This window comes from Macaca mulatta, chromosome 6, assembly GCF_049350105.2.
Source record: "Macaca mulatta isolate MMU2019108-1 chromosome 6, T2T-MMU8v2.0, whole genome shotgun sequence".
Lineage (NCBI taxonomy): Eukaryota > Metazoa > Chordata > Mammalia > Primates > Cercopithecidae > Macaca > Macaca mulatta.
The window spans coordinates 154251189-154323277 of record NC_133411.1 but is presented as its reverse complement, the minus strand read 5'-3'; positions in this window follow the sequence as shown (position 1 = coordinate 154323277).

Here is a 72089-nt window from a genome sequence, read left to right as displayed (position 1 = left end):
AGCACTTTAATTAGAATTATTGAGAAAAAGATGTTCTCCTTCCCCTGGGGCTTTCAGAACCAATAGTCATTTTGGAGGGGCTGCTGGCCATTTTGTTACTCAATACAAGGGGATAAGCCTAAGAAGGGAGCAATACACGAGGCAGCAGATGGTGCTCTTTGAGCTTCTGGGCAATCTGATCTATATGCCCCTAGCTTTTTCAGTTGCATGATCCAGTATATTTCCTTAAGTGAAGTTTAAGTGAGTTTGAGTTTGTTTTCTGTCACTTGCAACTGAGAGCCCTTTCAAACACAGTACTCTATGATTTGAGATCAGTAGCCAGAGTTAGTGACTGACAATGATGATGAATATTTATTTAGCTCTTACTATGTGTAAGGTACCATGACCTTTGACACACTTTATCTAAATTTAACTTTCCCAACAACCATATGACATAGGTATTTTTTTCCCCAATTACAGATGGGATGACAGATTTAGAGTGGTCACCTCAGGTCACACAGTTAAGATTCAAATCTAGGCAGCCTAACTCCAGAGCCCATACTCCACTACCTCTTAACAATAAGAAAATATTTCATTAAAACAGATATTAAAGAAGCTCAAGTGAGAATTATAATCAGTTTCTCTCTTTGTTCAATATCTTTCACGTAGTGGAGAAGAAAAAGCAGCCACAGAAGCCCTCATTCATATATCCTAGGTTAAGCCAGGTGAATTATCACCACTTAAGGCCCTAACTAACATTGATGGATTTTGACTGTTATAAAAAGATCATTCAACCTCATGCAGTACTGAAAACTCAATGAAGACAGAGATCTCTCTTTTTGGCTCCAGGCCTATGTAACCAACAACCATCTAAAATTAACAGTCTCGGGACTATATCAAAAAATGTGGTCTCTGATTTTCTTTTTATTTATTTTTAAATATTTATTTATTTATTTAGAGACAGAGTTTTGCTCTTGTTGCCCAGGCTGGAGTGCAATGGTGGGATCTCAGCTCATGGCAACCTCCACCTCCCAATTTCAAGCGATTCTCTTGCCTCAGCCTCCCGAGTAGCTGGGATTATTACAGGCATGCACCACCATGCCTAGCTAATTTTGTATTTTTAGTAAAGATGCGGTTTCACTATGTTGACCAGGCTGATCTCGAACTCCTGACCTCAGGTGATCCACCTGCCTCAGCCTCCCAAAGTGCTGATATTACTACAGGCATAAGCCACCATGCCTGGGCTCTGATTTTCAAGTGGCACAGCAATCTGTTCCTCTTGCTGTATTTCCATTTTAATCGATGGAAGCTCCAGGTATGTGGCTCATCAAGATGATATTTCTCATCAAGATGATAATTCGTTAATCTCTTCCTTTCCCTGTTGGTCTAGGTCTGATCGATTGGCAAATTTCCAATTCTATATCCAAACTATATCTGAAAACCATCCACCAGCCACATTAAACTTACATAGGTTCTTGGGATATAGCAGGATCTTTTGCAAATGAGGACATTCATTCATAAGGTTTCTACTACCCCCAATACTGTTTTCCTGGCTCCTCCTATGGCTAGCTGTTTCTGATATTTCAGTTCTCAGCTTTAACATCAGTCTTCCTAGAGTACTTTCTTGACTACCTTGTCTGAATTATCACTTCTCTCCATCCCCAGTTACTTTTTTTCACATAATTGTCTTTATAGCTCTTATTTCAAACTGAGACATATTTTGTTATTTTATTTTTTTAATGAACATATATATTTTTTATTTTTTAATGAACATATAACAATTGTGCATATTTATGGGGTACATAGTGATGTTTCCATACATATTATATATAGTGATCAGAGCAGGTTAATTAGCATATCCATTATCTCAAACTTTTATCATTTCTTTGTGTTGGGAGCATTCAATATCCTCCTTTTAGCTATTTGAAACTCTATGATATATTATTGTTAACTATAGTCATCCCACATTGACAGAATGCTAGGATTTACTTTTCCTTTCTAGCTATAATTTTGTATCATTTAACAACTCTCTCCCTATGTCCCCTTCCCTCACCCTTCTCAGCTTCTAGTATCCTCTGTTCTACTGTTTGCCAGCGTAAAATCACAGTTTTTAGCTTCCATATATGAGTGTAGAAGAGTTCCCCTTCTCTATATTCCCACCAGCATTTGCTAATATTGCTATTTTTGATAATAGCCATTCTATCTGGAGTGAGATGATACTCCAGTGGTTTTGATTTACATTTCCCTGATGATTAGTCATGTTGATGTGTGTGTGTTTGTGTGTGTCTGTGTGTGTGTGTGTGTTGAGAAACACCTGTTCAGATCATTTGCCCATCTTTTAATTGGATTTTTTTTTTTTTTTTTTTTTTTTGCTGTTGAATTGCTTGAGCACCTTATATAACCTGGATATTAATCCCCTGTTGGATAGTTTACAAATATTTTCTTCCATTTTTGATATTGTCTTTTCACTCTGTTGATTGTTTTCTTTGCTGCACAGAGCTTTTTAATTGATAAAATTCCATTTGTTTATTCTTGTTTTTGTTCTCTGTGCTTTTGAGGTCTTATTCATAAAATCTGTCCAGATCCATATCCTGAAGCATTTTTCTTGTTTTCTTCCAGTAGTTTCATAGTTTCAGTTCTTATATATAGGTCTTTGATTCATTCTGAGTTGATTTTTGAATAGGGTGAGAGATGGGGGTATAGTTTTATTCTTCTGCATATCAATATCCAGTTTTCTCAGCACCATTTATTGAAGACTGTCCTTTACCCAGTGAGTGTTCTTGGCACCTTCACCAAAAATCAGTTGGCTGTGGATATTTGGATTCATTTCTGGGCTCTCTATTTTGTTCCATTAGTTTATGTGTCTGTTTTTATACCAGTGTCATGCTGTTTTGCTTACCACAAATTTGCAGTACACTTTGAAGGCTGGTAGTGTGATGCCTCCAGCTTTCTTCTTTTTGCTCAGGATTGCTTTGGCCTTTCACTGTCTTTTGTGGTTCCATACAAGTTTTAAGATCTTAAAAATCTATTTCTGTGAAGAACGTCATTGGTATTTTAGTAGGGATTGTACTGAATCTATAGATTGCTTGGGTAATATGGTCATTTTCATAATATTAATCTTTTATAATATTAATTTGCTTACTTACTTTCTGTGTTTCCCACCAGAATATAAGCTTCCTGAAAGTAGATTCTTTATCTCTTTAGTTAAACTTTGTATTTACATACATAATCTAATGCTTGGCATATTATAGGCACTTAATATGAAATGAGTGGATGAATGGGCACTCAGTGATAGGAATGATATAGTTAGACACTCAGGGAACATTCTCTCTCATTGTGTAGCTATATGTCATTAGCTAAATATCTGTGTATTTTTGAGTTTTATTCTCTTAGCTAGTCAAAAAAAGGGAGGGGGCTAATGGTAACCACTTTGCCCTCCTAAACCAGCAGGCTCACGAGTCTTCTAACTGGAAAGAGTGGTTGCAGTGCAAATATCCAGAGAAAATCATTAATTCATGACTCATGACTCAGGAGGCAGGCAATCAGAGCTATAGAAAAATGGCAAAAATGACAGTGTGGGGACCAAAAAAAGAGCCCACTTATAACTGTTAGAGGGTAATTAGTATCACACAGAGCAAAACATCTAAATTTGTTGCAGAAATACACTTGGCCATGGGGAATTCTCTTCAAGCATGGGAATGAATGTTCAGAATCCAGTGCTCATGCTAATGTCTACCTTTCGAGTCCAGGGTTCACTGTTCAGGGGCTTTTTACTCAGCATAACTTTTGTGCCTGAAAAAATTAAATTCTTGGGCAGAATAATTACATGTAAATGCTGCTGGGCTATTAGTCTCAAGGGGCCAATTTTCTAGCCATTTGTTGCCATCTGAAATGTCAAATTTATTACACAGAGGGCATGGTAATACACACGACATCCTCTCCTAAATAGGGTATGAAAGGCACTAATCAGCACTGTGGCTGTGAATGTTGAAGTCAGTAAGATGTTGCTTTAGTTAATAAGGTGATCTAAATTAATTACATGGATTATTTTAAGGAAAATAAAACATCTCATAATAGATGTGCTACCTGAATACAGGTTCCTCAGTTCAAAGACTATTTGCTCTTAAGAGGGCTAATAATTTCCCACTCTGTCATATTTTCATAGATTCCCAGGGTCCAGGAAGAAAGACACTGGGCAAAAATAGGGGCTCCAACTTTAATTTCTGGCTCTGCTATTGTCTTACTATGTGAGCCTGCAAAAGTCACTTACCCTCTCTGATCTTCAGTTTTCTTACCTGTAAAGATAACGCTGTGGTTCCATATGAACTTTAAAGCAGTTTTTTCCAATTCTGTGAAAGAAAAAGAGCCCACATTGCCAAGACAATCCTAAGACAAAAGAGCAAAGCTGGAGGCATCACGCTACCTGACTTCAAACTATACTACAAGGCTACAGTAACCAAAACAGCATGGTACTGGTACCAAAACAGAGATATAGACCAATGGAACAGAACAGAGTCCTCAGAAATAATACCACACATCTTTGACAAACCTCAGAAAAACAAGAAATGGGGAAAGGATTCCCTATTTAATCAATGGTGCTGGGAAAATTGACTAGCCATAAGTAGAAAGCTGAAACTGGATCCTTTCCTTACTCCTTACATGAAAATTAATTCAAGATGGATTAGAGACTTAAATGTTAGACCTATTACCATAAAAACCCTAGAAGAAAACCTAGGTAATACCATTCAGGACATAGGCATGGGCAAGGACTTCATGTCTAAAACACCAAAAGCAACGGCAACAAAAGCCAAAATTGACAAATGGGATCTAATTAAACTAAAGAGCTTCTGCACAGCAAAAGAAACTACCATCAGAGTGAACAGGCAACCTACAGAATGGGAGAAAATTTTTGCAATCTACTCATCTGACAAAGGGCTAATATCCAGAACCTACAAAGAACTCAAACAAATTTATGAGAGAAAAACAAACAACTCCATCAAAAAGTAGGCAAAGGGTATGAACAGACATTGCTCAAAAGAAGACATGCATACAGCCAACAGACACATGAAAAAATGCTCATCATCACTGGCCATCAGAGAAATGCAAATCAAAACCACAATGAGATACCATCTCACACCAGTTAGAATGGCAATCATTAAAAAGTCAGGAAACAACAGGTGCTAGAGAGGATGTGGAAAAATAGGAACACTTTTACACTGTTGGTGGGATTGTAAACTAGTTCAACCATTGTGGAAGACACTGTGACGATTCCTCAAGGATCTGGAACTAGAAATACCATTTGACCCAGCCATCCCATTACTGGGTATATACCCAAAGGATTATAAATCATGCTGCTATAAAGACACATGCACACGTATGTTTATTGCGGCACTATTCACAATAGCAAAGACTTGGAATCAACCCAAATGTCCATCAGTGACAGACTGGATTAAGAAAATGTGGCACATATACACCATGGAATACTATGCAGCCATAAAAAAGGATGAGTTTGTGTCCTTTGTAGGGACATGGATGCAGCTGGAAACCATCATTCTCAGCAAACTATCGCAAGAACACAAAACCAAACACCGCATGTTCTCACTCATGGGTGGGAACTGAACAATGAGATCACTTGGACTTGGGAAGGGGAACATCACACACCGGGGCCTATCATGGGGAGGGGGGAGGGGGGAGGGATTGCATTGGGAGTTATACCTGATGTAAATGACGAGTTGATGGGTGCTGACGAGTTGATGGGTGCAGCACACCAACATGGCACAGGTATGCATATGTAACAAATTTGCCCGTTATGCACATGTACCCTAGAACCTAAAGTATAATAATAATAATAAAAAATAAATAAAAATTAAAAAAATAAGTAAAATAAAATCAAAATGAATCATAGGGCCGGTGTGGTGGCTCATGCCTGTAATCCCAACACTTTCAGAGGCTGAGGCAGGTGCATCACCTGAGGTCAGGAGTTTAAGACCAGCCTGGCCAACATGGCAAAATCCTGTCTCTACTAAAAATACAAAAAATTAGCCGTGCATGGTGGCATGTGCCTGTAATCCCAGTTACTTGGGAGGCTGAAGCAGAAGAATCACTTAAACCCAGGAGGCGGAGGTTGCAGTGAGCCAAGATAGTGCCATTGCACTCCAGCCTGGGCAACAGAGCAAGACTCCATCTCAAGAAAAAAAAAAAAAAAGAATCATAGAACTAAATGTGAAAGGCAAAACAATAAAGATAAAATAAACAACAACAACAAAAAAGATAAGGCCGTGTTGTGCTGATGGCATTTTAGAGAGTTCAAAGGAGGGAATTTGTTTTCAAGCACTTTGGAATCCTGAAAATGCTATACACAGGTGGAACTGTGCTCTACATTGTAGGCATTTTTTAACTTTGCATGCCCAATGTCATTTCTACTGCTTTTATTCTTAGCAGAGGACCCTAGGCTTCACTTTTAGAATGCTTCCTCCTTTATTTAAGTCAATACAGCTCAGTTGTCTTTTTCTAAAATTCCAGAAGTAGTCATATGACCCAGAGTTGGCCAATTGAGCCTTGTATCACGTTGGCCTCATTGATTGTTTCAGAGATAGGTATATGACTTGGGCCAAGACAATGAGACATATTTCTCGTATATATGGAGGAAGGTGATGGAAAAGGGAAGTATTTTGCCTTTGGGAATGTAACCTGTCAGGGAATAAAACATGATGCAGAGCAAAGAGATAGGGTGATGCTGAATTGTAATGACATCTTTTGAGCCCCTGGATCAAGCTTGCTAGCTGGATGCTTTATTAAATGCCTGATCTGTACCAGGCACAACTAAAGGCGTTCAGAATTTATCTTTGTGTGAGAGAAATAAGTCTTGCTCTCATACAACTCACATTTCAGTTGCATGAACCAACACATTTCCAGTTTCAGTCTTCATCGTTTGTTTGTGTTCTCTCTTGATCCTGAAAGTTCAGGATTGTATAAAATGGCCAAAAAATATCTATTTTGCTGAAATATTGTAAAAAGAATGTATATGAAGTCTTTGGGATATAGTAGGTGCTAAATAAATGCTATTAAAATAGACATCAATTATTATTCCTGGCCACCTTTTCTTTGTTGGAGAATCTCCTATCTTTTGAGTCAGAGTTCATTTTAAAGCCTGGCAATGCCATCTCCTGTGAAGCAAAGTTATAGACATTTAGCTAATAATTCACTAATTGGATGCAGCAGACTTTTGTCTGAATCATATTATACAATGAAGAACCAACCATGCAAACTTCTTTCTGGGGAGGTTGGTTCTAGTGGTGGCAGCTGCATGTGATTCTTCGAGTCAGCAGAGGCAGCGGTTCCAGCAGTAACATCTGAAGCACTGCTTCAGAATGCTAACAGGACAAACTGCAGAGGCAGTGTGTGGCGGTGGAGGCTGTGTGCCTTCACCATACATCCCTGAGAAGAAGGGATTCCTGGATGTGTAGCTTCTGAAATAGTTCTCTGGACTTCCTAGGGATTATGGAAATCAGCCCATATCCATTAAGTTCATTATTTCTGCTTTAATTAGCCAGAGTTTATATTTTTGCTTACAATTAAGACCTGACTTATGATAATTGTGATAATATAATTTCAATAATGACAATGGTGATGATAAGAACTGTATTGTAGGAAGGAAAACAATCACTCAGTTTGTAATGTGGAAAATAGATAAGAGATCAGTGAGATGGGAAACAGATAAGTGTGAGACTAATCATATTACAAATGATGTATGGTGACAAGAGATGGCATGGCTGGTAGTTAGTCTCTAACTGTGTAGATGAACAGAAAGGAATAGATTCAAGAGAGACATTGTAGGTAAGGTAACCTTGAGTTTCTTCAGCTTTTGGACCATTCATAGTACAGAAACTTTGAGAGATGTTGGCCTTAGGTGCTAATGTTCTTTGTTCAACCAGAAATATTGGGGCTGCAGAGAGTACAGCTCAGCTTCACATCATTTAAACTGAGTCGAAGAACAACTAGGGGTCACGTTCAGATTGGGTTCCCTCATCTGGGTAGAAAGACTCACGCTTTTCCATTTTTGTCTTTGCAAGGAGGTGAGATTTCTCCTGGACTCCCATATGCTGATGACATCCGATATTTTGCAAATGGTAAATATGCAAGAAAGGTGCTCATTAATAGATAATGAACGCTGCTCATCACGATTTTCTGTGGAGCTTTCTCACTGTCCCAAGTGCTGTAAGGCCAGCCTAATGAGCCTCTTGTGACCACAGGAGGAACACAGTTCAGAGAGGGTAAGCACTTTCTATTGAGATGTATAATTTTCCCCTTAAATTCATTAAAAGTTTCTGAAACAAATAAATAAAACATAATTGATACAGATTCAGCCTCCTTTTCTTCCATAGATCATTAAGAAGTTGTAATTGCTTCCCAGCACCCAGGAAGCTCTCATCTCTAAGAATAGAGCATTACTTGTGACTCCCTGGCAATTGTTATTATTCTGAGGAATTAATTTACTCTAATTAGTTTTAAGCCCATTAACAGAAATAGAAAGCTGAGCAAGGGAAGGGAGGTCTGAAAACAACATATTTCTCAGCCCATTGTAAGAACTTTCCATGTGTTTAATAATTTGGCCAGTGGAATTCAAACCTTGTTAAAAACCAAAAAAAAAACCACATATAAATTAAGATATAACTAGTATGACTTCTAAAAGGCACATTGGCTCTTATTCTGTTTTCTGAAAGTAAGAAATAAACTATAATTTTTCTGTCCCGCTGGAAATCTTCAAATTGAGTCCCAAGGATGCCAAATCAGAGAAATGATTGATAGTGAGGTTCACAAGGGGTTGGTTTCGCTCAGGCAAAATCGATTTCTGTTTGGGATGATTCAGGATGTTTGGGGAAGGCTGTATTCTCTCAGGAAGTAGCCTCCCCATCCTGAGTCACTGTGGCTGGAATCTGGTCATGACAGAAAAAAAAAGTGACTTATTTGAGTTATTTTCTCCAGTTCTTCTTTAAACAGTTCATCCACGCAGGAGGGGGAATGCGTTTTCCTAAGTCTCATGGAAGGGCTTGCATAGCTTAGAGCTCAGCCTCGGAGTGGACTAGCACACAGCTGTTTTGGAGACTGGAGGATAGCCTGCTGGGATAGAGATATCCCTGGAAGATACAGAGCTGGTAAGGCTATCAAGGTAAATTGGGCACAAGTGGTGGAGTCCATGGCGTTCAGAAAGGTTTTCAGGCAACAGGGAGACCTTGGAGTTTTTTGTTTTGTTTGTTTTGTTTTGGAACAGAGAAGTAACAGAATCAGATCTGTGCTCCTTGATAAAATGTAAAGAATGAATTTGAAGAGCAGAGACTAAAGGATAGAAGGCAGCTTAGGAGATCCAGGTAAGGAATACAGAAGGCCAGAAAGCAGGGCAGTAGAAGTGGAAAGGAGGAGACAGGGTTTGAAAATGTGTTGGAGTGGAATGTGTAAGATTTAGTGAGGGGTAGGATGGAGCTAGAGAGACCCAGAGGCTTTAGGTCTGGGTACTTAGAACAGTGAGGCCAGCAGTAAAGATAGGGAGGGAACAAAAACATAGAACATTCCCAGAGTCTGAGACAATGGATTTGGTTTTAGACAAAATAGATTTTAAAGACGATAGGCTTTGGGGGAGAATAATCTGAATTTCCTGTAAAGCAGACACTGACTGGTCAGACTCATGAACTTTTGAACCAGGCAGAAGTATATGAAATTTATAATAAATAAATGAAGCGGACTGGAATTGAGGGCCACTAGATTTAGAGAACATGACCCATGTAAAGGCAACTTAGCTCCACTGAGTTGCTGATGGGCAAGAATGGGGGCCAGTACTGTCAAATCATCCAATTCCTAAAGAGAGGCCAGAAATCAGAAATGTGACCTAAAGTCTCCTGATTCTTAAATGTTGGCAACCAATTCTTTCTTTGTTGAACCTTGAAGTAAGCCAATCCCAGGCAATTGTGCAGAGCATCCCACCTGATCCCATACATTTGAGATTGGATGAACTAACCTGAAATATTACAGAGCAGCGGTGCAGAAGTGGGGATACAACTAAAGGAGGATCACCAAGGAAGTGTTTTTGAGCAACTGCAACATTGCTGACCCCATGCTAGGTGCTGTGGGAGATATAAACTATGGGTGCTGCTCCCAAGAAGCTGACAGCAACGCTGCATCAGAGAAAAAAGAAGCACATTATGTGATTATGGGTGGGAAGACTCAAGAAAGGGAGAAACCAGCATCAAACAGACAAGTGAAGAGAGGCGATATAAAAGCTCTGGATCTCAAATAGCTTTAAACAGGAGGCAGAAGGTGCACAAAGAGCTAGAGATTTTCCTCCAAATTCAATTTCCAAGTCAATAGCTGCAATTCAACAGGTTTTGTGATTTCTGCAGAAAGATAGGCATGAGGCTTCTGAGAGCAGGTGGAAATGAGTGAATTATAGGTGGAACCTGCTTTCATACTAATGATCACTAACAGAAAAGTTTGTGCTATTTATTTTATTATATTTTTTAAACAGTTTTCTCTGTTCCGATTGCTAGGCCCTTGGCATCTAACTTAAGAATTATCAATAAATAATAAAAGTCTTGATAGTTTATGTTAGGAGATGACACACCTCTGTAAAATAGTGAGATAATCCCCGAAGCTGGAGCACTTTATTCAAGGTTGGTTTATTTAGGATTGCCCATGGAGTATGAAAAGAGGTTAAGAGAACACGGAAATTCTCAGGATAGAGGAGAGTACTACAAAAGAGAAGATTTGTCGTGTTCTTTATAACCAGGCTTTGGGGATGCAGCAGAAAGTCAAATAGAGTTTGCGTAATAATATACTCTGTATTTGCTTCTTGAATTCTTGTCTTCCTTCTTTCTTTTCTATTTTTTCCCCAAACCTCTGATGTTAACAATGAGGACTGATTTATTTGTTGGGAGATAAAGAAAATAGTGTCTTTGTCCTGAGTTGGTATCAATCATTGCATTTAAATGAGCTTTTTTCTGATAGGCAGAATCAATTTGTGAACCACATTTGATCCCCTCAGTTCAATTACTGCAGAAGCTGCTTCCTGGCTCAGGTGAGGAAAAAATAAGAATATATTTTTGCATTTTCTCTTCTGCAAGGGAGGACATGAGAGTATAACAACCACTCAGAAAACAGCATGACATTTGTCTGACTGTTTTGCTTTGGGGATGGATGGCTCTTGGGGAAAGAAGCATTTTCAGAGCAAGAGGCACTGTTTTTCATAAATAAGGTAAAGATCTACATCTCCTGCCTTTTTGACCAGTTTCAATTACGTTTGGGTGAAAATGCCAGACCGTATTTCTCTAATAGTAGCATGAGTTCTCACACCTGATGCAGTTTTGAGATTACTGGGTTCTTATCTCTAAAATCAGTGGGAGGGGGAAGGAATGAACCAAGGAGAGAAGGGCCTCCGTGCAAAACTCCAGAGGGCATCAGGCCTCCCAGATTTTTCTGGGACTGTCAGCTACACGGGGAGTCATGTGGTAAGTTGAACCCAAGGTTCTCATATGCGTCCTTTGAGCTAAAGTAAGATCCCTCCCACGAAATAGTGTCTTCTATTATAGTGGGGACTATTTTAGTTGTGCACAGACAGAGGCTACTACAGAAAGGAGTTAGAGATCTCATTTTAGAGAAGGTTAATATAGTAAAGACATTTAATTGCTTTCTGGCTGACTTTGAAAACTCAGATTTCCAGTATTCTTTGGGAATTAGGTAAATTCTTTCTTTTCAGTATCCTGTTTTGAAGGATTCTGTTTTCTCCTTCAGTGATTGGAGCATTTGGAGCAATAACAGGATTATTCCTTTGGGTTAGCATTAACAGCTAATGTCACGCAAATCAAAACTGTGCTTATATGCATGCCTTGAGTTACAAACAACAGGTGACAATCATCGCTCACCAGAGATGGTAAAGTTTTCTTTCTTTTTCTTTTCCCTACACCTCCTCAGCAAGGCTGCTCTCTCTACACAGCCACTGAGATGTCCAAGTCAGAGACAGTTTATCAGTGACTGGTGTCTGGTCTAAAATGATTCACAGTTGAATTTATCAATCACATTGGGAATTTATTATGTGTAAGATATTGGTTTCTGTGGTTGGTGTGCAAAGATGAGTGAAGCACATTACTTGCTGTCAAGAAGCTAATAGTAAAAGAGAAGAATAGGCATGGAAACAAATTCCAGATGATGTGTTAGGTGGTAAGGCTTAAGATAACGGGAGACCTTGATTCAGCCTGAATATCTAAGGAAGGCATGCTGCAGAAGATGACATCAGACCTGAGTCTTGAAGTAACAGCAGGAAGTTAGTAGAGAAAAGTTAGGATGAAGGAGGGAATGCCTATGCGGACAGGAACACCTACAGTTAGTCTCACCGAGTGCTTTCTGTGAGCCAGCCTCTATGCCTTGCACACATTCAGGATTCTCACAGAAGACATAAACACAGCCAGCAAACATATGAAAAAATGCTCAGCATCACTAATTATTGGATAAATGCAAATCAAAACCACAATGAGATACAATCTCACACCAGCCAGAATGACTATTATTAAAAGATCAAAAAACCAACCAACAAACAAAAATACTGGCGAGGTAGAGGGGGAAAGGGAATTCTTACACACTGCTGGTGGGAATGTAAATTAATTCAGTCATCATGGAAAGCTGCTTAGCAATTTCTAAAGAACTTAGAACTACTGTTCTACCCTGCAATCCCATTTGGGGGACATATATCCAAAGGAATGTAAATTGTTCTACCATAAAGACATATGCATGCGTATGTTCATCACAGCACCATTCACAATAGTAAAGACATGGAATCAACCTAAAAGCCCATCAACAGTAGACTGCATAAAGAAAATGTGATACATATATACCATTGAATATTACACAGCCATAAATAACAATGAGATCATGTCTTCTGCAGCAACCTGAATGGAGCTGTAGGACATTATCCTAAACACAAGAACTGAAAACAAAATGCCAGATGTCACTTATAACTGGGAGCTAAAAATTGAGTGCACATGGACACAAAGAAGGAAAAAACAGACAATAGGGCTTACTTGAAGGTGGAGGTTGGGAGGAGGGTGAGGGTTGAAAAACTACCTATTAGGTTCTATACTTATTACATGAGTGACAAAATAATCTGTACACTAAACCCCTATGACACAGAATTTACCCATATAACAAACCTGCACATGTACTCTTGAATCTAAAATAAAAACAAAAAATTTTTAAATTCTGTTAGGTATCTTTCTGTCTATTCTATAGGTGAAAAAAAATGAAGGCTTAGAGAAGCTAATTAACTTGTGCAGATTAATATTGCTACTGTGTGGTAGACATAAGATTTAAACCAAGACCTGATTTCAAAACTCAGCTGCTTACCTATCATAGTACATGGCCACAAGACATAAATTTGTGTGATTATTTCCACCAAATGGGAAAAATATTATAAAGTCCCTTTATATGAAACTTGTATGCCCCTATTTGGCAAAGAATGGGGAAGAGCACACAGAAAACAAAGTAGAAGTCCTAGAAAGTCATTGGCCACTGAAAATGAACAAGAAGTTATGCAACAAAAGGCTGAAATGATAAAGTAGGCTAATGAGAATAGGACAATTGATTTCATACAATGCTTAAAGCATGTACAAATACCAGCTGTGGAAAGTGTTGTTTCTTCAGAGTCAACTGGACCTCACTCTCCCCATCACTCCCTTGGGCCCAGCTACACTTGTTCCTTCTTTCTGTTCCTCAAAACACCAACTTGCTCTGGCTTGCGGGCCTTTGCACTCACTCCTCCCACTGTTTGGAATGTTCTCCACCTAGATCATCTCTTTTTCATTCCCTCATGAGTCAGCTCAAGTGTCACCTCCTCAAAGAGGCCCTCCCTGACCTCCTGACCAAATGAGTTCGACCACTCTTCGTCAAGTTACTCTATTTTTTCTATCACATTTATCACTCTCTGAAATGTCATCTTTATTTATAAGTTTATTTGTGTACTGCCTGCCTTCCTCTATGAGGGCATACACTCTTGCACGGTGAAAGTTTTATCTTGCCCACTGCTGTGTTCCCAGCTGCTCCAGTAGTGCTTAGCCCACATATTGGAAGAACAAGGATATTTGATTAAAATAACTTTGAAAGGAGAATGGACATTTGTTTTAATCTTCATTGAACAGAAAATAGAATGGGACTCTTTGTAGTAAAGTAATATGTCAAAAAGGAATAAGTGGAAGAGTCAGAGACTGAACCTGAGTTTTCTTTCCCCGCTGCATGCCCCTCTCATCTAGCCCAGAAGAATGTTTGCTGGTTTCTTGCTTTTCTTTCCTTCTGACTTTCACATATAAAGATGGATTTCCCTAAGGTTAGAAACTTTCTGTAGTGACGAGGGTTGTATATTCTTCTATTCACTACCCAGTGCCCCTCACTTCTGTGTCTTCCTGGGATTCCCTAAGATAGAGATGCCAGGTTGACCAGGTGGCAGTGGGATGAGGCGAACTGTGCACAAGAAGCCAGTGTCATGGCCGTGACTCTTTCATTGCTTGCTATATGGCCTTGGGCCTATCTCCTGTTTTCTCTAGACCTGGTTAGTGAAGAGAATGAACTCAGTAATCTGTGAACTAGTGATTCCTCGATGGCTGTTTCAATATGAGCCTGGCAATGCTGAGACTGAGCATGGTATGTCTGTGTCTCTGTATATGGGTATATGTCAGGGGTTGTTATTAGGAGGACATCAGAAACTAATGATACAGTTATCTAGTTTATTAAAGCTTAAACATAAAGTACTCAGGTCACCTACAGTTTACTTCATTTGTCCCAAGTACTCTGCTCAAAGAACACATACAGAATGAAAGATGGAATGAACGAGGATGTTTGCTCAAACCTTCCTGCTTAATGACTTAGTAGCAGTGTGTGCTCTTAGTCACAATTCACTGAAACTAATTTTAACTAAACTAAGCAAGAGGAATGTTTGGATGGTTTTCATGGGCCTACAGAATTCAAAGGAGGGTAGAGAATTGCATGAGGATGAGGGAAACTAAAAGAGGAGAGGAGGACTTGGAAAGAGGCAGCATGGCAATGGTTCTGTCATGGGAAAAACCTCAAGACCTTCTCTACACCATGTCCATTTTGTAACAAAAACATGCAACCTATGCCTCCCCTCCGTATTAATGCATGTAGGGCTCAACACGCTGAGAGTGTCTGCAGTGGTCAGAGGCTAGTGAGGAAAACAAAACCGTGGCAGTTATTTTAATGGAGAGACTTCAACATAGGGAAATGGTTGCACAGAAGTTGGAAATTGTAATCGTAAAAACGAACCTCAAGGCAACATAGACTTAGTACCGGCAGGAAGAAGCTACCATGCCTAGGGCTGGGAAACAGAGAAGTTGCTGATATCAGAATCCAAAAGCTTGGCAGAGATGCATGAAGGAGCTGAATCCTAAACCTTTGAGGGGAGGATGCTGGCCAACCTTTGCTGGTGTCTCGGGAGTTGGAAGAGGATTCTGCCAAGGCTGGGGCTCAGACCCCTGAGGGACTGAGGCAGGGATGATTCTAGGACTATGGAAAGAAGCTAGTAAAGGACCAGTTGTTGTTGGAAAGAACTGCCGCTGCTCTGGTAAAGAGCAGCAGCTGCTGATGCTGAAGGGAGAGGAGCAAGTCGCTTCTCTCCTCCTGCCTTCCAGTTTCCCTATTGACAGAATGAATCGGGAAGCCACCTGGCTCTGAGAAATACAATCTCCAAGGTCCCAGGTCCAGCAAGACAAAGGTGGGTAGTGAAGGTGAATTTTGAGCTGAGAGACAGTAGCTTAATCACCTGTAGCGCACCTCACCCTCACATACTCCCAGGCAGAGGTTGGGTCATGTGCTCACCCTCTGGCTGTACTGGGCAGGGATAGGGAGGATCTGATCTTTTCCTTTTGTCATTAAAAATGATCAGCTGGAATTGGTTTTCCAATACTATGCATCCTGGAGGAGAAATGAATTCTCAGTGTGGAAATACAGGTGACATTAGACAGAGGGAATGGATGTTGGGGAGGCAAAATGCCAAATATCTGCTGTGGCATCTTAGTAAGTAATGTTTTGGTGGAGTGCTGAATGTTGGTATCATTTTCCCTTCTGTATAAAGATATGGAGTTGACCCTTCTTGTCCATTTATTATAGCATTAAAGCTAGATATTTATGTCAGGCTACCAATTGCAGATACCCTGTTTAGATGGGGATTATATATCCCCTACTTTGAACTTTAATTGGGGACAAATAAAGAGAAAAAGTTTGAGGTTATTTTCCTCCATGGTTTGGAGATTTATGTAGGGCACTTAGAACCTGTTTATCTCAGTAGGCAGAAAGAGGTTTCTTAAATGGATTTTCATGCTTATGGCTTCAAAACACAAAGCCCTATGCAGCTTGGTGTTTGTTTTGCAAATCCTTTTCACACCAAAATTATTGTTTTGTGGAAGGAGGGAGGAAAACAGCTTACAGTAGTGCCCCCCTCCCCCTGCCATCTTCCCCAATTTCTCTATGTTATGCCTAAAGAGAGATACACACAAACGTGTAATAGATCAGCTTTTGGAGGAATTCAGTGCATGGTAATTAGTTCATGGCAGCTTTGAATTTCTTGAAATTAGGAACATTGATTCTTTACTGAAATGTAAGTTACTTGGAGATACTTTATTCCTTTTATTCTAGGTTTTTTGTTTGTTTGTTTGTTTTAAAAAACAACTTGAGCTTATTTGCTAAGTAAAGTTTTTCATTTATGCTTTATGCTGCTTAACTCAGAAGACTTAATCGGGAAGTTCCTTAAAATTAAAAGCTCTCATAAATTTCTTCAAGGGTGGTTACAAAAAATTATTGACTGGCTAAACTACAACAGCCAAAAGGAAGGTCAATTGTCAATCTTGCATCAAAGTTTATTGCTTGAAAAATACTGAAAAATAAAAAGTTAAGATTCGTAATAGCCTACTTTAAAAGTTATATGTATGTCATATAAGAAGTGAAATTCTTTTATCCTCAGAAGTAATCTTTTTACTACTACAAGCTTTTTATATATATATATATATATATATATGTATGCATTTATTAAAAATAGAACCATGATGTATGTATTAGTTTAAAATGTGTATTTTTCAGATAATAATATGTCAAATATTTTCTAGGTAATTGCATGTGATTACTCTCTATTTTACACTGCATGACTTCTCATAATTTATCTCTTCCCCGTTGATGGATATTTAGATTGTATTCTTACTTTTCTTGCTACCAAAAACAATGCCATTGTGAACATCCTTGTGTATCTATCTTTGCATATATGTGCTATTGTTTCTCTAAGATAGATATGACATCATCGTCCTTTTGCAAAAAGATCCCGTTCAGAATCATGTGTTACATTTAGTTGTCTTGTCTCCCTAGTCCCTTTCAGTCTGAAACAGTTCTTCAGACTTTAATTTCATGACCTGGATACATTGGAAACTACAGTTATTTTGTAGAATGTTTCTTAATTTGTCTTTGTCTGAATTTTCCTCATGATTAGATTGAAGTTGTACATTTTTGGGAGAAATATTACAGAGCTGATGCTGTGTCTTTCTTGCTGCATCCTATCAGGTGGTGCATGATTTGTCTCTTTATTGATGATGATGTTCACTTTGATCACATGATTAAGGTGTTGTCAGCCAGACTTCTTCATTGTGCAGTTACGCTCTTTCCCTTTGAAATTCGTAAGTATTTGATGGGGAAAATCTTTGAAACTATGTTAGTATACAGTTTATAATCAAACTTTCAGTTTATCCATTTATTTATTTAAATCAATATGGACTCAGAGTTTCCTAATTTATTCAAAATGTTATAATCCATTACTATATCTTTTAATTTTGATATTCAAATTGTCTATGCTGAAACACGTTTCTGGAATATTACTACTTAAATATTGCTCACAATTATTTCATTTGGAAAGAAAGACTAGTGATTGGGAGTGGATAAAAAAGAAATTTTACCATTTAAATACCTTTCTATTATCTTTGATTTTTAAAAAATTCTATTTCCCACCATATTTTGTTTTAAGAAAATGTCTGAAGAGGTTGCCTGGGCCATAACATTAGGGCTGTGATGCTCAACTCTGACAAAATGTTATAATTTGTAAAAAAAAAACCAAACCAAAACAAACAAACAAACAAAAAAACCAACCACAACATTGCCAGGGCCTCATTCCCAGAGTTTGATGTAATTTGTTCTCAGGTGGTGCTTGGGTATCTATTTTTTTTTTTTTTTTTTTTTTTTTTGAGACGGAGTCTCGCTCTGTCGCCCAAGCTGGAGTGCAGTGGCCGGATCTCAGCTCACTGCAAGTTCTGCCTCCTGGGTTTACGCCATTCTCCTGCCTCAGCCTCCCGAGTAGCTGGGACTACAGGCGCCCGCCACCTCGCCCGGCTAGTTTTTTGTATTTTTTAGTAGAGACGGGGTTTCACCGTGTTAGCCAGGATGGTCTCGATCTCCTGACCTTGTGATTCGCCCATCTCGGCCTCCCAAAGTGCTGGGATTACAGGCTTGAGCCACCGCGCCCGGCCAGGGTATCTATATTTTTAAAAATTCCTCCAGTGAGCACTCTGGGTTGAGAATTACTAGATTAGGTATGAACAAGATCAGCTATATAATTCGCACGGTTCAGGACAAAGTGAAAATGAGAGGCTTCTTGTTGAAACTCATTAAGAATTTCAAAATGGTGATATCAAATTATTAAACTAAGTGAGGAATTTTAAGCATGGGGGTCCTGTGAGACTGCACAGGATGCATGTTCATGAAACGAGTCCTGGGCGAGGATATACCACATTCGGTACAAGAAAGAAAACTATGCAAATCAAAGGCATACAGGCATAAAGAAATAGTACCATGAGAAATGATGGCATAGACGCAGACAAGTATCCATGTGCTCCCCCTGATTTTCCAGTTCTCTTGCAGTTAGATGAGGACACATGACCAGGCCTAGACAATGGGCAGTGAGCAGAAGAGACGAAGAGCAGGTATGAGTTCTTCATGAGTTGTCTGAGGTCTAGATCTGAGACAGTGTTTCCAAGAAGGTGCTGCTTGCATCAGGGTGGTAGCCTGAGAGAATATGTGAAGCAGAACTCCCTGGCAATTCTCATCAGTCCTGTACCATGAGCAAGAAATAAATCTTTTTTTATACAAAGTCACAAAAATTTGTTATAGCAGCATAGTTTTAACCTATTCTGACAAATACCAAAAGATACAGATTAAATGCTATAGGGTGTCAGAGGAAAAACAACTGACTTATTGCTGTAAGTATCAGACGATACTTCATGGAGGATGGTATATTTGAAATGGAATGGGTAGAATTTGCACATGTAGGATTGGGAAGACAAAAGTCAGATTAATTAGCTGTTACTACATCGAAAACCACTCCGCATGTTAGTGACTGCAAACAACCACCATCTACTGTTTCTCATGAGACTAAGGACCCACTAGGTGGTGCTGCTCTTCTGGGCTGCGTTCAGGTAATACAGACTGGCCTTTCTCATGCATCTGTGTTCTGCATCTGCTGGGCTGGCTGAGGGCTGGCTGGTTTAGGTTGGCCTCACTCACATGTCTGGAGGTTGGCTGGCTGTCATCCTCCAGCAGGGTAACATATGTGGTGGTGGCAGGACCCTAAGAGACAGAATGGAAGCCTGCCAGGCCTTTTTAGGCTTAGGCCCAAAACGAGCACATTGTCACTTGTACTACATTCTATTGGTCAAAGCAAGTCATAACACCAGTCTAGAATCAAAGGGTGGGGAAAGAGTCTCCACTTCTTGATATCATATTTTTGGTATTTGGGAGGTATTCGGCATTTGTGAAATAAATACATAAGGAACTAGGTTGCCTGAATAATAGCTTTATGGATCTCAGTCCTTGGACTTCCACATTTCCCTGTGTACGTGGCCTACCTATGTAATCTCATCCTGTATTCCCAATTGTATGTATCTCTTCCCTGAAATCTCAATCTCCTTCCATAAAACCAACTGCCTACTCCATATCTCACTAACTCTGTAATAGTCAGCTTTTGCTTAACATGTGCAAATCTATACTCTTCATATTCCTCTCCCCCAGATGATTTCCTCCCATAATTTCAATTTCAGTTCATGGTAGCTACATTGTTCTAGTTGCTCAGACCATAAACCTCGAAGTCATCTTGGTCTCGTCTCTTTCTTTCTCTCACACCCCATGTCCAATCCATTAGCCAATCTTGTTAACCCTACCTTCCTTACATGTCCAGGGTACAATTACTTTCACCCTCTCTACCACTGTCATCAGGTTCAAACCATCCTAATCTGTTTGCCTTCATTATTGCAATAGCCTTCTGTCCCACCTCTATCCTTGCTTCTGCTCTGACCTCTGCACTCAATGTTTTCACACAGTCTCCAAAGTGCCCTTTTAAATATCAAAGTCCTTTAATGTCACCCCCTGCTTAAGGGCTCCCATGAGTTTCCCATCTCATGGAAAGCAGAAGTCCATTTACAAAGGCTTCCAAGGCCCCACATGAACTGTTTTCCTATTCCCACTTTGCACTTCTTCCCTACTCCTCTTTTGACTTTGTTCACTCAGCCCCAGCCACATTGGCCTCCTTACTGCCCCTAGAACACAGTAACATGCACCTGCCTGGGGACTTCACTTTTGTTCTCTCCTCTGCCTGGAATGCTCTTCCTCCTGATTGCTGCATGTTCTTCCTTGCCTATTTCTTTCAAATTTCTACCCCAGTGACTTCTTCATACCAATAAGGACTTTCTAGACCTCTGTATTTAAATAGCCACCAACAAACTTCCTCTGCATCTTACTCTGTTTTTCTTTTCTCTGTAACTCTTCCAGCCTTTTACATATTCTATATTTACCTGTTGTTTGTTTGTTGTCTGATTCTTTGTACTAGAACATTAATTTCAGGCAGGCAGGAACATTTTTTTTTCTATTTGCATATCTCCAGAGCCTAGAAAAGCTTAGAAATGTTTTATAAATGAATGAATAAATAGAAGTAGAGATTCTTACAATGGGTAAGAGACTAGGTGAGGTAATCTGGAAGATCATTCCAACTCAAATAGCCTGTGACACCAATAGAAGTAGAAATTGAGTTGTTTGGCCGGGCACAGTGACTCAGGCCTGCAATCCCAGCACTTCGTGAGGCTGAGATGGGTGGATCACCTGAGGTCAAGAGTTTGAGACCAGCCTGACTGACACGGTGAAACCCCGTCTCTACTAAAAATATGAAAATTAGCTGGGTGTGGTGGAAGACACCTGTAACCCCAGCTACTTGGGATGCTGAGGCAGGAAAATCACTTGAATGTGGGAGGCAGAGGTTGCAGTGATCCAGGATCGCACCATTGCATTCCAGCCTGGGTGACATGAGCGAAACTCCGTCTCAAAAAAAAAAAAAAAAAAAAAAAGCTGTTTTTGTACAAGATTTATTTGAGATCCACTGGCATCTATTATCACTATTGCCCTTCCAATCTCTTCTCTCCATTAGTGCCTAAATCTCCTGGTTTTCTGTCCCTCTTCTCATAATTAATACCTTCTAATCTAAACTTAATGATGACATCCCTGAACTTTCTGCCCAAATTCTCTTTGCACTATCTCGTGGCACCATTCACTATTTTGTTATACCATTTATCATAACAAAATTGTGTAATACATTTATTGGTGTGATTCTTTTCGTAGATTATAAACTCTGTGAGGGCAGGGACTATGGTTCGTTCTTTTTGTCAGTATATCAACAGCATCCTGCACAAGTACCTGGTTCATAGCAGGGACTAAATACCTCCCGGTGCCTGACTATGAGATTGAATAAGTGAATCTCTCTCACCCAGATGGTACTGTGCTCTGATCACAGATTCTGTGCCCTCCACTAGTTCATTCTAAGGGGTATATTTAAAAATAGATGCCATCTTTCAAATCCAATTTTAGATTCTTGTCTGAATAAAAAAATATGAAGGCTGGGATACAGAGTTGAGGGGAGAGGAGAGTCTTAAATCTGATGAATAAGTGCACTGCGTCACAGGGGCCTTTTGGTAACACGCTACATTTGAGGGTTAAAATTCAGAGCCAGACCTCTGAAATGCTCTTAGTGTTCTTCTCTGGGGACTGTTTTTGAGGTTGTCTAAAACCAAGACTTAGGGATTTTCTTGCAAAAACAATATTGCACAGCAGCTCCAATCTTGGCAAATTCTGCCTGGGAGGCAGTGTCATCTGTTAACACTCCGGGAGCAATTAAATGTGTTTAACAAAAACAAAATGATATTTGTAAAGTAGCTTGAAAGAGTCTATGGGGTACATCAAAATTGATTCTAAAGTAGGTCAGATCCATTCTGTACCTTGTCCAATTATGATGTGTAGGCAAGTGAATTCAGTTACTCAGAGACTTGACTCAGTTAAAAGACAAAAACAAAAAAAAGCCCAGAGGTGGGTAAACTGCTTGTCTTTGAAAGCCTCCATGCGTAGGATCCTACAAGACCATCTCAACCAGGATACTAGAATCCTGGGTAGGAAGGAAGTGCCAAATTTATTTTCTTCCCTCTCATTCTTCTCTTTCTGCATATTCTTTCTATTCAAGGTGGTACAGTGGACTTGTAGCTCTGGAATCAACAGGTCTGAGTTCACATCTCAGCTTATCTCAGCTTATTAGCTGTATGATCTTGGGTGTGCAACTTTATCTCTGTGAGCTGTTGTTTTCTCACCTGTAAAATAGCAATCCCAACAATAGGAAAAGCCACACAAGATTATGTAGAATTAAATAAAGCATGAATGCAAATGGCTTAGGAGTCTGCGTGACATACAGACAATGTACTGTAAATGTTGACTATTGTTATTATTTAGAATATTCCCTTTATATTATACTTGGTAAAGAAATGAATAACCCAGATCCTTCCTCATAGTTGGACATTTACGGGGAATTTTCCCCAAGAGTTAGATGTAGATTCTGTAGCTTTTTAGACATTTGATTCATGTCAGAGTCTTTGCCATTTAAGATGTAGCTGAAAGTCAGTTTTACTCCAGGAATTATTCTCCACATTCCCCACCCATCATTCCTTGTGTTTTCCTCACCAAGATGAAAATTTAATGTCTGAAGGAAATGTCAGTTATTTCTGTATTGATCTTGAGGGGACAACTTATTTCTGTTTTAGAGAATATAGATATTTGGGCTGGACATCACTGAGAAACATGAGGAAAGCAGCAAAAACCCTGCAGGCAAACCACAGGATCACTTTAAAGATGGATTTTATTTCTCTCCTCTCATCTGCCAGCTCTTATCTGGCAGAAGGGTCCTGACTGAGGCCCCTTCTTTTCCCAGTGGGATATTTGAGGAAAACAATCACCATGTTTAATTCAGAGAGGGAAGGGAGGAGGAGTAAGTGAGACTTGAACTGAGTTCAAAGTAAAATAATAATGATGATGAGGGGGCTCTCAGGCAGGTGCCTTGTGTTTCTACCTCTGATCTCTAAGGGAAGGCTTTGTGGGAGTGGGAAGGCATAGTTGCTTTTTTAAACTTTTGCTGAATTAATTTTTTTCTTCAACTTTTAAGTTCAGCCATATATGTGCAGGATGTGCAGGTTTGTTACATAGGTAAATGTGTGCCATTGTGGTTTGCTGCACAGATCTTCCCATCACCTAGGTATTAAGCCCAGTATCTATTAGCTACTCTTCCTGATGCTCTCCCTCCCCACAACACCCCGCAACAGGCCCCAGTGTGTATTGTTTCCCACCATGTGTCCATATGTTTTCATCATTCAGCTCCCACTTATAAGTAAGAATATGAGGTGGTTGGTTTTCTGTTCCCGAATTAGTTTGCTGAGGATAATGGCTTCCAGCTCCATCCACATCCCTACAAAGGATGTAATCTTGTTCTTTTATATGGCTGCATAGTATTCTATGGTGTATGTTTACCCCACTTTATGTATTCAGTCTATCATTAATGGACATTTAGGTCGATGCTATGTTTTTGCTATTGTGAATAATACTGCAATGAATGTATTCATGCATGTATCTTTATAATAGAATGATTTATATTCCTTTGGGTATATACCTAGTCATGGGATTGTTGGGTCAAATGATATTCCTGTCTCTAGCTCTTTGAGGAATCACCATACTGTCTTCTATAATAGTTGAATAAATTTACACTTCCACCAACAGTGTAAAAGGATTCATTTTTTCCACAACCTCACCGGCATCTGTTATTTTTTGACTTTTTAGTAACAGCCATTTTGACTGGCATGAGATGGTATCTCTTTGTGGTTTTGATTTGCATTTCTCCAATGATCAGTGATGCTGAGCATTTTTTCATGTTTATTGGCCATATGTATATCTTCTTTTGAGAAGTGTCTTTCCATGTCTTTTTGCCTACTTTTTCATGGTTTTTTTTTTTTTCTTGTACATTTATTTAAGTTCCTTGTAGACTCTGGATATTAGACCTTTGTCAAATGGATAGATGGCAAAAGTTTTCTCTCATTCTGCAGGTTGTTCTTCAGGCTGATGATAGTTTCTTTTGCTGTGCAGAAGGTCTTTAGTTTAATTAGGTGCCATTTGCCAATTTTGGCTTCTGTTGCAATTGCTTTTGGCATTTTTATCATGAAATCTTTGCCCTTGCCTATGTTCTGAATGGTATTGCCTAGATTTTCTTCTAGGGTTTTTATAGTTTTGGGTTTTACATTTAACTCTTTAATCCATCTGGAGTTAATTTTTGTATATGGTGTAAGGAAGGGGTTCAGTTTCAATTTTCTGCATATGGCTAACCAGTTCTCCCAGCACCATTTATTGAATAGGGAATTCTTTCCCCGTTGGTTGTTTTTGTCAGGTTGTGGAAGATAAGATGGTTGTAGTTGTGCAGTATTATTTCTGAGTATTATTTTCCATTGGTCTATGCATCTATTCTTATACCACTACCGTGCTGTTTTGGTTACTGTAGCCCTGTAGTATAGTTTGAAATTGGGTAACATGATACCTCCAGTTTTATTTTTGCTTAGGATTATCTCAGCTCTCTGGGCTCTTTTTTGGTTCCATATGAATTTTAAAATAGTTTTTTCTCTAATTCTGTGAAGAATGTAAATGGTAGTTCAATGAAAATAGTATTGAATCTACAAATTACTTTGTACAGTGTGGCCATTTTCATGATAATTGATTCTTCCTAACAATGAACATGGTTGGTTTTTCCATTTGTTTATGTCCTTTCTTATTTCTTTGGAAAGTAGTTTATAGTTCTCCTTGAAGAGGTCCTTCACTTTCCTTGTTAGCTATATCCCTAGGTATTTTTTTTCTGTAGCAATTGTGAATGAGAGTTCATTCATGATCTGGCTCTTTCCTGTTGTTGGTGTATAAAAATGCTAGTAATTCCTGTACATTGACTTTATGTCCTGAGACTTTGCTGAAGTTGCTTTTATCAGCTTAAGAAAATTTTGGGCTGAGATGATGGGGTTTTCTAAATATAGAATGATGTCATTTGCAAAGATAATTTGACTCCCTCACCTCCTATTTGAATACCCTTTATTTCTTTCTCTTGCCTGATTTCACTGTCCAGAACTTCCAAAACTATGTTTAATAGAAATGGTGAGAAAGGACATCCTCGCCTTACACTGTTTTTCAAGAGGAATGCCTCTAGCTTTTGCCCATTCATTATGATAATTGCTGTGGGCTTATCATATATGGCTCTTATTATTTTGAGGTATGTCCCTTCAATACCCAGTTTATTGAGAGTTTTTAACATGAAGGGATGTTGAATTTTGTAAAAGGCCTTTTCTGCATCTATTGATATAATCATGTGGTTTAGTCTTTAGTTCTGTTTATATGGTTAATCACATTTATTGATTTGCATATGTTGAACCAACCTTGTATCCTGGGAATGAAGCCAACTTGATCATGGTGGATAAGCTTTTTGATGTGCTGCTGGTTTGGTTTGCCAGTATTTTATTGAGAAGTTTTGCATTGATGTTCATCAAGGATATTGGTCTGACATTTTTTTTTTCTTGTATGTCTGCCAGGTTTTGGTATCAGGATGATGCTGGCCTCACAGAATGAGTTACAGAGGAGTTCCTTCTTTTCAATTGTTTGGAATCATTTCAATAGAAATGGCACCAGCTCTTCTTTGTACCTTTGATAGAATTCAGTTGTGAATCAATCTGGTCTTGGGCTTTTTTTTCGGTTACTAGGCTATTTATTACTGCCTCCGTTTCAGAACTCATTATCAATCTGTTTGAGGATTCAATTTCTTTCTGGTTCAGGCTTGGGAGGGTGTATGTGTCTAGGAATTTATCCACTTCTTCTAGATTTTCTAGTTTATGTGCTTAGAGGTATTTATAATATCCTCTGATGGTTGTATTTCTGTGGAGTCAGTGGTGATATCTCCCTTATCATTTCTGATTGTCTTTATTTAACTCTTCTCTTCTTTGTCCAGCTTACAGTCTATTTTATTAATTTTTTCAAAAAATTTTTTTGAAACTAATTTTTTCCAAACTCCCATTTGGAATGGATATATTTACCCAATACCTGTACCTCCATTGTATCTAGGATGTAACGAACTTGCTTTTGCTTTTATGGGCTCATAGGCAGAAGTGACTTTCTTTGACTCAGATGAGACTTTGGGCTTGGAATTTTGGGTTAAAGCTGGATTCATTGATTTTTCTGAATGATTTTTCATATCTTTTTCAGTTCAGCTCTTATGTTGGTTGTTTCTTGCCTTCTACGAGCTTTGGGGTTTGTTTGCTTTTCTAGTTCTTTTAGTTGTGATGTTAGGTTGCTAACTTGAGATCTTTCTAGCTTTTTGATGTGGGCATTTAATGCTATAAATTTTCTTCTTAACGCTGCTTTAGGTGTGTCCCAGAGATTCAGGTACATTGTCTCTTTGTTCTCATTAGTTTCAAAGAACTTCCTGATTCCTGCCTTAATTTCATTATTTACCCAAGAGTCATTCAAGAACAGGTTGTTGAATTTCCATGTAGTTGTGCATTATGAGTGAATTTTTCAATCTTGAGTTCTAATTTGATTGTGCTCTGATCTGAGAGACTGTTATGATTTCAGTTCTTTTGCATTTGCTGAGGAGTGTTTTACTTCCAATTATGTGATCAGTTTTAGAGGAAGTGCTGTGTGGTGATAAGAATAATTATTCTGTTATTTTGGGGTGGAGAGTTCTATAGATATCTACCAGATCCACTTGATCTAGAGCTGAGTTCAGGTCTCAGGACCATTGCTTTTTTTCACTGCAGCCTAGAGTTATTGCTGGTGGTGATTTTCCAAAACTATTTTGTGAGACATATAAATGGTAAAGAGAATCCTCACATGTGGATCCTCCCGATGTGGACATATTCAAATGAAATCGTTCTGCCTAGGCCATTGAGACATTTGTGCTGCATATTATTTCGAGACTCAGGTATTGAGTACCAGGATGCCCAAGTAAATACTTACATGGTGGTTAAAATTGCACTCATTTGAGGGAATTCAGTTTAAAATAGAAGAATGCTACTCTGATTCACAGTTCTGCCTTTTCAGAGTTTTGGGTGCATAATGTATTTATTTTTTTCATTCATTAGTTCAACAAATATTTATTGAGGGCCCACTATATGTCTACCACTCTTCTAGTTACTTAAACATATTGGAAATAAGAAGACAATTTTATCTCTTAATTGAAAAAGAAAGAAAAGTTTTCTGTCTTCACAGACTGAGAAACAATAATAATAGCAGGAAATAATAATAAATAAGTAAAGACGGCAACTACAGATTCTGAGGGGTTCTATTCAGAGATATGCTGGACAATGGGACAGATTTTCAGCAGGCCTGGGGGGGCTACTTTTGTTGTGGTGGTTATGGAAGGGCATCACCTTTGGCTACAATAAGAGCAGCCAATCAAATGTAAACCAAGGTTCTGTGGAAAACACCTATTAGAAAACATGTTCTGCCAAGTAGTTCAATTTCATGTGGCCAGAGATTTTGAATTGCAGAGAACTCTTTCTTTCTTTAACAAACAGTCAATTTATCTGGTCCTGTTCTCTACCAGTTGCTTGACCAACTGGGGAGGAAGGGATATGATATATTGCTGATGTTTCAAGAGAGTTCCTATATCCTGAAAAGGGTCAGATAACAGTAGGAGCAAAGACAAATTAGAAATGAGAGGCTTAATTCTACCTGTAAAAATAAGAAATGTTTTCTTCTACCTTTTCTCAGAGCAATTACTTTTTAGAAATTGATAATTTTATTCACAATAGCTAAGACATAGAACCAATGTAAGTGTTCATCAACAGATGTATAAAGAAGATGTGTTATATAGACACAATAAAATATGATTCAGTCTTAAAAAAATAAAATCCTGTTATTTGCAGCAACATGAAGGGAACTGGAGGTCATTAGGTTATATAAAACAGAAGTAAAACAGAAAGACAAACACTGCATGATCAATTTACATATGGAATCTAAAAAAGTTGAACTCATAGAAGCAGAGAATAGAAAGAATAGTGATTACCAGGGTCTGAGGGAAGGGGGGAAGGTGGTAAGGTATGAGTAAATGTGTTTCGCTATCTATTGACATAATAAATAATTGTGTGTGTGTGTGTGTGTGTGTGTGTGTGTGTGTGTGTGTGTGTGTGTATTTTCTTCATCCACTTGTTGGTTGGTGGGGATTTAGGCTGGTTCCATATTTTTGCAATTACAAGTTGCGCTGCTATAAACATTCATATGAAAGTATGTTTCTCATATAATGACTTCTTTTCCTTTGGGTAGATACTCAGAAGTGGTATTCTGGATCAAATGGTAGATCTACTTTTAGGTCTTCAAGGAATCTCCATACTGTTTTCCATACTGGTTGTACTAGATTACATTCCCACCAGCAGTGTAAAAGTGTTCCCTTTTCACCACATTCATGCCAACATCTATTATATTTTATCTTTTAATCATGCCCATTCTTGCAAGAGTAAGGTGGTATCACATTTTGGTTTTGATTTGCATTTTCCTGATCATTAGCGATGCTGAGAATTTTTCATATTTTTTTGTTGTTTGTACATCTTCTTTTGAGAATTGTCTATTTACGTTCTTTGCCCAGTTTTTGATGAGATTATTATTATTATTATTATTTGCTGATTTGTTTGAGTTCTTTGCAGTTTCTGGATATTAGTCTTTTGTTGGATGCACAGTGATATGATTTGGCTATGTCCCCACCTAAAATCTCATCATGAATTGTAATAATCCCAACGTGTCAAGGGGGACCAGGTCAAGATAATTGAATCATGGAGGCACATTCCCCCATGCTATTCTCATGATAGTGAGTGAGTTCTCATGAGATCTGATGGTTTTATAAGGGGATAAGGGTCTTTCCCCTTTGCTCAGCATTCATTCTCTCTCCTGCCACCCTGTGAAGAGGTGCCTTCTGCCATGATTATAAGTTTCCTGAGGCCTCCCCGGCCATACAGAACTGTGTGTCAATTAAACGTCTTTCCTTTATAAATAACTGGGTTTCAGATATTTCTTCATAGCAGTGTGAGGACAAACTAATACAGTAAATTGGTACCAGGAGTGGAGAGCTGCTATAAAGATACCTGAACATGTGTAAATAGTTTTAGAACTGGGTAACAGGCAGAGGTTGGAACAGTTTGGAGGGCTTAGAAGAAGACAGGAAAATGTGAGAAAGTTTGATACTTTCTAGAGACTTGAAGGAATTAGAAGGTAGGAAGATGTGGGAAAGTTTGGAATTTCTGAGAGACTTGTTAAATGACTGACCAAAATGCTATAGTGATGTGAACAATAAAGTCCAGGCTGAGGTGGTCAGATGGTGATGAAGAACTTGTTGGGAACTGGAATAAAGGCCACTCTTGCTATGCAACGAGACTGGTGGCATTTTGTCCCTGCCATAGAGATCTGTGGATCTGTGGAACTTTGAACTTGAGAGAAATGATTTAGGGTATCTGATGAAAGAAATTCCTAAGCAGCAAACTGTTTAAGAGGTGATACAGCATAAAAATTTGAAAAAATTGTGGCCTGGTGATGCAGAAGAAAAGAAAAACCCATTTTTGGGGGAGAAATTCAAGACAGCTGCAGAAAGTTGCATAATGAGGAACCAAATGTTAATCACCAAGACAATGGGTAAAATGTCTCCAGGGCATGTCAGAGACCTTCACAGCAGCCCCTCCTATCATAAGCCTAGCCTAGGATAGAAAAATGGTTTTCTGGGCTGGGCCCAGGGACCCCCTGCTGTGTGCAGCCTCAGGACTTGGTACCCTGCATCCCAGCTGCTCCAGCTATGTCTAAAAGGGGCCACAGTACAGCTCAGGACATTGCTTCAGAGGGTGCAAACCCCATACTTGGCAACTTCCATGTGGTGTTGAGCCTGTAGGTGTGCAGAAGACAAGAATTGAGGTTTGGAACCTCCACCTAGATTTCAGAGGATTATGAGAATGTCTGGATGTCCAGGGGAAAGTTTGATACAGGGACGGAGCTCTCGTGGAGAACCTCTTCTAGGGCACTACAGAAGGGAAATGTGGGATTGGAGCCCCCCACAGAGTCTCCACTGGAGCACTGCCTAGTAGAGCGTCAGAAGAAGGCCAGCATCCTCTAGACCCCAGAATGGTAGCTTGCACTCTGTGCCTGGAAAAGCTGCAGACACTCAATGTCAGCCCATGAAAGCAGCTGGTAGGGGGTTGTACTCACAGAACCACAGAGGCAGAGTTGTCCAAGGCTGTGGGAGCCCAGCTGTTGCATCAGTGTTCCTTGGATATAAAACATAGAGTCAAAGAAAATTATTATGGAACTTTAAGGTTTAATGACAGATATAGTTTGACTGTGTCCCCACCCAGATCTCATCTTGAATTCCCACATGTTGTGGGAGGGACCCAGTGGGAGGTAATTGAATCATGGGGGCATGTCTTTCCTGTGCTGTTCTCATGATAGTGAATATGTCTTATGAGATCTGATGGCTTTATGAGGCAGTTTCCTTGCAGAAGCTCTCTCTTTGCCTGCTGCCATCCATGTAAGATGTGACTTGCTCCTCCTTGCCTTCTGTCATGATTGTCAGGCTTCCCCAGCCACATGGAACTGTAAGTTTAATAAACCCTTTTTTTTTTTTTTTTGTATAAATTACCCAATCTCGGGTATGTCTTTGTCACCAGCATGAAAACAGACTAATACAATGACTGACCTGTTGGAGTTCACACTTGCATGGAGCCTGTAGGCCCTTTATTTTGACCAATTTCTCGCATTTTGAATGGTTGTATTTACCCAATGCCTGTACTGCCATTGTATCTAGGATGTAACTCACTTGCTTTTGCTTTTATGGGCTCATAGATGAAAGGGAGTTGCTTTGACTCAGATAAGACTTTGGACTTGGGCTTTTGGGTTAAAGCTGAAATGAGTTAAGGCTTTGAGAGATGGTTGAAAAGGTATGCTTGAGTTTTGAAATGTAAGGGTATGAGATTTGGGAGTGCAGTGGCAGAAAGATATGGTTTGGCTGTGTCCCCACCCAAAATCTCAACTTGAGTTGTGATAATTCCCATGTTTCAAGGTCAGGACCAGGTAGAGACAATTGAATCATGGGGGCAGTTTCCCCCATGCTGTTCTTGTGATAGTGAGTGAATTCTCATGAGATCTGATGATTTTATAAAGGGCTTCCTCCTTCACTCAGAACTCATTCTTTCTCCTACCACTCTGTGAAGAAGAACTTTCTGCCATGATTGTAAGTTTCCTGAGGTCTCCCAAACCATGCAGAACTGTAAGTCCATTAAACATTTTTAAAAATAAATTATCCAGTCTCCAGTATTTCTCCATAACAGCATGATAATGGACTAATACACATAGTTTGCAAAGATTTTCTTTCTCCCACTCTCTGGGTTGTCTTTAACACTGCTGGTTATTTCTTTTGCTGTGCAGAAGCTTTTTAGTTTAAGTCCCATTGATTTATTTTTGTTTTTGTTGCATTTGCTTTTGAATTATTGGTCATAAACTATTTGCCTAAGCCAATATCTAGAAGAGATTTTCTCATGTTATTTTCTAGAATTTTTATGGTTTCAAGTCTTAAAGTCTTTGATCCATCTTGAGTTGATTTATGTATAAGGTGAGAGATGAGAATCCAGTTTCATTCTTCTACATGTGGCTTACCAAGTATCCCAGCACCATTTTTTGAATAGGGTATCTTTTTGCCACTTTATGTGTTTGCTTTGTCAAAGATCAGTTGGCTGTAAGTATTTGGCTTTATTTTTGGGTTCTGTATTCTATTCCATTGGTCTATGTGCCTATTTTTATACCAGTACCATGCTGTTTTGGTCACTATAGCCTTGTGGTATAGTTTGAAATCCAGTGATGTGATGCCTCCAGATTTTTTCTTTTTGCTTAGTCTTGCTTTGGCTATGCAGGCACTTTTTTGGTTCCATGTGATAGTTTCCTGTTGGATGAGTCTTTTAATCATTATATAATGTCTCTCTTTGTCGTTTTTTTTTCTTTTCTTTTCTTTTTTTTTTTTTTTAGTAGTAGAGATAGGATTTCACCATGTTAGCTAGGATGGTCTTGATCTCCTGACTGTGTGATCCACCCACCTTGGCCTTCCAAAGTGCTGGGGTTACAGGCATGAGCGACCATGCCTGCCCTCTCTTTGTCTTTTTTAACTGTTATTGCTTTAAAGTCTCTGTAGTCTGATATAAGAATAGCTACTCTTGCTTGTGTTTTGTTTCCATTTTCATGGAATCTTTTTCCATCCCTTTACCTTAAGTTTATGTGAGGCCTATGTATTAGGTGAGTCTCTTGATGACAGCACATACTTGGTTGGTGGAATTTTATCCATTCTGCAATTCTGTATCTTTTAAGTGGAGCAGTTAGGCCATTTACATTCAACGTTAGTATTGATATGTGAGGTACTATTCTATTCATCGTGCTAGTTGTTGCCTGAATACCTTGTTTTTTCCATTGTGTTATTGTTTTATAGGCCTTGTAAAATTTATGCTTTAAGGAGGTTCTATTTTGGTGAATTTTAAGGTTTGTTTCAAAATTTAGAACTCCTTTTTGCATTTCTTGTAGTGCTGACTTGGTAGTGGCATATTGTCTCAACATTTGTTTGTCTGAAAAAGAACTTATGTTTCCTTAATTTATGAAGCTTAGTTTTGCTGGATACAAAACTCCTGGCTGACAATTATTTTCTTTAAGGAGGCTAAGGATAGGACCCCAGTCCTTTCTGGCTTGTAGGGTTTCTGTTGAGAAATCTGCTGTTAATCTGATAGGTTTTCCTGTATAGGTTACTTGATGATTTATTCTCACAGTTCTTAAGATTATTTACTTTGTCTTGACTTTAGATAACTTGATGACTGTGTGCCCAGGTGAGGATCTTCATTTAATGAATTTTTGAGGTGTTCTTTGAGCTTCTTGTATTTGGATGTCTAACTCTCTAGCAAGACCAGGAAAGTTTTCCTCAATTTTTCCCTCAAGTATGTTTTCCAAAGTTCTAGATTTCTCTTCTTTCCCACAAAGGCCAATTATTCTTACATTTGGTCAGTAAACATAATCCCAAATTCTTGAAGGCTTTGTTCATTTTTACAAATTCTTTTTTCTTTGTCTTTTTCTCACTGGGTTAATTTGAAAGCCTTGTCTTTAAGCTCTGAAGCTCTTTCTTCCACTTGGTCTATTCTATCTCATGTATTTTGCATTTCTCTAAGTTGTTCTTTAGTTCCAGAAGTTGTGATTGTCTTTTCTTTAATGTATCTATTTATCTGGAGACTTTTTCATTAATACCCTGTATATATATATAAATTTCTTTAAATTGTTTTTGATCTTTCTCTGCTACCTCCTTGAGTAGCTTAATAGCCTTCTGAGTTATTTATCTGGCTATTCAGAGATTCTTCTTAGTTTGTACCCATTGCTAGAGAGCTAGTGTGATCTTTTAAGGGTGTTATGAAACCTTGTTTTGTCATATTACCAGAAATACTTTCCTGGTTCCTTCTCATTTGTGTAGACTGTTTCAGTGGAAAGACCTAAACCTCAAGGGCTACTGTTCAGATTTTTTTCTACCATGGGGTGATTCCTCAATGTGGTGTTCTCCTTCTTCCCCTAGAGATAGGGCTTCCTGAGAGCCAGACTGCAGTAATTGTTGTTGCCCTTCTGGGTCTAGCCACCCAATAGGGCTACTGGGCTCTTGGTTGGTGCTGGGGAATGTCTACAGAGTCCTGTGATGTGATTCATCTTCAGGTCTTCCAGCCATGGATACTAACACCTGTACTGGTATAGGTGGCAAAGGATTGAAGTGTACTCTGTGGGAGTCCTCGGCTGTAGTTTTGTTTAGTGGATTGGTTTTCTTGAATGCTGGTTATGGTAGCAGTGAAGTTGTCGTGTTGACAGACTCAGGACCTCTGGTTATCCAGGTTATTGCTGGTGGTGGAATTAGTTGTTGTTTTCTCCTTTGTTGGAGCAGAGTTGTCCTGTTATGAGTTGCTGTAATGGCTTGAGTTCATTGGTCTACATCTAAGAGGTGGCTCTTTCAAGAGAGCAGCCGCTATAGGAGTTAAAGGGGGATTTAGGTTTGCCCTGTGTTGGTCAAGAAAAGTACTGGGGTTTTTCAGGCAATGGGTGGGGACATAGAGCTTCTAAGAGTTTATGTTTTTTGTATTCAGCTACCAGGGCAGGTAGAGAAAAACCACCAGTTAAGGGCAGGGTTAGGCATCTGAACTCAGATTCTCCTTAGGTGAGGCTTGCTGTGGCCACTGTGGGAAACAGAGGGTGGTTCTCATGTCAATGGAGTTATGTTCCTAGGGGGATTATGGCTGCCTCTGCCCCATCATATAAGTTGCCACAGAAGTGGGGATAAGCCAGAAGTGGCAGGCCTTATCCAGAGCCAGCAAGGCCAGTCTCCAGTCTCACTCCCACCGTGCCCCACAAATAGCACCAAGTTTATATCCAGGCAGCTGATGCACAGGGTTGAGTTCTTGCTCCAGGCTACAAGCCTTCCTGCTAAGAAAGCAAGAAGGGCTCTTCAGAGCTCACCCTTCCACACCTATCTGCACTGTCAGCTATAGCTTCTGTGCTTGTATCTGTACTTCCCATTTGCTCCACAATCCTGGCTTCAACTCAGGAAAATTTGTGCTCAGTCAAAATTATTACCAAGTTTAGATAGAAGCTTCCTTCAACCTGTGACCCCACCCTAATTCTGCTGGCTGCCTTCCTCAAGGAACCCCATGAGATAAGGCCAGGAATGGCTTCCCTGGGTTTGAGCTGGGGACTGGGAGTACCCACAGGGCTCTTCTCACTGCTTTTTCTACTTTTATATTTCACTCAGCTCCCTAAACCCATTTCAGCTCTTGGTATGGCTACATCTTTCTCCTGTGGTCTGGATTTTTAGGTTCTCCAGTGGGAATGTGTGTTCAGAGGCAGACTTTACCCACTCTCACACTTTACAAACTCACAGTTGTTCAGCTGTCTCATGGAGTTTGCAGCAGCAAACCACTTCTTTCAAAGTATCTGTGAATTCTTTTGGTTTTCCTGGTATGTTCCTGCAGTGGTTCTTGGAGTAAAAGTTCACAATGTGGGTCTCCACACGCTGTTCTGTCTGTCCAAGTGGGAGCCCCACATTAGTCCTGTCTCCAATCTGCCATTTTCCTCACAATGTATACATATTTTTCAACGTTGTTGTACACAAACATATATGCAATTTTCATTAATTAACAAAACAAAACAAAAACTTGTAATTGTTAATTCTCTCTCTGCCCTTTGAGATGTAAATCTTTCTAAAAGCCTCTTGATAGTTTTACAACCCAGTAATGTCTTTCTCAGAGACATGGGAACCATCCTTTTGAAATGTAAACATTATGTAAACATTAAGGAGGTAAAAACCTTATTTCCCAGTTTCTGTAGAAGGGTAAAAGACTAACTTCATGGTACTCTGACAAATTGCAAAACTACCACCTGTTATACAAATATGAGAAGTTTATCTTTCCTTTATATGATGACAATTGATACAGTTTGGATCTGTGTCCCTGCCTGAATCTCATGTTGAATTTTAATCCACAGTGTTGGAGGTAGGGCCTGCTGGGAGGTGATCAGATAATAGGGTTAGATTGCTCATAAATGGTTTAACAGCAGCCCTATCATGTTGTTCTTGTGATCCCGAGGGAGTTCTTGTAAGATCTGGTTGTTTAAAAGTGTGTGGTACCAGCTGGGTGCAGTGGCTCACACCTGTAATCCCAGAACTTTGGGAGGCTGAGGTGGGTGGATCACAAAATTAGGAGATCGAGACCATCCCAACTAACATGGTGAAACCCTGTCTCTACTAAAAATACAAAAAATTAGCCGGGCGTGGTGGCAAGTGCCTGTAGTCCCAGCTACTCAGGAGGGTGAGGCAGGAGAATGGCATGAACCTGGGAGGCAGAGCTTGCAGTGAGCTGAGATCGCACCACTGCACTCCAGCCTCAGCAACAGAGCAAGACTCATCTCAAAAAACAAAAAAAAAAAAAAAAAAAGGAAAAAGAAAAAAAGTATGTGGTACTTTCATTCTTGCTATCTCTTGCTTATGCTTTCACCATGTGACATGCCTGCTCCTACTTCACTTTCTGCCATGATTGTAAGCTTCCTGAGACCTCCCCAGAAGCTAAGCAGATGTTGTCACCATGCTTCCTACAATTTGCAGCCACATGAAGGGAACTGGAGGTCATTATATTAGGTGAAACAGAAAGACAAATACTGCATGACCTCACTTATATGTGGACTCTAAAAAAGTTGAAGTAATAAATCCTGCAGAACCATGAGCCACTGAACCTCTTTTCTTTATAAATTACATAGTCTCAAGTATTTATAGTAATGTAAGAACAGCCTAACACAGCAATTAACTAACGTAGGTGGGGACTCAGATTACCAGGTGAGTGTAGGATAAACTGTGTGACAAAACAGTGCTGTTAAGTCCTTCTACTTATATGTAATAGGCTTTATCTACTTGGCTACATTTTCTTTTTTCTGACATTGTGGAAAAATTTTCTTTTTGGGGAATATTTTGTTTTTAATTATATTTTCCAACAATAGCAAAGATACCCCCCTTATTGGGAGTTCCCCAATCAGGATATTATCACACATTTTTGGAGTTTGGGATAGCGTGGCACTTGAAGTTTTTTTATTTTATATTTTTAAGATGTGGAACCCTTTTGTTTAAATGAAATCCTATTTGGAGCCCCAGTGTATAAAACCATGAAAATATGAGCTGAACATGTGCAGCGGGGCCTCCAGCCAGTTACCTGCCCACATCCTGCCTTCACTCCGTGTCCCCTACAGAGCCAATTCAGAGAAACCTGGGAGGTTAACATAACAGTGTCTAATCTCACCATGCAGACATCTGTCTTCCTTTTTTGCCTTGAGCCTCTTCTACGTTTCCATCCTGCTTCAGTTTCATTCGGTTAAACTGGACCATAGACGGTCAAAACCATAATTTGTGTGACTCTTGCCAGATTATAGACGCCTTCCACCCAATATCAGTTAGTCTTCACCCCAGCCTTGTGAAATAGGTCTTCATTATTCTTTCCATTTCACAGATGAGGAGAGGTTTAAAGATGCTGAAAGATATGCAAGTGACATGCGTGGATCTTTCTTCCTGTACTCTCCACACTGTAACATAATTGTTGGTCTGTTTTGTCAGTCTCTCCCACTGCTCTGTGTGCTCCTTGAGAGCAGGGACATATTTCCTTCACCTTGGTGTTCACTCTGCCTAACATAGTGCTGGACACATACTAAATATTCGTAAAATGAATAAATGCAAAGAATGTCCTACAGCAGGGGAAGAAGCAAAGCTGTTATGGGAATCCCTGTCTATTTGATCCCACAGTCTCTATTCCTTGTGTTGTCCTTCTGAAGGACAGCTCTGCAGCTGGTGCATGAGCTAATGGAGGTGCACAGAGTGTGCGGAGAAAAAATAAGCCATCTTTCTTGCATAAGCTAAAGCTTCCAATATATCATACATTTTCACTGTTCTGTGTTTGCTCTATTACTCAGAGTGAACAAATACACCATTCGGTAGTGGTGAAGGATGGTACAGAGAATGTTACGCTTAATTTATCCTGCCAGCCTTCAGAGATCATAGAAGTCACAGGTGCTGTTGTTGATATTTAATCCGCTTCAAATCAGGGTGGCTGCCATCTACAAATGAGATGGTTTGGTACACACATTTCTCTTGGAGTTAGTGCTTTGGCAGTTTAAAAGACCAACCTTGTTCCCAGAAAAGATGCACTGTCCTAATAAAAAGGATCTAGATCGATTTGGCTTTCCTAGGAGCTAACATTGGCTGTTATGAACATACAGTCTCTTGAGGAGTTTCTCTTCAGGGTGAGACAGTGCTATATTGCATATAGATTTTGAGTCTGATAGACCTGGTTTTGCAGCTGGGATCCCCCAATTCTCATTTGAATGACACTGGAGATGTCCCCAATCCTGTTGACTTCAGTTTCCCAATCTGCAAATCAGGGATAATAACACTCATGACATAGGATTTGTGAGAGGATTAAATAAAATGGCACATGTTAAATGTTAGTATAGCTCCTGGTACACAGCAAACCCTATATAAAGCTTTCTTACTTTTACCCCGTAGGTCTGAGTGAAGGTGTTTTGAGCCTGGGAAGGGGAATTGAGTTCTGTTCTTCATGGGAGGAGGAACAGGCTTAGAAGGGATGGGGCCAGCATGCGGAGACCTGCAGACCAGGCCCCATTCTTCATATTGGCTGCTGTGCAAGGGGGAAGCAGGCACTCAAGCATTTGCCCCCATCTTCTGTTACAATTTTTTTTTTCTAAAATTTGTAGTTTAAGAAAGAAATGGGGTCTCACTATGTTGCCCAGGCTGGCCTTGAACTCCTGGGCTCAAGCCATCTTCCCACCTCAGTGTCCCAAAGAGCTGGGATTATAGATGTGAGCCACCACAGCCGGCACTGGTCCCTTTTAAAACTGCTTTCAAAGCTATGGACTTTTCCTTATAATCAGAAAAAGGAGATTGGACACTCTGGATCCATCTTAGAAGAGTTTGGTTCCCCAGTGACTCCTCACAGTGTTTGGACCTTTTGAGGTTTCTTCTAATTTGCAGTCCCCTAGGAAAGCTCTACCTTTTAAGGGAAGAAGTTTATATTAAAAGGAGCATGTGTGGGTCTAGTGGCTCAAGGAAGTGGGTCCAAATCCTAGCTCTACCACCTAATTCCAAGGCAAGCACTGAGGAGTTGGCCTCTGGACTCTAACTTCCCTTTGGCAAAACCCCTTCCTCAGTTTGTAGTATCTGGATGGCTCAGCATGGTCATTTTGAATCCTTTGCTGCTCATTCATATGTCCTTGAAAAGACTTACCTGAAAGAAACCGGGATCAAACATATGGCAACTATTCAGTCTGTTGTGCCTGCTCCTCCTCACATTGTGATCCTCACTATCAGGCATCTGACTTTCAGTGTCAATTCACACATGGCAGACACTATGCTAAACGCTTTAAATGCATTATTGCATATAATCCTATCTATAGGCTCCTCAAGTATACACTAATATATCTATTGTGAAGATAAGAAAACTTATCTTGAAGAGGTTCAGAGAGGTTAAACATTTTTTAAAGGTCACACACCCAGTGAGAATTGGAAAAGGGATTCAAAACAAGCAGACCTGCTCTACAGCACAGATTTTGGTACAGTGAGCATTTTAGTTTTCCTTTACAATTTTTCATGGATCTGATTCAAACCAAATCTATAATGTCTCCCTGGCATAAATTCAGATTTTGCCCTAAATCCAAGGGCACATGTTTCATATATAAACAGTCCTAAAGTTTCAGAGGTATCTGGTTACCTTTGTAGTATGAGTGCTTAAGTATCTCTGCTTAAGATAAAATGTGCTAAGTCCTGATGAATCTACCAGGAGACCAAGGAGTATACAGCTTACCCTAGCTTTTTCCCACTCAAGAAAAGCCAGTTTTGCTTAGGACACTTGAGAAAACGTCTGTGCATCTTTGGGAAAACCACTTTACCTCTCTGAGACTTTGTCCAATTCTTCCAACAATGTGAATGGTCATATCTGTCCCATCCATGTGTTAAAATAAAACCTGTGAAAATGATTTGTAAACTCTTCTGTTTTTCACAAATTTTATGGATAAAAAGTGATGAATAAGGCACCTCATATGGAAGAAGCAGATAACTAAACAAATAATATGAATAATCAAGTATGGTTGTGGCTGTAACTTAGAAGCAACATGGTTGGGTGGGTGATGTTAAGAAAGACTTTTCTGAGTAAGATCATACAACTGGTAGTAGTTACCCAGGCAAATAGCATTCAAAATAGCGAGAGGGAAAGAGCTTCAGTTTCCTCCTCTGTCCATGAGAATAATAGCACTGTCTCACATTATTAAATTTATGAGAATGCCATGCATCGACTAGATGTTTGAGAGACAGTGGCAAAAATCAAACACAATACATGACATACATAACAAAAACACAAATTGCTACTTTAGATAAATGTGCACATCAAGTCCATAGTCTAACTGTTCATTTGACCAAAATGTCTCATCTGCAATGTTGGGATGGGCTGAGCAGGAGGCGGAGGATATATATGAGTAAAGAAGGCAAAGAGGGAGTCCTCACACAAGCTAACATTCTCCTGGGATGGTGGCTGCTGGGGGAAAGAGGTGAGCTTGTTATACTAAAGAGAAAATCTTCATCATGGAGCTGTTATAAGGATCTAATGCATTTCAAAGTCCATATCACAGCCTTGGCACATGGTAGGAGTTCACTAATTGAAATTATTATTTGAAAACCTGATTAATAGATGATTCTATGAAAATACTGCAGAGGCAGCTCTTCATTTATCTTAGGGAAAATTCCATACTCTCCCTCTTAACTTGATTAATTTTATTTTATTGTGGTAAGAACACTTGACATGAGATCTACCCTCTTTATTCATATTTTACCAAAGCTAATGGGCTACGAGTCTAAATGAAAAAACAAAAAGAAACCCTGGATTCTAGAACTTGCAAAATCTCAGTTCAAAAATTCACATTATTTACATCCTTGAAATTTCAACTGTGTGATTTAAGTTTCTAGTTCTTGGCTCCATCCCTTTAGGCACGTGACAGCAGCCGTAGGGCCTCTGTCTGGGCATGGATAACTGAGAAGTGATCCTTGAATATCTGTATTTTTTGGCTCTTTTCAGAGTCTAAGTGGTGGGAAGGAGACTGTCTAGTGGTAACTATACCCACCAGACAGTGGTGAGGTCCTGAGAGGCATCCTTTACTGCTGCCTTTCCTATTATTGAGAAAAATGGCACTGGCTTTAGACATGGCCTCGTTAGGTTCCTCATAGTCCTAATGTTTTATTTGATTATCTCAGGAAGGAATGCTTTGAAATTTTGTCCCAGGTCATGGTTGATGGTAGGATAGTGAGTTTCAGAGTCTCAACATGTTTCCTTCCTTTGGGAGAGAAAGGCTTGGAAAATATACCTCTTCTCTATGTGTCAGATGCTCCAAAGAAACAAAACCAGACACCCTCCTTCCCACAGAGTGGGGGATAAAACCAAATGTGTGTGCTGAGGAGAAAAATGAAAAATGCCCATTATTTTCTGCAGGCTGGAAAATGATGTATGTTCCTGGGGGTAACCTGCTACCTCGGAATTAGTCATTCGACATCGTGTTCTCTCTGCTGCTTGAAGTGCCTCATTTTAAAAATGTTAGATTTTTTTCCCCTCTCACTTAACTGTAGGAACATTAAATGCACAACTTTATCAAAATGACACAAGATATATGTTTCTGCCAACAGCAACAGGAGAGGATTAACAATTCAAATGGGAATGAGGAAAAGTTTCTCTGAGACGATGGGAAGAAGAAAAGTTTGATTGGGGATCCTGAACTTTCCTCAGCCTGAAGCACACTGTTACACACTTGGCATCTCTGAGGTCTGGATGGGAGAAACATTTTAAGAGGAAGAGGGTTTATTTTATATTATTTTGGTCTGTCTCTCTGAGATCAGGACTAGTTGTACACATTTGTAGAGTGTACAACTATGTATGGATATCTCAAAAAATAATCATCACTTGCATAATGACTGATGCCTGAATTTGGTCAGGGCTAACACTTCTAGTCGTTATGCAATAAAGGGCCAGAAAGCCAGTATTAAATAAAATTGGAGAAAGGAAGGACAGTGTGAGGGTGTGGAGCTAATATGGGTTGGCTGTGTCCCCACCCAAATCTCATTTTGAATTCCCACGTGTTATCAGGGGTACCCAGTGGGAGGTAATTGAATAATGGGGGCAGGTCTTTCCTGTGCTGTTCTTGTGATAGTGAAAAAGTCTCATGAAATACATTGGTTCTACAAGGGGGAATTTCCCTGCACAATCTCTCTCTCTTTGCCTGCCGCCATCCACGTAAGATGTGACTTACTCCTCCTTGCCTTCTGTCATGATTGTGAGACCTCACCAGCCATGTGCAACTGTAAGTCCAATAAACCTCTTTCTTTTGTAAATGACCCAGTCTTGGGTATGTCTTTCTCAGCAGCATGAAAATGGACTAATGCAGGAGCCCTGGGAGATGAGGGGATGAGAGGGAAATGATCTCTGTGGGATTAGTTATTGCAAATAAGAAATAGAATTCTATATCTATATAGAGGGTAAATGGTCCATTGTGCCATTTTGCTGATAAAATGAGGTATATGTTAGATTCAGTTGGAATTTTTGAGAAAGTTAAGATTCTGGATGGAGTAACAGAATTTCCTTGTTCTTAAGAAGAAGAGCATATCATTTTGCATGAGCTCTGGTATCATTTTAGCAGGATATAGAAATGAACCCTTGAACTTCTCAGAATCTTTTTCTGATATGTCAATTATATATATTAATTTATTTTCTATGACTCTTTTCTGTGTACCACCTTCTTAACCAGGAGTGGCTTTGAGGCTGGATTTTCCAACCCCCATGTAATCAACCCCATCTCATTTTCTATCACTACAGAGCATGAGATTGTAGCCAAGCCACTGACATTGAGGAAACTCATAGTGAGGGCTCCACAGACTATCCTCCAGATAACGAGTAAGAAGAAAACTCCTCCCAGAGGAAGAGTACAGAAATGATAAACTTGACCCAGTAAGAATATATGGGAGATTTGAGAGGAGGAGTAATTCTGGGTACAGTCTGGTGTTGGCCACTTGGGTTAGCCCTCCACTTCTCCAATTTCAGGTCATGTGAATCTCTCACTTGCTAAATGGATCCCAGGCACATCTCTGAAATATATCAAGTTTTTTCTTCACTCAAAGCTTCCATAATTACTGCTTCTTTTCCCTGGAACATTTTTCTATATGATCCTCTCAAGGCTAATTCTTGAAGTTTAGGGTGGAACTCAAATGTCCCCTCTTGAGGAAAGACTTCTTTCCTTTACCATCTAAAAAGCCATGCTCCTCTCACTCATTCTTCTCCCTATCACATTCACATGTTTTGTTTTCTTCTTGGTTTCATCATTCTTTGAAATGACCTTGTTTATTATTTTATTTGCTTACTATTTGTCTCTCCCACTTGGATGCAAGCTCCACGTAAACAGGAACATTGTTTGTTGCTATGTCCCTACCACCTAGAAAAGGGTCAGGTGCGGAGTAGAAACAGAGCAAGTATATGTTGAATTAATAAATAAACTAAGAGTCCTGTGGATCACAACTCCAAAATGGCCCCTGTCTTATCCTCTCATGCTTACCCTGAAGGCAGAGACTGAGGGAAAACTGGTATACAGAGGGTTTAGGGATGTGATCATAGAAGGCAGGCATGAGAAACAGGAGTGAAAACAGGGGAGGTAGGGGAGGCCTTTAAAAAGGTATGTTACTGATTTGGCTACTGCTACAAACAACTGGTAATTGACTCTGAAAGAGTTTCTGAGGAGCTGGATAAAATGGAACTCAGAAATGTCCATCCAAAAGAAGCAAGGGGAAATAATGATACTTGGGCAATTGTGATCCATTATTTGGCCAACAGTTGCCCCAGGGGACATGAACTCTTCTGTATTTTGCATGGCATGTGAGTGAGTGCCCAGTGGTTCCCTGCGGGATCCCAGGGAGTAGAAGGTGGGCAGTACACACTGAGGTGAAGCACTGCCAGGTGACACTGTTTGAAGCTGGTTGAGGCTTGCCTGATTCTGGTCCCTGCCATGGCTGGAGAAAAGATGAGGCCATGGGGATTTAAGTAATGCACAAGAGGTATGCAAAGTTCATTTCAAACTCTATTGACTCATTAAATTATTTCAACAGCCATCACCTCAAACCATTGCATTCTTGCACACCTGAAGGGATCAGGCATGATGTGTCCTTCAGTTTCATTCCCTAATATACTCCCGCCACAACTCCATTTGGTGGTTCTCAGACAGCTTTGAGACTTTGGCTCCCACAGGGCATGGAAACTCAGTTTTCTCTTCTCTGACCATTTTAACCAATGGCAGGCACAATTCATAACTTTGGACCTACTATTTCTTGGCATCTGGTACCAGAATCCAGGCTCATTATTTCCTAAAGGCTTTCACAAAAGTGCAGGTGGGTGTCTTCTTGTCTCTCTCTTTTCCTATCTTCTCTCCCAGGGTCCCTGTAGAGCTTTGCATATGACCAGTTAGCTCTCAGAGCAGAATGATGCATTTTGCAGAGGAGTTTGCAGGAGAATTGTCAAAACAGGTGTTTATTTTACAATCTGGAAGAAAATTGCAAGAGGCAATAGATTTTGACCCTGCAGTTTGTTGAGTAAAGTTTTGTTTTTAATTTCCCCCTACCTAGACACATGATAAATGAGATAACTTATTTCTTCTGGTCCCTCAGTGGACAATATGATAACCATTCCTTGACAGCAAGCAACATGCTATTTCTTTTGGCATGTGTTTTGTCAAAATATGTTTCCCTGGGAGATTCTCCCGAGTCTCAGATTTTTATTTTCAGAGTACTTTTTCTGATATCCCTAATTCTACCTGAAATGTCTGAAGTCATCTGGGGGACTTCAGAACATGTAAAGGGAAATGGATGCTTTATAGATCTTAGAATTCTTGTGGACCTGAGATCCAATAACATCCCCTGTTCTCCACTCAATAACTCCCTTATAGTCTCACATTCAGGATAGTATCTGACTCATTTGTCTAGAGGATGCTCTGGGCTTAGTGATAAGTATTAAGGATAGCAGTGGACTATCATTGCAGTTGCTCCCCAGTGCCCTCAGTATAATATCTAGATATTTTTCTGTGTATAAGTTATTTCATTTCTAACCTTTATTTACTTATGTAGCCTTAATTTTTCTTATTACTCACTTTGTACTCTGACCTTTAGCTGGACCATGTGGATTTTTTCAAATTCCCCATGTTCCCTCTTCTGAGCATTTTCTTCTGCTTCTCTTCACCCAAGTAATTAGTCTTCATCCTCCACCTGTGTTATTGAGTCTCCAATCTGAGTTCTCCTATTGTGTCTTGCTTCCATAGCTTTTATTCTTTTTTTTGTTTCAAGACAGAATCTCAGGGAACTTTACCTTAAGAGGGATATTTTAGTTATTTTCTCGGAAATTAGGGTAAAGTATAAAAGAAGTCCCTAGCTTTTTATTATATAAGGTTTAAGTAATGGAAGTCTCATATTTAGTCTAGTTCAAGGCTTGGCAAACTTTTATTGCAAAGTACCAGAGAGTAAATATTTTAGGCTTTATAGGACCAATGCCATCTCTGTCACATTATCTTTTTTTTTTTTTTTTTTTTTTTTTTTTAACAATCTGTGAGTAATGTAAATATCATTCTTACATTTTGGGCTTTGGGACACCTTTGGTTTACAGGCAAACTAAGCCTAAAAGCTAAGAGTTAGTCCCCTTACTGTTAGGACTCTAGTTACTAGTACTGTAGATAATAAAACATCAAAATATCGCCAAGGCTCCCATAAGACTATGAAGAACAAATAGCTCTGATGAACAAGGAACCTGCATTTTCAGGCTCAATTATCTTCACATCTAATAATGTCCCAGTAGCTTATTACAGGATGTTGGTTGTTATTACAATGCTGAGGAAAATTGGATGAAAGTGTGCTTAATTATATATAAACCTTTGTAAACGATTGTTCCTTTGAACTAGTATTAAGCAGTCTCATGAGATCTACCTGTAATGCTGGTGGACATCACGTGGTTGATATACTTAACCAAGTTTCTATTTTCCAGAATCATTTCTGCTTTTGTTTCTTATTCTGGCTCCCAAGAAGGCACAACAATTCAGGCAAGTGAAGAAAAGGTAGTACTTTGAAGCCCAGAAGGTAGTAAGGGAGACCATTCTTATTGTATGACTGTGGCAAAGATTGATAAGCTAGTCATTGAATGTTAGCACCAGAAGGTAACTTAGTGACTATCTGGTTGGAGGAAATGAAGCTCAAATTTTAAAATGAGTGGCTGGCTGAGCTGGAACTGGGGTCCAGCTCCATGACTCCCAACTGTGGGTTCTTTACACCTCAGTGCATTGCCTCTCTTGACTGTCTTAAGTATTTTAGACACTATGATTAAATCTGGTGGTTTTTAATGTATGTCTGCAAATGTTTTAGCCTGGTTCACCAACAAACACAATGTACAGAATTTCACTTTTTCCTCATGCAGTCTCCCCAAGACAGACTTAACCCTGTCGCATTGAATTAAATTTGGCCTAAAATTGTCTCCATACATATTTTAAGTTTAAACATTTCTCTCTACACAGTGAACTGTAACCTAACTTGACGTGTAAATAGATTGTAATATACTTTGTATAAGTAGTTGAGTCTCAGCCAATCACAGCAGCTGAGTTTCAATTACAGGCAGCCAACTGTTCAAACCAGGTTCAAATAAGGCAAACGCCAGCTGTCAGCAATCCAGCTGTTTCTGCAATTCACTTCCATTTTCTGTACTTTGCTTTCCCTTTTCTGTCCATAAATGTTACCGGACCATGTGTCAGCCCTGCAGCCTCTCTGAACCTATTCTTGTTCTGGAGTCTGCCCAATGCTTGACTCATTCTTTGCTCAATTAAACTCTGCTAAATTTAATTTGCCTAAAGTTTTTTCTTTTAACAACCCAAAGCCAGACTACTCAGTTCTCACTCAGAGGTGCTCCACTGACACTTGTCCTGACAGAGTGGACCCCACCAAGTTACATTTCCCCTGAGGAGTGTGACAATTAGGCTTTAGTTCTGAAATCAAAGGATTTACAGATGGCTACTCATGGTGTTGGCCTTTACTCTATGTGCCTGCTCCATCTTATTCTGACTTAATGGATAATGTCATTCTCTATTATGCATTCATTAAGGGAAGGCCAGCATCTGATTGTGTGATGGATTATACCAGATTCACACAACTCTACACATTAATCTGGCATATTAGTAGAAATCAAATAACTGAAGCTCCTCTTGGTGAGAAGTTTGGTGCTTCTCCAGATAAAATAGCAAGGTGCAATGGGGAGAAGGGGATGGATCAGGAGATTAAAGCCCTCAAGTGGACAAATGAGCTTTGATACCGAAACAAAGTGTTTGAGGACAAAATAGAGTCAGACTATGTCACTAGACAATGTGGGTTCATGCCATTGGCTGTATTAGAATGAAGGACAAGATGGAAAGGAGAATATTTAAATAGTTTACTTGGAAAAATGTTCTTGTTCATTTTTTCTGGATACTGTTATTTGATTGGCTAGAGAGCATGTAGACCGACTGACCTTCCTTTCTTCCTTTCCTTCCTTCCTTCCTTCCTTCCTTCCTTCCTTCCTTCCTTCCTTCCTGCCTTCCTGCCTTCCTGCCTTCCTGCCTTCCTGCCTTCCTGCCTTCCTGCCTTCCTGCCTTCCTTCTCTCTCCTTCTTCCTCTCTCTTTCTTTCTCTTTCATGATATGATGTCTATTTTTGGTATGTCCTATTAAAGCTAGTTTCAATTACAGAACAAATTGTGACTGTTTTCAGAGTGCATTGTGTCCTCTGCAATTCTGTTTTATTATTTATTTAAATGTCCTTTTTACTAGATAGTCTTTCTGTGTCCAGGTGATATGGTTTGTCTGTATCCTCACCTAAATCTCATCTTGATTTGTAGTTCCCATAATCCTCACATTTCCTGAGAGAGACCGGGTGGGAGGTAATTGAATCATGGAGGTGGTTACTCTCATCCTGTTCTCTTCATAGTGAGTTCTCCCAAGATCTGATGGTTTTATAAGTGGCTTCTCTCCTTCACTCAGCACTTCTCTCTTCTGCTGCCTCATGAAGAAAGACACGTTTGCTTCCCCTTCTGCCATGATTGTAAGTTTCCTGAGGCTTCCCCAACCATGCTGAACTGTGAATCAATTAAACCTTTTTTCTTTATAAATTACCCAGTCTCAGGTCTATTTCTATTGGCAGCATGAAAATGGACTAATACAGTAAATTGGTACCATAGAGAGTGGGGTGCTGCTATAAAGATACCTGAAAACATGGAAGCAACTTTGGAGCTGGGTAACAGGCAGAGGTTGGAACAGAAAATATGGGAAATTTTGGAACCTCTAGAGACTTGTTGAACGGCTGTGCCAAAGTGCTGATAGTAATACGGACAATGAAGTCCAGGCTACGGTGGTCTCAGATGGAGATTAGGAACTTCTTGGGAACTGGAGCAAAGATGAGATTGCTATGTTTTAGCAAAGAGACTGGGGGCATTTTGCCCCTGCCCTAGAGATCTGTGGAACTTTGAATTTGAGAGAGATGATTTAGGGTATCTGGTGGAAAAAAATTGTAAGTGGCAGTGTTCAAGAGGAAGCAGAGGGTAAAGGTTTGAAAAATTTGCAGCCTGATGATGCAATAGGAAAAAAAAATTTCTAGGGAGAAATGTAAGTCTGCTACAGAAATTTGTATAAGTAATGAGGGGTTGAATGTTAATCACCAAGACAATGGGGAAAATGTCTCCAGGGCATGTCAGAGACCTTCACAGCAGCCCCTTCCATCATAGAACTGGAAGCCTAGGTGGAAAAAGTGGTTTCCAGGGCCAGGCCAAGGGATCCCTCTGCTCTATGCAGCCTTGGGATATGGCCAGGCCACAGGCCCCTCTGCTCTATGCAGCCCTGAGTCCCAGCTGCTTCAGCTCTAGCAGTGGCTAAAAGGAGCCAACATACAGCTCAGGCCATTGCTTCAGAGGGTGTAAACCCCAAGTCTTGGAGACTTCCATGTTATATTCAGCTTGTGGGCGCACAGAAGTCAATAATTGAGGTTTGGGAACCTCCATTCAGATTTCAGAGAATGTATGGAAATGCCTGGATGTCCAAGCAAAAGTCTGCTGCAGACGTAGAGTCATGATGGAGAAGCTCTGTTAGGGCAGTGCAGAAAGGAAATGTGGTGTTGAAATACCCACACAGAGTCCTCACTGGGCACTGCTCACTAGACCTTTGAGAAGAGGGCCACCATCCTCCAGACCACAGAATGGTAGATTCACTTACAGCTTGCGTTGTGCACCTAGAAAAGGCAAAGACACTCAACGTCAGCCCATGAAAGTAGGCAGGAAGGGGGAGGTACGCTGCAAAGCCACAGGGGTGGCACTTCCCAAGGCCATGGGAGCCCATTTCTTGCATCAGTGTGATGTGGATGTGAGATATGGAGTCAATGGAGATTATTTTGGGACTTTAAGGTTTAAGGCTGCCCTAATGGATTTTGGACTTGCATGGGGCCAGTAGCCCTCTTGTTTTGGCTAATTTCTGTCATTTGGAATGGATGAATTTACGCAATGTCTGTAGTCCCATTGTATCTGGAAGTAACTAACTTGCTTTTGATTTTATAGGCTCATAGATGGAAGGGAATTGCCTGGTCTCAGATGAGACTTGGACGTGGACTTCTGGGTTAATGCTGGAATGAACTAAGACTTTGGGAGACTATTAGAAAGGGATGACTGTGTTTTGAAATGTGAAGACATGAAATTTGAGAGGGGCCAGAGGCAGAATGATATGATTTGTCTCTGTCCCCACCCAAATCTCATCCTGAATTGTAGTTCCTATAACCCTCACCTGTGGGGGGATGATCTCTGTAAGAGGTAATTGAATCATGGGGGCAGTTACCTTTATGCTGTTCTCAAATTCTCACAAGACCTAATTGTTTTATAAGGGGCTTCCCTGCTTCACTTGGCACTTCTCTCTTCTGCCACCTTGTGAAGAGAGGTATGTTGCTTCCTCATCCACCATGATTGTGAGTTTTCTGAAGCCTCTGTTTTCTAGGCCGCTGAACTGTGAGTCAATTAAACCTCTTTCCTTTATAAATTACCTAGTCTTGGGTATGTCTTTATTAGAAGAGTGAGAATGGACTAGTACACTAGGCCTATGTAAATTTTGTTCTTTGGGTCTGAAACTTCTGTTAATCTTGCAGAGTTCTTCCAATCCTTCATGCTTCAACTGAGATACTATATCCTTGAAGAGCCTTTTCTGATCTTCTAGAACAGGATTACGTGTTCTTCCTAGGTACTCCCACTGTTCTTACCTCCATCAGAATTCTGTTTACTGTATTGCAGATACTTTTTTTATGCAGCTATCTCCATAGTCCAACTGTGAAGGCAGATTTGTTTCAAGATTTCATGGTTATAGCCTGGCATTTACATAGTAGGTGTTCAATAAATGTTTGTTGAATATTTGAATAAACTATGTAACTTCTTCCCACAAAATTACTAGCATTGTTTACTTGGGTAATTTTAAGAAAGTATCTTTCACTTTGGTCTGATATAAGTTTTTGTCTTTCTCAGTAGAGTAAGTGTGAATCCCTGTGGCAGAAATGAAGGCATTGTTCGTATACCACCTCAGCCTCTCCTCTGGACTACTGAGAATTTAAATTTCAGAGACAAAGTGAGCAACCTAACTTTCATTTCCAATAACTGTATCCTCTTTTCTTTCTTCCAAATTTGTATGCTGTGCTGCCAAGAGAGATTTTTAGAACAACTCCCACGAGTTTTAATTTCAATTCATTTGGACTGTGTGAGATGTATACTGTATTTTATGTTAAATAGAGTTGTTACCACTTATTTGAGCTCCTTGGAAGAAAGATGTTCCCTAAATGCAAAGCAGCCAGAATAGCAAAATTTACATTTTAATGCATTACTTTATCCCTTTAGTAAAAACTCTCTGGAGAACTATGCAACCTCAGATATTAACTGGTATTGACATTTGGGCTTTTGTGGGTACTGCAGAGGAAAGGTGGTTACTGCCACTGCATCAGGTGATGAGTTGCCTCGTTACCAATTCTAGACATGTGAAGGCAGTTAAATTACAGCATTCACAAGCCCCTCTAAGATCATCTGTTTGTATTTCTCTTCCATCTACTATCTTGTGTAACAACCATAATCTCAATCAATCAATGAGTCATTTTTGAGTGCATATCTGCACAGATCTTTGCTACAAGCAGTAGGGGAGGCAGGCAGAATATGTAGCATGATTCTTAGCCATAGGAAAGTTATAATTTAGTTTGGGAGATAAGGAATGAAATAATCAGCAAGTAGTACAAGGCAGAATGTAATTCAGGATATTCATTTGGTAAATATTTATCAAGCATCTATTATGTGCTGGCCATAATATTAGGAGCTAGCACTACAGTGGTGAATAAGATACATCACGCTTATAGTACATCATGCTTATAGTAAAAAAAAAAAAAAGAAAAACATTAAATAAGTACATGTAGATGTTATAAAGATAATTTAAAGTAGTAAGTCCTAAAAGGAAAATAAAACAGGGAAATAGTATATTGATGAAAAAATCTTGATGGAGAATGATGGGAGAAATGTTACTTTAAATTGGGTGGTCCAGATAGTCTTGCCAAAGTGGTGATATTTGAGCTTTGCCCTGAGTCAAGAAGGAGCCAGCCACATGGAGATGTGGAAAGACAGATTTAACACAGAGAGAAAATTAAGGACCAATCCCTGAGATGGAAATGAGCCATGTTCATTTGAAAAACAGAAAAATGCCAATGTGCTTAAAACAGAATGAAGAAAAAGAAATGATGTTTGAGTGTAGCAAGGAGCCAGTTGTATATGGTGCACACTTCAAGGCCTGTTGGAGTTTAGAGAAATAAGTTTTAATGAGAACTGGAGGAATCATCAAAGACATGAATGTGGTGAAGACTAAACTAGGGTTTGTAAAGTGGGCCCAATTGATGGGAGTGGGAAAAAGAAAAGCATTAATGAACAAAAGAATATCATTATCAAATGCCTAGATACTTGTTAATTGTGTTAGATACAGGGTTTCCATGTTTTCACTTGCTACCTAACCCAGACCAAGATGCAATTAACTATTGTAGCTTTTCAGGTACAAGTTATGCATACATTCATTTAAAAAAATACTTAAAATGCCAATTAATTTTGATTTTTATGTTTAAATAGGTAATACTAGCATACAAAATTTGAGGTAGAAAAGAAACACAATGAGAGGTCTTATTTTTACCCCATTATTCAAAAACTCAATTCCCTACTTTACTGGTAATTACTGCTAAGTGATAGGTCCTTGTAATGTTTCTACCATCCTCATCATTTATCTCTTAAATGTTCTTTTCTGATTTTTATTAACTGTTTGGAATTCTGTTTTATCTGCATATTAATGATACGCCTCTTTAAATATTTTTCAACAGAGTACTTTGCCACTTTAAGCTTGTAATTTTAGTGTCTTTGTTTGTTTGTTTTTGAGACAGGGTCTTTCTCTCTTGCCTAGGCTGGAGTGCACTGGTGCAATCTGGGCTTATTACAGCCTCCTAGACTCAAGCAATCCTCCCACCTCAGCCTCCAGAATAGCTGCAACTACAGGTGTGCTCCACTGTGCCCAGTTAATTTTTGTATTTTTGAACAGACAGGGTTTCCTTATGTTGCTCAGGCAGGTCTGAAATTCCTGGGCTGAAACAGTCCTCACACCTTGGCTTTCCAAAGTGCTGGAATTACAGATGTGAGCCACCGTGCTCAGCCTAGATTGTCTTTAAAGCAATGTCCAGGTGATTAGGAGCCATGTATGGTCAAAAGAGTACAATCATAAGTAAAACAACTTCAGTTTTTAAGTGCATAGACATTTCACTAGTTAATTGATAGTAAGTATAAATTCCTTATAAAGAAACAGCATGTGAATAAGTTCAAACATCCCTGTGTCAGGTGTCAAAGATATAAGTTCTAGATGAGGCTCTTTTCTTCACGAATGTAATGACATTGCCCACATTACCCTCACTTCTTTTGGCATTACTTTTCACATCTGTTAAATGGAAGAGGTCATCCCTTCCATTGCTAAGATTCTCACTTTAGCTGAAACCAAAGTTTTGCTCCTTGAATACTCTACTATGCATATGTAATTTCACTAGCCCAACATAGCCATGCATCTGCATTCCCATTTAAAAAAAAAGGCTTTTTGACATATCTAACAGCAACATTTAGGTTATATTTGTTCAGGTTTGATGGTATCACAAATTTAGCCATTTAGTAAGTATACTTGGTCATGCACATTACCTGAGTGTTATTTGCAAAGTGAATGCTATGTAAATATCTATTGATTTATTGACTATTATTAATTTTAGTAAAATGAACTTTTTTAGAAAAGCATACATAATAAAACTATGTCACTGATATTTAGAAACAGAAGAGGGCTTATCACTTAGGATAAAGTGGCTTGTTGAGTTCAGTAAGGAAAATAACCAGCCATTCAGTTTTATTTTGGCTGCTCCCAGGAGAATTAATATTATAAAGTGATGTAGAACAAGTAATTCCTTGAAATGCAACATTGTGATTCCAGAGATGAAGCTCCTCTATTAAAATGACCATATCAAGTGCTCATTTATCATTTCAACAAGTATTAAGAATTTATTGTATGAGATATTTGTGTAAGAGAGATATTATTGAACTATAGTTTTTGTCCTGTAGTAGGATATGTAAACTATACAAATAATGCCAATAAAAGACAGAAAATAATAAGGGCCATGTATTAGTCTGTTTTCACCCTTCTATAAAGACATACCTGAGAGTGGTTAATTTATAAAGTAAAGAAGTTTAATTGACTCACAGTACTGCATGGCTGGGGACGCCTCAGGAAACTTACAATCATGATGGAAGGAGAAGGGACATGTCTTACATAATGGCAGACAAGAGAAAGCAGGCAAGAGTAGGGAAAACTGCCTATGAAACCATCAGATCTCATGAGACCTCACTCACTATCATGAGAACAGCATGGGAGAAACTGCCCCTGATATGATTTGGCTGTGTCTTCACTGAAATCTCATCTTGTACTGTAGTTCTCATAATCCCCCTGTGTCATGGGAGGGACCTGGTGGAAGGTAATTGAATCATGGGGGTGGTTGCCTCTACCTCCATCCTGGTATCATGAGAGTGAGTGAGTTCTCATGAGATCTGATAGTTTTATAAGGGTTATTTTCCCTCTTCACTCTGCACTTCTCCTTACCTCCACCATCTGAAGAAGAATGTGTTTGCTTCCCCTTCTGCCATGATTGTAAGTTTCCTGAGGCCTCCCCAGCCATGCTGAACTGTTGGTCAATTAAACCTCTTTCCTTTATAAATTACCTTGTCTTGGGTATGTCTGTATAGCAGCCTAGGTATGGACTAATACAGCCCCCCATGATCCAGTCACATCCCATCTTGTCCCTCCCTTGACACATAGGGATTATGGGGATTACGATTCAAGATGAGATCTGGGTAGGGACATAGAGCCAACCCTATGAGGGTACAAAACAGAGGTGTTCAGTGAAAGAAAATATGTTTTCAGTTTGTTAAGGTACTGGAAAGGCTTTATGAAGAATTCATAAAGGTGTCATTTGAGTTGGGCCTTGAAGGATGCAATGTCATTTATGATCTAAATATAAATAGTTCCACTTCTTAAGAACATCTCAATTGGATGAATTTCCATGAATGGAAATATAAAATGCAATAGTTCTCTGGTGCTATCTGTACTTATAGGCCAAAAGTTCTTGATAAAAGAGGAAACAGTCCTACATTATTTACTACCATGTGTTACAGTAGTGAAAAATGTATGAGTTGCAAAAATTTGATGGTTAGGATTTCTCACTACTGAAGTTAAATTGGTTTCCAAACTAGATCCTATCAGACAGAGTGGTCACTTTGTGTTTTTCCTCCATGCAGTGTTGCCCAGGCAACTATCACTTCTGATGGAAGACACCCTCTGAGCAGCACTTCCAAAAGCATTTTCTGCAGAATATTTGTACTTCAAGATGCTATGGAAGAACAAAAAATTTTGTAGACAAATAACTCAGGGCAATGATAAAGACTAGATTTTTTTCACGGACACTTAACCATGCTTATTTGTCTTTTTAAGGTACTGAAAAGTCCTTCAGCAAAGGAACATGCTTCACTTTGGAAGATCTGGCATTTTCAATTCCAATTTTTATAAAAGATACATTTAAAAATTTTAAATACTTTTATGGAAGTACATTTTACATGAAGTATAACACACAAACTATAAGTGTATAATTTAGTAAGTTTTGATAAATATATACACTTGTGTAATCACCACCCAAATCAAGATGTAACACATTCCTATCAACCCTCTAAAATTCACTCTTACACTGTACCTACCAGTAATCAGAAACTACTCTTCTGGTTTCTATTACTGATATAGTTTGTGTATTTGTCCCCATCTCGTGTTGAAATGTCATTACCAGTATTGGAGGTGGGGCCTGGTGGGAGGTGAATGGATCATGAAGATGGATTTCTCATGAATGGTTTAGCACCATACCATTGGTGCTTTCCTCGTGACAGAGTGACTTCTTGTGAGAGCCTGCTGTTTAAAAGTGTATGGCACCTCCCTCTCTTTCTCTGCCTCCTACTTTTGCCATATGACACGCAAAATCCTACTTCACCTTCCGCAGTGATTGTAAACTTCTAGGGGCATGCCCAAAAGCTAATGCTGGAGCTATGCTTTCTGTACAGCCTGCAAAACTGAGAGCCAATTAAACCTCTTTTCTTACAAATTACCCAGTCTTATGTACTTCGTTATAGTAATGCAAGAACAGCCTAATACGATTACCACAGATTATTTTGCCTGTTCTTATATTTTATGTAAATGGAATCATACAGTATGAAAACTTTCATTTCTGTTTTCTTTTATTTAATATATGTTTTAAATATTCATTTATATTGTTGCATGTATTTATATATCATTCATTTATGTTCCTAGAAAAACCTTCCATTATATGATTATATTAGAGTTTGTATCCATTCTCCTGTTGATGAACACTTGCATTGTTTTCAGTTTTGGATATTATGAATAAAGTCATTTTGAATACTATTGTGAAACTATTTTTGTGGATTTAGGCTGTCATTAATCTTTGATAAATGCCTATGTGAAATAGGTTGGTAAGTGTTGACCAATTTTACATTCTCTCTTTAGCAAAGTATGAAATGCCTATGTGAAATGCCTATGTGAAATAGGTTGGTAAGTGTATGACCAATTTTACATTCTCTCTTTAGCAAAGTATGAAATGCCCAGTTCTTCCACACTCTCATTCACATTTGGTATTGTCATTCTCGTGAAGCTTGAGTTTAAAATGGTGCATCATTTGGTTTTCACTTTCACTTACTCAAAAGTTAATGATCTTGAGTATGTTCTTGTGGGCATACTGGCCATTTGTATAGGTATATACATATTCAAATATATATATGTATATACATACACAAATATGTATATGTGTATACTGGCTTTCTTTTATGAAATGTGTTCAAAGTTTTAAATTGAATTGTTCTTTTATTAATGATTTGTAAAAGTTTATTATATATCCTATACTCATATATATACACACACATATACATATATGTACATACGCACATATATACACACATACATAGTTAAATATACGCACTCAAATGTGTGTGTGTGTGTGTCCGCGTGCCAGTCTTTGGTCCTCTTTTGGTCTTCTCTTTAAGAAATGTTTGCTTACCCTAAGATCAAAAGGATTTTTCTAATTTTTCTCCACATTTTCTTCTAGAAGCTTTTTACACTTAACTTTTATGTGTAGGTCTACAGTCCACCTAAAATTAATTTTTGTGTGTGGTATGACTTAAAAATTGAGGTTCATTTTTTTTTCTATGCTGACATTTTGTTATTTCACATCATTTGTTAAAAAGATTTTTTCCCTATTGAAGTGCATTGGCTTCTTTAATGAAAATCATCTGACTATAGTTTTTGTATGTGTCCATTTCTGCATTCTCTATTTTATTACATTTATCTATTTGATTATTAGTTTACTAGTTTTACACTAGATCTTAGAAAAGGTAATGTGAGTATTTCAGCTTTTTCATGTATACACACACACACATAATACACATCCATATATGTGTGTGTGTATGTATATATGGACGTGTGTGTGTGTGTGTATAAATGAAAGAGCTGTATATCCATACATATATGTGTGTGTATATATACATATATGAATGCATATATAGTCATTTGAGTGTATATGTATTTGAGTATAGGATATATACACACACATATATATGGACGTGTGCGTGTATTTCTGTGCTAGGTTTTGGGTTTTTCCCCCACATGTTTTAGAATCAGTGTACATTTTTTATTTTTAAAAAAATTTATTGGGAAGTTGATTGAGATTGCATTGAGTATACAGATCAATCTGGAGGAAATGATATCTTAACAATGTTGAGTCTTTCAATCCATAAATATAGTATACCTCTTCATTTGTTTAGGTGTTTTATAATTCTCTCAGTAGTGTTTCAGAGGTTTTAATATAGATCGTTGTTATATATTTTGGTAAAGTTTACACTAAGTATTTCATTTTTCATATTATTTTATTTTTAAAATTTCAATTTTTTATTTTAGATTCTGGGGGTACATGTCCAGGATTGTTACATGGGTATATTGAGTGATGCTGAGGTTTGAAGGAGAAATAAAATATTTTCCAGACAAGTAAAAGCTAAGGGAATGTGTTACTACTAGACCAGCCTTATAAGAGTTCCTTAAGAGACAGGAGTTTTCATAGTATGGGTCTGCTGGTAATGAATTCTCTGGTTTTGTGTACTAGAAAATATCTTTGTCTTATCTTTCATTTTCAAAAGACATTGTTGCTAGAAAATATGCTGGATGGATATTTAATATTCACACTTTTACCTAAAAGACCATTTTATTGCCTTCTGGACTATTGTTTTTGACAAAAAGTTATCTGCTATTTTTATTATTATCTTGTATATAATGTATTATTCTCTGGCTTCTGTCAAGATTTTCTTATTATCTTTTTCAGAAATTTTACTATAAAATGTTTATCATTTGCTGGGATTTTTGAACCTCAAAATTAATATTTTTCCAACAAATTTGGAAACATTTGATCTATTAATTGATTAACTATTTTTGTTCTATTATCACTTTTATTTTTTTGGAACTTCAATTATATGTATGCTAGACTCCTTGACATTATTCACACAGGTTACTGAAGATGTGTTAATCTTTTTTCAGTCTTTTACTATCTGTTCTGTAGCTTGTATACTTTATATTGCTCTGTCTTCAAGTTAATTTAACCTTTCTGTGCTGTGTCTCATTTGTTGATAATTCCTCCAGTGATGTTTAAATTTCTGGTACAGTTTTTAAGTTTTAGAATTTCTAGTTTTTAAGGGTCTCAATTTCTCTTCTGAGATTTCCCATTCATCCTTTTGTTTTAATTATGACTACCCCCCACTTTAAAGTTATTCAACATATTTAAAGTCATTTTCCTGCTAAATTAAAAAACAAAACAAAACTAAGTAATCTCAGGGTCTATTTCAGTAGATTTTTTTTCCTCTTGATTATGCATTCCAGTTTTCTGGGTTTCAAAAGCTGTGTCTTAAAATTTTAATGAACACAGTAGATTATTCTTTGCAGAGATAATATATTCTGTTATGCTCCTCTGTAGAATGATTTTTGTTATGGGAGGTTGATTATCTTGAACTTGTGGTATTCTTATCTTACTCTTATAAGAATGTCTTGTTTTGTTCGTAGAAGAATCTCTCAGTTCTGGATCATAGCATTTACTTCTGAAGTATGGCCATTTTTGAGTTTCAATGGAAGACTCTGAAGCTTCAAATACCAAGGCTCTTTACGTTGTTGGGACTCAATTTGTTCTCCTCTATGGTGAGTAGCAGCTAAAATACCCTCTAAATTTTTCAAGTTTTTGGTTGTTGATTTCCACTGAACTTCATTTAATGTCATCCACACATACACAATGCAGATATCAACTGAGGATTAAAGTTTGTTTTAGGTTGGTGAAAAAGTAATTGTGGTTTTTGCCATTGAAAATAATAACAAAAAAACACATTTACTTTTGCACCAACCCAATATGTAGATTTTTGGGGCTCCCCACTCTGTGCCATTCTCTTTTTCAGGATTTCCATCCTCATTTTCAAGACTCTCTGACAGTTCTGAACTTTTTTATCTCACAATTTAATTCAGAAAGACTGCATTTTTTTGCTTGAGTTTCAGATGTTTTGATGGAAAGTGACCTGCATGGGATAGATGCATAAACATGGACCTGACTCTGGTTTCAGTCTTTTAAGGGTTGAATTTATTTAACTTTGCCTGTATTTAATCACTCTTAGGGCCTTTAAATTATTGTTTTTTTAGGGACAACTTGTTCAGAATTTGTAGTTTTTGGTTGAAAATGTGAATTCTATGCAAAATACACGGCTATGATGAACCAGAATTTCCAGTGGATCATTCTTTAAAAAATTAATAACTATTTTATTATGTTCCATGGAACTAATAATAGTTTTGTTGTTCTAGAACATGCATAAAAACTGTGTCCCATAGTTTTTAGGTCACTGATTGGATTTATTTTATTTATATAACACTTATCAAGACCCTTTGTTATGAATGACAATATTTTAGGCATTTGTGGGGGCAAAGAAAAAGAAAGGCTCATGAAAGCCTTCAAGGATCTCATATTCATCCATTCATTCATCCTTTCTTTCATTTAACTGAAACGTATTTAATGCCATTATAGTGAGAGAATCCAAAAATAGCTCTACTGTAAAACTGGAAGAAGTCTAAAGAGCAAATCCATAATTACTAAAATAAAAACGATATTCTGTAAAAAAATGAAAAAATATGTAACATGTAATAAAACATACTAGCTATGAGTGTGTAAAATCGGAAGTACTGATTTAGAGTGGAAACTACAGAAGACTTTGTTGAGAAGTTGTATTTGAGCTGAAACTTTAAGTTAATCAGGCCATATGGTGGCATTAAGAAAATAACTTTTGGAGGAGGACAATATGGCCAATTAGAGCAGCCAGGTGAAATGGCTCCCATCAAGGGACCGTGAGAGCTGGCGTGCTCCTAACGGATCTTCAGAGGGAAGGCACCAAGAGTGGAAAAAGGGAAGACACAAAAGCTGGGCTGAAGGGGGAGAAAGGTGGGAACCCTACATGGGGCTACCAAGTACTGGGACTTATTTCTGGCCCCGAGTGGCTCTGGCGGAATAGTTGAATTGAACTGGCAAGGAGCAATCCGCTGTTGCCATGGGCTTCTGGAACCCTGGTAGGAGGAGACCCCTCAACCACCATGGACACTTAAATTAGCAGGGAGAGCAGCCTAGAGAAATAGTAGGGGCAGCAAGGCAGCTGATGTGGAGTGCAGAGGGTTTGGTGCAGAAGCATCTGTAGCAGACCATGGCCAGAAATGGCCACTCCCCTAGCATTGACTTGCTCCCATAGGCTTTAGCCCTAGAGGAACTGTTAGACCTTAACTCTGTAGTATAGTCTTGCCCATCACACATGACTGGTCTGATCTGACCACCTGTTGGTCTGCTGGTCTCTCCTGGGGCCCTAGTCTGGACATGATTGCTTGAAGGGCAGTCTTGAGTGCTCTCGGGCCCTACACCATAGCTTCTGCATTCATACAACATGCCTGACTTGCAGAGCTCCTGTGGGTTGGCTCCTGTGGCCATGTACCAGCCTTCATGCTCCCTCCTTATGCCACAGCTTCCCTTTAGCCCACAGCAACTCCCCAGATTGCTTTGCTGTCTGTATATCTGTGTGGTATGTATGTATGCCTGCACTCCATCCCTGCTCCCTGCTCCAAATTCCATTGCAGGTGAAGCCTTGGTGAGCACAGAGCCAGCAATCTCTGCCACCACCAGCACCATACCCTTGTGTTAACATAACACAGAGAACAGTGGATCATCCCTCACCTGAGTGAGCACTCTTGCTTGCTGGGAACAGAGAAGCCATCTAGAACTGTGCCCACAAGCACCCTACCTCCAAGCCAACACTACCTCCAGTACAACCATGCACATAGTCACCAGAAGGAGTCCCTCACATCCTACTCCAGCTGCATTGCCTCTGCCATTGTGGTGAACACTGACAGGGAGTCAGGCAGCCCAGCACCTGCTAGGACTCTGCCACAGCTGCTACTATGAGACTAGATCCACTGTCACTGCACTATGAAACACTTTGGCTGACACCACCCATTGGAGTACAGTGACCAGCAGTCTGGGAGCACCTTCTTGGCCCCTTCCCCAGTGAAGTGGATTCCTATCATTAAAAAACTAGAAAACAAAGTTTGGACCCAGTACAAATCTTCCAGAATTAAAGCATGCAGTCCAGGATTTGGGGGCTGTGCATTGGCCCCCTAAAATCTTCCAGAAATAAATCCAGTTGGCTGAATCAACCTTATACCACAATCAAACCCTCAAATTCATCTAATAGAAAAAAAAAGAAAAAAATCCAAAGGTAGACACTCTCAAAGATTGAAGGTAGATAAGCCACAAAGATGAAAAAGAATCAGCAAAGGAACCCTGACAACTTAAAAAGCCAGAACGTCTTCTTTTCTTCAAATAAGCACATCACCTCTCTAGCAAGGCTTCTGAACCAGGCTGAGATGGCTGAAATGACAGAAATATAACTCAAAATATGAATAGAAATGAAGATCATTGAACTACGGGAGTACCTTGGAACCCAATCCAAGGAAGCTAAAAAGTATAATAAAACAATGCAGAAACTGACAAAATAGCCAGTACAGAAAATAATGTAACTGACCCAATAGAGCCAAAAAACACTACAAGAATTTCATAATGCAATTACAAGTATTAGTAGCAGAACAGACCAAGCAAAGAAAAGAATGTCAGAGTTTGAATACTGGCTTTCTGAAATAAGAGTCAGACAAGAATAGAGAAAAAAGAATGACAAGAAATGAACAAAACCTCTGAGAAATGTGAGATTATGTAAAGATACCAAATCTATGATTCATTGGTGTCTCTGAAAGAGATAGGGAGAATGAAACCAACTTGGAAAACATATTTCAGGTTATCATCCATGAGAAATTCCCCAACCTAGATAGAGAGTCCAACATTCAAATTCAGGAAATTCAGAGAACTCTGTAAGATACTTCCAAAAAGATCCTCCCCAAGACACACAATCGGCAAATTTTCTAAGGCTGAAATGAAAGAAAAAAATGTTAAAGGCAGCTAGAGAGAAAGGTCAGGTCATTTGCAAAGGGAAGCTCATCAGACTAACAGCAGACCACTCAGCTGAAACCGTGGAAGCCAGAAGAGATTGGGAGCCTATAGCCAACATTCTTAAAAGAAATTCCAATCCAGATTTTATATCTGGTCAAACTAAGATTCATAAATAAAGGAGAAATAACATCCTTTTCAGACAAGCAAATGCTGAGGGAATTTGTTATCACCAGAACTGCCTTACAAGAATTCTTGAAGAAAGACCAGTGATACTATAAAGCAACCACATAAACAAGTCTGCAAAATAACCAGCCAACATCATGATGACAGGATCAAATCCACACATATTAATACTAGTCTTGAATGTAAATGGGCTAAATTTCCCAATTAAAAGACACAGAGTGGCAAGCAGAATAAAGAACCAAGACCCATTGGTATGCTGCTTTCAACAGACCCATTGCTTGATGGGTGAAATGACACGCATAGGCTCAAAATAAAGGGATGGAGAAAAACTTACCAAGCAAACAGAAAACAGAAAAAAGCAGGGGTTGCAATCCTAGTTTCTGATAAATCAGGCTTTAAGTGAACAAAGATTTAAAAAAGACAAAGAAGGACATTGCATAACAGTAAAGTGTATAACACAACAAGAAGATTTAACTATCGTAAATATATATGCAACCAACACAGGAGCACCCAGATTCATAAAGCAAGTCTTAGAGACCTTCAAAAAGACTTAGACTCGCACACAGTAGTAGTGGGAGACTTTAATTCCCCACTGACAGTAGTAAACAGATCACAAAGATATTCAGGACCTGAACTCAGCACTGGATCAAATGGACCTGGTAAACGTCTACAGAACTCTTCACCAAAAGCCAACAGAACATACATTCTTCTTCTCTGAACAGACTCTAAAATTGATCACATAATTGGAAGTAAAACATTTCAGAGCCAATGCAAAAGAATTGAAATCATAACAATCAATCTGTCAGACCACGTGCAATCAAGTTAGAAATCAAGAATAATAAATTTACTTAAAACTATGCAATTACATGGAAATTGAATAACCTTCCCTCGAATGACTTTTAGGTAAATAATGAAATTAAAGCAGAAATCAAGAAGTTCTTTCAAACTAATGAAAACAAAGGTACATCATACCAGAATCTCTGGGACACATCTAAGGCAGAGTGTTAAGAGGGAAATTTATAGCACTAAATGCCCACGTCAAAAGTTAGAAAGATCTCATGTTAACAACCTAATATCACAATTAAAAGAACTAGAGAACCAAGAGCAAACACAACCAAAACCAGCAGAAACAAGAAATAACCAAAATCAGAAATGAACTAAAAGAGATTAAGGGAGAAAAAAAACATTAAAAAAATCCACAAACCCAGATGCCTGTCTTTCAAAAAAATTATAAATAGATAGACTGCTAGCTAGACTAATAAAGAAGAAAAGAGAAGATTCAAATAAACACAATCAGAAACAAGGGAGATATTACCATTGATCCTACAGAAATATAAACAACCTCATCAGAGAATATTAACATCTATGCACACAAAATAAAAAAATCTGGAAGAAATGAATAAATTCCTGGACACATACAACAAAAATTTGATCCAGTGCTGAGTTCAGGTCCTGAATATCTTTGTGATCTGCCTACTACTGTCAGTGCGGAATTAAAGTCTCCCACTAGTATTGTGTGCGAGTCTAAGTCTTTTTGAAGGTCTCTAAGAACTTGCTTTATGAATCTGGGTGCTCCTGTGTTGGTTGCATATATATTTACGATAGTTAAATCTTCTTGTTGTTCAGTCTTAAGATTGAACTAGGAAGAATTGAATCCCTAAACAGACCAATAACTAGCTCTGAAATTGAGTCAGTACTAGCCTATCAACTAAAAAAAGCCCAGGAACAGATGGATTCACAGCTGAATTCAACCAGATGTACAAAGAAGAGCTGGTACAATTCTTGCTGAAACTATTCCAAAAAAATTGAGGAGGAGAGACTCCTCCCCATCTCATTCTATGAGGTCAGTATGATTCTGGTATCAAAACTTGGGAAAGACACAACAAAAAAAGAGAAAACTTTAGGCCAATATTCTTGACGAACTTTGATGCAAAAATCCTCAATGAAGTACTGGCAAACTAAATCCAACAACACATCAAAGAGCTTATCCATCATGATCAAGTAGGCTTTATCCCTGGAATCCAAGGATAGTTCAACATACACAAATCAATAAATGTGATTCATCACATAAACAGAACTAAGGACAAAAAACACATGATTATCACAATACATGCAGGAAAGCCTTTTGATAAATTTTAACACTACTGCATGTTAAAAACTCTTAATAACTAGGTATTAAAGGCAAATACCTCAAAATAATAAAAGCCATCAGTGACAAACCCACAGCCCATATCATACTGAGTGGCAAAAGCTGGAAGCATTTCACTGAAAACTGGAACAAGAAAAGAATGCCCTCTTTCACCACTTCTATTCAACATAGCAGCCAGCACTGGGACTCACAACTGCCTAACACACTTAGCTCCCTGGGTTGGGGAAGACGGGCATGCATCTCTATAGCTGCAGGCTGTGCTTTTCCCCTGCTGGAGCCAGGGTGCTGGATGGCTTGGTCCCAAGACGTGTCACCAACAGCCCACCAAACCAGCTGTGGCAGATTGCAGCCAGAGTGCATCTTCAGGCCTGACCATAACTCATCCTCCCTCACTGCACAGGCCTTCCCAGCAGGAACTCCAGTAACTCTAGCTAGACACTCAGGGACAGAACCCAGATCTCCCTGGGCATGAGCCCCTAGGGAGACGGCTGGCCCTAGTCTCTGCAGATCAGCAGACTTAGTCTTTCCTCCTTCTAGTGCTGAGGAATCTGGGAAGCCCAGATGAGTGGGTTTCTCCCCAGCAAAGCACACCCTCTCCACCAAGGGACAGTCAAAGTGCTTCGTTAAATGGGTCCTATTCCCCTGGACACCCAACTGTGTGAGACCCTCCAACAAGGATTGTCAGACACCCTATACAGGAATGATCCTACTGGCATCAGATTGGTGCCCCTTGAGGTCAGAGATCCCAGAAGAAGGAGCAGGCACTCATCTTTGCTATTATCCAGCCTCCTTGAGTGACATCTCCAGGTGCAGACGCAAACCAGATGAAGTGGTCCTGAAGTGAACCCCCAGCAAACCACAACAGTCCTACAGAAGTGGGACCTGACTATTGAAAGAAAAACAAACAAGCAGAAAGTGACAACAATAATAAAATAAAAGCACCCACAAAAACTCCATTCAAGGCTCAGCAGACTCAAAGATTGAAACTAGACAAACCCACAAAGATGAGAAAGAACAAAAATATGCTGAAAACCCAAAAGGCCAGAGTGCCTCTTCTCCTCCAAATGATCACAGTGTCTCTCCAGCAAGGGGCAGAACTGGATGGAGGATGAAATGAATGAATTGAATGAAGTAGGCTTCAGAAGATGAGTAATAAAAAATAACGCTGAGCTAAAGTAGCATGTTATAACCCAGTGCAAAGAAGCTAAGAACCTTAGTAATAGGATAGAGGAGATGCTAACTAGAATAACCAGTTTAGAAAGGAACATAAATGACCCGATGGAGCCGAGAAACACAGAAGAAGAACTTCATGAAGCATATATAAGTATCAAAAGCCAAATTGGCTAAGTGGAAGAAAGGATATCAGAGTTTGAAGGCCACCTTGCTGACATAACGCATGCAGACAAGATTAGAGAAAAAAGAATGAAAAGGAACAAACAAAGTCTCCAAGAAATATGAGACTTCATAAAAAGACCAAACCTGTGATTGATTGGAGTACCTGAAGGAGATGGAGAGAATGGAAACAAGCTGGAAAATACACTTCAGGATATTACCCAGGAGAACTTCCCCAACCTAGCAAGACAAGCCAACCTGAAAATTCAAGAAATACAGAGAAAACCACTAAGATACTCTATAAGAAGATCAACTCAAGACACATAATTATCAAATTCTCTAATGTCAAAATGAAGGAAAAACTGTTAAGGATAGCCAGAGAGAAAGGCCAGGTGACCTCCAAAGGGAAGCCCATCAGACTAACAGCAGACCTCTCAGCAGAAACTCTACAAGCCAGAAGAGATTGGAAACCAATATTCAACATTCTTAAAAAAGAATTTTCAACCCAGAATTTCATATCCAGCCAAACTGAGCTTCATAAGTGATGGAAAAATAAAATCCTTCCCAGACAAGCAAGTGCTGTGGGATTTTGTTACCACCAGGCCTGCCTTGCAAGAGCTCCTGGAAGAAGCACTAAATATGGAAAGGAAAAATCAGCACCAGCCATTGCAAAACCACACCAAAATCAATGACACGATGAAGAAACTGCATCAACTAGTGTGAAAAATAACCAGATGGCATCATGATGACAGGATCAAATTCACACATAATGATACTAACTTTATTAATATAAGGTTATTATATTTATATATGTTATACATAAATATATATTAATATAATAATAATGTATAATCTTATGTAAATGAACTAAATGCCCCAATTAAAAGGTACAGACTGGCAAATTAAGAGTCAAGACCCATTGGTATGCTGTATTCAGGAGACTCATCCCACATGCAAAGCCATACCTAGGCTCAAAATAAAGGGATGGAGGAGAATTTACCAAGCAAATGAAAAGCAAAAGAAAGCAGATGTTGCAATCCTACTGTCTGACAAAACAGACTTTAAACCAACAAAGATCAAGAAAGACAAAGAAGGGCATTACATAATGGTAAAGGGAACAATTCACCAAGAAGAGCTAATTATTCTAAATATATATGCACGCAATACAGGAGCACCCAGATACATAAAATAATGTCTTAGAGACCTACAAAGAGACTTAGACTCCCACACAAAAATAGTGGGAGATTTTAACACCCCACTGCAATATTAGACAGAAAATGAACAAGGATATTCTTCTCAATGTGACATGGCACTTGTTCTAAAATTGACCACATAATTGGAAGTAAAACACTCCTCAGCAAATGCAAAAGAACTGAAACTATAACAAACAGTCTCTTAGACTACAGTGCAATAAAATTAGAACCCAGGATTAAGAAACTCACTCAAAACCAATTACATGGAAATTGAAAAACTTGCTCCTGAATGACTCCTGGGTAAATTATGAAATTAAGGCAGAAATCAGTAAGTTCTTTGATACCAATGAGAACAAAGAGACAACATTCCAGAATATCTGGGACACAGCTAAAACAGTGTTAAGAGGGAAATTTATAGCACTAAATGCCCAAATGAGAAACTAGAAAGATCTCTAATTGGCACACTAACATCACAATTAAAAGAGCTAGAGAGGCAAGAACAAACTAATCCAAAAGCTAGCAGAAGACAAGAAATAACTAAGAGCAGAATTGAAGGAGACAGAGACAAAAAAAGGTCTTCAAAAATCAATGAATCCAGGAGCTGTTTAAAAAAAAATAAATAACAAAATAGACCACTAGCTAGACTAATAAAGAAGAAAAGAGAGAAGAATAAAATAGACACAATAAAAAGTGATAACAGGGCTATCACCACTGACCCCACAAAGATACAAACTACCACCAGAGAGGCTATAACCATCTCTATGCAAAGATAGATTCACAGCTGAATTCTATCAGAGGTACAAGGAGGAGCTGATACCATTCCTTCTGAAACTATTCCAAACAGTTGAAAAGAAGGGACTCCTCCCTAACTCATTTTAGGAAGCCAGCATCATCCTGATACCAAAACCAGGAAGAGACACAACAAAAAAAGAAAAGTTTAGCCCAATATTCCTGATGAACACTGGTATGAAAATCCTCAATAAAATACTGGCAACCAAATCCAGCAGCACATCAAAAATGTAATCCACCATGATAAGTCAGCTTCATTCCTGGGATGCAAGACTGGTTCAACATACAGTAGTCAATAAACGTAATCCATCACGTAAATAGAACCAAGACACAAATCACACGATTATCTCAATAGATGCAGAAAAGACCTTTCATAAAATTCAATATCCCTTCATGTTAAAAACTCTCAATAAACTAGGTATTGATGGAAGATATTTTAAAATAATAAGAGCTATTTATGACAAACACACAGCCAATATCATATTGAATGGACAAAAACTGGAAGCATTGCCTTTGAAAACCGGCCCAAGACAAGGCCGCCCTCTCTCACCACTCCTATTCAACACAGTGTTGGAAGTTCTGGCCAGAGCAATCGGGCAAGAGAAAGAAATAAAGGGTATTTGGATAGTCAGAGAGGATGTCAAATTGTCTCTGTTTGCAGATGACATGATTGTATATTTAGAAAACCCTATCTCAGTTCTAAAATTCCTTAAACTGATAAGCAACTTCAGCAAAGTCTAACGATTCAAAATCAATGTGCAAAAATCACAAGCATTCCTTTATACCAACAATAGACAAGCAGATAGCCAAATCATGAATAAACTCCCATTCACAATTGCTACAAAGAGAATAAAATACTTAGGAATACATCTAACAAGGATCTGAAGGACCTCTTGAAGGAGAACTACAAACCACTGCTCAAGGAGATAAGAGAGGAAACAAATGAGAAAACATTCCATCCTCATGGATAGGAAGAATCAATATTATGTAAATGGTCATATTTCCCAAACTAATTTATAGATTCAATGCTATTCCCATTAAACTACCATTGACATTCTTCACAGAATTAGGAAAAACTACTTTAAATTTCATATGGAATCAAAGAAGACCCCGTATAGCCAAGACAATTCTAAGAAAAAAGAACAAAGCTGGAGGCATCACGCTACCTGACTTCAAACTGTACTGCAAGGATGCAGTAACCAAAACGGCATGGTACAGACATATAGACCAATGAAACAGAACAGAGACCTCAGAAATATTACCACACTTCTACAACCATCTGATCTTTGACAAAGCTGACAAAAACAAGCAATGGGGAAGGATCTCCTATTCAATAAATGGTGCTGGGAAAACGGGCTAGCCATATGCAGAAAACTAAAACTAGACCCCTTCCTTACACCCTATGCAAAAATTAACTCAAGATGGATAAAGACTTAATGTAAAACCCCAAACTAGAAAAACTCTAGAAGGAAACCTTGGCAATACCATTCAGGACATAGGCATGGGCAAAGACTTCATGGCTAAAACTCCAATAGCAATTGCAACAAAAGTCAAAATTGACAAATGGGATCTAACTAAACTAAAGAGTTTCTGTTTAGCAAAAGAAACCAGCATCAGAGTGAACAGACAGCCACAGAATGGGAGAAAAGTTTTGCAATTTATCTATCTGACAAAGGTCTTATATTCAGAATTTACAAGAAAAAAATTACAAGAAAACAAATTCACACACACACAAAAACCCCATTAAAATGTGGGCAAAGGATATGAACAGACATTTCTCAAAAGAAGACATGCGGCCAACAAACATGTGAAGAAAAGCTCAACATCACTGGTCATTAGAGGAATGCAAATCCAAACCATGATAAGATACTATCTCATGCCAGACAGAATGGCAATTATTAAAAAGTCAAGAAATGATAGATACTGGTGAAGCTGTGGAGAGATAGGAACACTTTTATCACTTTTACACTGTTGGTGGGAATGTAAATTAGTTCAACCGTTGTGGAAGACAGTATGGCGATTCCTCAAGGATCTAGAATCAGAAATATTGTTTGACCCAGCAATCTCATTACTGGGTATATATCCAAAGTAATATACATCATTATACTATAAAGACACATTCACACATATGTTTAGTGCAGCGCTATTTACAATAGCAAAGTCATGGGACCAACTGAAATGCTCAACAATGATAAACTGGATAAAGAAAATGTGGTACATATACACCATGGAATACTACACAGCCATGAAAAGGAATGAGATCATGCCCTTTGCGGGAATATGGATGAAGCTGGAAGCCATCATTCTCAGCAAACTAACACAAACAGGAAACCAAACACCACATGGTCTCACTCGTAAGTGGGATTTAAGCAATGAGAACACTTGGACACAGTGAGGGAAACAACACGCACCAGGGCCTGTTGGGTGTTGGGGGGCCAGGGAAGGGAACTTAGAAGATGGGTCAATAGGTGCAGCAAACTACTGTGTCACATGTATGCCTATGTAACAAACCTGCACATTCTACATATGTATTCCAGAACTTAAAATAAATTTTTTTTTAAAGAACAAAATCATGTTCATTACAGGAACATGGATGGAGCTAAATGCCGTTAACTTTAGCAAATTAACACAGGAACAGAAACCCCAAATACTGTATGTTCTCACTTATAAGTGGGAGCTCAATGATGAGAATACATGGACACATAGAGGGGAACAACACACACTGGGGCCTTTTGGAGGGTTGAGGGTGAGAAGAGGGAGATGATCAGGAAAAATAACTAATGGGTACTAGGCTTAATACTTGGGTGATGAGATGATCTATACAACAACCCCTCCATGACACCAGCTTCCCTATAAAACAAACCTGCACATGTACCCCTGAACTTAAAATAAAAATTAAATAATTTTTAAAAAGAAAGACTGCATTAAAACCTTACCATTGAAAGAATAAGCTTAGCCAGAAAAGAAAGCCTATTATTGAGAAATAAAAATCTGTTATGGGTGACCGCATATTTTCAATGGGAATAAAAGATAAATAAAAATTGGAAGAAAATGAAATCCAAAAAGAAAATAACTTTTATATGAGAGGGAACCGTATGTGTAAAGGCCATGAGAGATCAGGAGTAAATGATCTTTCAGACATACGAAGTATATATTAGGGGGAGGAGAAATTTAAGGATGATATTCAGGGTTTGGCATTTCCAAGGCATTAGGTGCGGTGCCATTTACAATGACATGGGGTATGGGCTTAAATGCATCAGTTTGGTTTGGACATGGTGACTCTGAGATGTCTTGAAGATGCCAAACTGAAAACATTAACTGAAGTTAGGTGTACCATTTTGGAGCTAAAAACTGGCATTTTGCCATTCTCCCTCCCTATTTTTCAACCAACTGAAAAGTTGGTGACTTTAGAGCTCTAACACTATTTTGAGCATCCATCATTTAAAACATTCAATCATTTAATATTTGTTAATAGTACCATGTACATTCTAGGCATTGGACTAGTTGTTGAAAACATAGATTTGGATAAGACAGACAAAGTTATTATCCTCAAGAAACTCACGTTCCAGTTGGGGAAGACAGGCAATAAATATATAAACAAATAAAACAAATAACCAAGTAATAAAATTTCAGACAACGTCGACAGCTTTGAATGACAGTTAGAATGTGGAGCAACAGGAACTCTTGTTAATTTATGGTGGTGGCTTCTTACAAAACGAAACATAATTATATCATATGATTAAGCAATGTGGCTCCTTATTATTTTACCCAAAGAAGCTGAAAACTTATTTCACGTGAAAACTTACAAGAGAATGTTTATAGTAGCTTCATTCATAAAGCAATCAAGATGTATGTTGCAGGTGAGTGGACAGATAAAATGTGGTTCATCCAGACAATGAAATATTATTCAGTGCTAAAAAGAAATGAGCTACCAAGCCATGAAAAGATATGGAGAAGACATAAATGTATATTACTAAGTCAAAGAAGTCAATCTGAAAAAGCTACATACTGTATTATTCCAATTACTTGACATTACAGAAAAGGCAAAACTGTGAAGGCAGTAAAAAGATCAGTGGTTGCCAGGGATTAGCGGAAAGGGAGGATGCATTGGCTGAACACAGAGGATTTTTAGTGCAGTAAAACTACTCTGTATGATACTATAATGGTGG